Source organism: Lactuca serriola, chromosome 5 (genome assembly GCF_051521515.1).
Source record: "Lactuca serriola cultivar US96UC23 chromosome 5, Lser_US96UC23_V15, whole genome shotgun sequence".
NCBI lineage: Eukaryota > Viridiplantae > Streptophyta > Magnoliopsida > Asterales > Asteraceae > Lactuca > Lactuca serriola.
The window spans coordinates 249739187-249811275 of NC_136412.1; the positions used below are offsets into that span (position 1 = coordinate 249739187).

Below are 72089 nucleotides of genomic sequence, written 5' to 3' on the forward strand. Positions count from 1 at the left end.
AATCTTTTATTTGTGAATTTCAAAAATATTAGATGCATGCTAGGCTTTCTTTTGGATTCATTTGTTGTATGTCTAATAGAGAAAACATAGATCGAAAACTAGGTTGCATGCACACATATGATTGTTTGTATAAAACCTACCAGTGGTATCAGAGACTTTGGTTGTTTTTTTTAATTAGAGTTTATACAAAAGTATGAATTTGACAAATTAGGGTTTATGGAAAATAAAACCTAGGTCTTGGATTTTCGAAATTAGGGTTTCAAAACCCTAGTTCTCAAAATTTGAGTAGGCCTTTTGAACCCATTCCTTTGGCCCCATATTTTCAATTTTAGGGTTGGTTAACCCTAGGGTTTTTGAAAATACCTTACTCCCCAAGATTAGATTTCAAAATTTTAGGGATTAGGATAATGTTATCTTTGGTAATTATCTTATTAATTGTTTAAGTTGATAATTAATGATTTTGAAAAATCCATTCCCAAAATTTCGAAATTTAGGGGACAAAGGGATTAGGTTAAATTATTTATTTAATTTAATGGATAATACTATAAGATTTAATAATTTAAATTAATTTTTCAATTTTGGATAATTATTAAATCAAAGTGTTTTTTAATATTTAAGATTTTAAAATTAAAAGGTATTAATTTTCGAAAATTTTATATTTGATTAGAAACCCTAGTATTTTAAAATGATTTAAAATACATCCTTATACTATTATAATATTAAAAGTTTAATTTATATATATGTATAAGATGAGTCGGTCTTACCGTTAGTAGGTCTCATTCACGAAGCTGGTCTATAAAGGGGGGTATAACGAAATTGCCTATAAAATGGTGATTGAATGGGTGTTCACTCCCACCCGCCGCTTTCTTGACTAGTGGAGCGTCGTTATCCGAATGGGTAGGATATGACATTAATTCTCATTAATAAGTATAATGATAATTATGGAAGTAACTAAATATTTTTATAAATTCCCAATCTTAGTTACTTTAGGAAAAATGTGAAAATGGTGATATTCCATGCAATTGCACTTTGCACCTTGCAAAGTCATTAGTGTAGTGTGTGTGGCTAACCGACACACTAATTTGGACTAACAAGGGTGATCAAGGGTAGCTTGAGAATTGTCATAGATCAATGGAGCATGTGTGGCTAATCGACATGTTTATTAGGTGGTAAATGGCATCGAGAGTACCACACATATTTGCATAGTTATTCACACCTTATTTGTGATCATCGGTATCCCAGTCACAAACTTGAAGGGCATAATTGAAATTAAACATGCCATTGAAAAGTTCAATGAATCTCAAAGAACTAGGAATTTCATAAAACTTAATTCTTTCAAAAGATTTCGTTTTTTTGGTTGGTGAAATTGGTAAATCGTCATTTACCTCCCTTCAAATAATTTACGATTAGATTAAGGCATCCTTTTTCTGACTTGTGAATTATTGTGTTTGGGACCTAACCTTAATATTTCATATTGGTGTTATATCAAGGAATTTCTATCTAATAAAACATATTCTTCTTTTTCAGATGTCTACTTCAAACAACACTTCTGGCTCAAACACTTGTGGCTCTTTTTCCCTCATGAACATATTGTTGGGTTTTGAGCACTATAACACTCCTATGGTGCACATGCAACCTTAAATGCATTGTGTCTATGTTTTCTCGAATTATACATGCATATTTACAATTTTCCAAAGCATTATCCTAACTAGCATGCATTTGAACATTTGAATGATACAACTAGTTAGATGACTTACCTCTTAGAAGGACTTGTAGTTCTTGACCTTTGAAAGCTTGAGCACCTTAAGTGTGATGCCTCTAATGGTTCACAAACACCAATATGCAAGAGGAGGCTTGAGAGAATAGGTTATTAGCACAAAATCAACTTCACACTCTTGGAATGTATGGTGTAACCGATTTTGGCTCTAGGAGGGGCTTATTTGTAGCGTAGCAAGTGTTAGGGTTACATGTTGTAAGCCCTAATGCTCCATGACCTTTCACATTCTTATGCTCAATGGGTTTAACCTCCATAGACTATCCATGGATTATGGCCTATCTAAGTAATCATGGATCATTGGCCCACACTATAAGAATCATTGATTTACATAATCAATGCCCATATATTTAATTAGTCACTTTTGATCACAAAATTAATTCCAAATTAATTCTTGATCAATACTAATTACATAACATGAATTCGTATTAATATATTATACTTTTAATATATTAATAAATCATAAATAACCTTATTCTCAAAAGTCCATCCTATCAAATTACACCGGTGAAGGCGACGTAAAAGGACCATGCTATAATCGGGTCAACTACATCCTAGTTATAGTTATGGGCTTAGACACCAAATCCAATAGTCTCCCACTTGGATAAGTTTAATAACTATAAATGCCAATGTGACTTCAGGATCCGACTTAGCAATCGTCATCTTTCAAAAGCCATTGTCGAACTTTGACCTAGTCAATGACGCGTCGTTCAGACAAGAGATCATATACTCCTCTATTCTTAATACATCTATGAGGACAAATACATGGAACATAGTCATACTTATTGTCCTGTAATTTGTTTCCCGATTGCTGATTCTTCTGACATAGAACATAACTGAACACATCAATTTAGTTCTGACCGGGCCCGACACATAATCAAAATACAATAATCAAGGGGCCTAAGATATCGCTTTTAATCCTCTTAGGATAAAAGGAGCAGATAAACTTCGACATTATATGCTTGTACTAACTACTCATTAAATCATGCACAACGACACGTTTTATAACATCAAGTTACTGATACGTTTTCATGCCATCAATGCACAACCAACTTGTAGTCAATAACTCATATATCTTGGTTTGAAGACTATATGATATTATCATCTCACAATAACTTGTGATAAATTCCAGATGTAATTCAGGTGAGCGCGGGTTGAATCCAATACTTAAATCTTATTTAAGGAGCACTCATGAATGGTGTAGCAAACTCTTGCTATCTTTAACACATTAGACAATCTACAAGCCAACTCATGACAGTCTTCTTTCATACTTACTTCCAACGTATGATAGACTGTGGATGGTTCGAATAATAATTTTATTATTCTGGAATTCAAAACACGCAAAGTGAAACAATAGTAAATAATTGGCATAAGACAGTAACTTTACTTATACATAAAAACCCTTTTACTTAATCATCAAATGTCAATTACAATTTAGCTATTACAAGTTTCTATTTATCTAACCACTTAAACTAATATCATCCGTTAGCCCAATGCCCCTTGCATCCTGCAAGTGCTTAACCCTAGTCAGTCCCTTTGTAAGGGGATCTGATGGGTATTTTATGTTGATATGACTGGATCTACCATGATCTCTCGGTTCCTTGGTTAAGGCAACCGTCCCTTCATTATCACAGAAAATCTCCATAGGCACCTTTATGGATGGAATGACTCCAAGGTCTCCGATGAAGTTTTTCAACCATATCGCCTCCTTCAATGCTTCGATCGCTGCTATGTAATCTTATTCACATTTTTAATTAGCCACGGTCTCCTGCTTGGAAATTTTCCATGTCACTGCTCCTCCATTTAGGGTAAACACCCAGCCTGACTGAGAGCGGAAATTATCTTGGTCGGTTTGAAAGTTGGCGTTAAGGGTAAGGATCTAGTCCTTAGTCCTACACATGTACTTAAGAATGTTATTAACTGCAGTCCAATGAGCTTTATCAGTATTTCCTTGATATCGTCTCACCATGCTCAAAGAAAAGGCCACATCAGGGCGAGTACAAGTCATAGCATACTTGATCGAGCCAACTGTAGAAGCATATGGTATTTGACTCTTTTCTGCTGTCTCAACCTCTGTACTCAGACTCTAAGTCTTACACAGTTTGGTATTTCTTCGGATAGGTAAGTCACCTTTCTTGGAGTTCTCCATGCTGAAACGCTTCAACACCTTGTCCAAGTAGGTACTTTGACTAAGTCCTATTTGTCTTTTACTCTTGTTTCTCAATATCCTTGTCCCTAGGATGTAAGCAGCTTCCCCAAGGTCCTTCATAGCAAAACACTTCCCAAGCCAGGACTTAACCTCTTGCAAGGTTGGGATGTCATTGATGGGTTTGAGCCATAAGAACATTCCTATGTGCATATGAAAACCCTAATGATTGGATCTAGGTTTCTCTAATGGACATGCTTTTCATCCAATACTTGCAAACCTTAGATCTATGATATACAATTCGAAATTGACAAGACAAAGTAGATGTAGATGATTACCTCTTTCTTGGAAGCTTGAATATTGGTATCCTTGGAGCTTAGAGTCAGAATTGTCACTCCTCTAATGGATTACAAACACCAAGAAGAAAGAGGATGATATGGAGAGAGGTTGAGGACACAAAATCTGCTCTAGGAACTCCTTAGGGTTTCTGGTAGCCAATTTTTGTTGCCCGTGGGTCCTTTAAATACATGAGCAGCTAGGGTTATAGCCTCAAACCCTAATTGGATTACTTAGGCCTTAAGTAGTCTCAGGATCCTTCTAGATTAGGGCTTCGATGATTTCAAGGAGCCCATGCACCTTATTTTCGTCCACCCCATGATCCATAAGGATCCACAACCTAAAACCAACTATCACACAATTGACAGTTCTAGGACCCTTTATTTAATTAATCTCTTTTAGCCACAAAATTAATTCTTAATTAATTATTGTCTACAATTAATTAAACTATATGATTTCTCTTTTAATATATTAATCATATAACATATTAATAAATCATAATAACCTCTTCATTCATAAATCATCCTATCATGTTGCTCTGGTAAAGGCAACCCAAAAGGACCATGCACAACCAAATCAATTGCTTACCAAATATAGTTACGGGCTTATACACTAATCCAACAGTCATTTCCTATGAGCAATATGTCATCAACATACAATACCAGAAAGCTCATTATACTCCCACTAGCTTTGACATCTACACAGGACTCATCCTCGCTTCACGAAAATCCAAACTCTTTAACTTTCTTATCAAAACAAAGATTCCATCTGCGAGATGCTTGTTTTAATCCATAAATGGATTTCTCAAGCTTACACACTCTATTAGGGTACTTTTCATTGACAAAACCCTCTGGCTGACTCATGTAAACAACTTCAGCCAACTTTTCATTAAGTAAAGCGTTTTTGACACCCATTTTCCATATTTCATAGTCATGAAATGTAGCTATGACTAGCATGACCCTTATAGATTTAATATTCTCTACTGGTGAGAAGGTCTCATCATAGTCAAGTCCATGAGTTTAAGTAAAACCCTTCACAACCAGTCGCGCCTTATATGTGTGTAATTTCCCAACCATGTCGGTCTTCTTCTTGAAGATCCATTTGCACCCGACTGTCTTACGACCCGGTACATTGTCAACCAAGTTCCAAACTTGATTGTCATACATGGACTGAATCTCGTTGTCCATAGCCTCTTTCCATTTTGCAGACTCAGGGTCTGCCATGGTTTCCTTGTAGTTGTTAGGTTCATCCAAATTTACCAGTGTGCTATCATTGATAAATGTATCACCTTCAGTTGTTATATAAAAACCATATAACACAGGTGGAACATTGACTCTACTGTAATGCCTGAGAGGTATGGACTCGTCAATTGGTTTAACCAAAGTTTCCTCCTCAGGCTGAGTGCTAGTGTTTGAGGTTCCTTCACCGCTTGACTCTTGAAGCTCTTCAAGGTCAATTTGCCTCCCACTGTCCCCTTGGCATATGAGCTATCCCTCATGAAAGACTTCTCTCTTCTCAATGAATACAACATTGTCACTCAGTTTATAGAAGAGATATCCAAAGGACTTTTGCGGATAACCGATGAAAATACATCGCTCACTCCAAGCTTCAAACTTGTCATGAGTATCGCATCTCACGAAAGCCTTGCAACCCCAAACTTTGATATGGTCTAACGAGGGAACCTTCCATGTCCACATCTCGTGAAGTGTTTTGGAAACCTTTTAGGTAGGGGCTAGATTAAGGATATGGGCGGAAGTCTCTAAGGCATACACCTAAAATTAGATAGGTAATGAAGCTTGACTCATCATGGAACGAACCATGTCTAGCAAGGTTCTATTGCGCCTCTCAGCTACACCATTAAGCTATGGTGTCCTAGGTGGTGTCAATTGTGAAACAATTCCACATTCCTTAAGATGGTCAAGGAACTCTATACTAAGATACTCTCCTCCACGATCGGATCGCAGCATCTTTATCTTCCTGCCCATCTGATTCTCCACTTTTTTCTTCAACTCTTTGAACCTCTCAAAGGTTTCTAAATTATGCTTGATTAAGTAGACATAGCCATACCTATTGTAATCATCAGTTAAATTCACATAAAAGCGGTTAGCATCCCTTGTGGAGATTCTGAAAGGTCCACACACATCAGTGTGTATGAGATCTAACAGACCTTCACCCCTTTCACAAGAACCAGTGAAGGGTGACTTGATCATCTTTCCAAGTAAACAATATTCGCAAGTGCATCCGAATTTAAGTCGAATGACTCCAAAACTCCATCCTTTTGGAGTTGGGCTATGCGCTTCTTGTTGACATGTCCAAGACGACAATGCCACAAGCATGGCTTATCCAACCATTGGATGAATCAATGTGTAACACAGTATTTCCTAGGTTATCTACAACCATCACAGTTTCATATATACCATTGCAAGTTAATGCTTCAAAGTAAAATACACCATTGTAATAAGCATTAATACCACTAATTTCATTATTAAAAGAAACGGTAGAACCTTGTTTATACAAACTATGAAAGGAAATAATATTTATCGCCATATCGGCCGAGTAACAAAAAATTTTCAAATCTAAATCTAAACCATTACTACGAAATAAAGAATAAACATCAATCTTGGTTACAGGCGACACTTTCCTATTTCCCATGATTAAGTTTATCTTCCCGTGCTCCACATCCCTACTTCTTTTTAGTCCCTGGAAATCAGAAAAAATGTGAAATCCACAACCTCTATCAAGGACCCAAGAATTAGCATGTTATGATTTATTAAATTGAATAGTGTAAATAACTGCAAAGGAGGGATTGATCTTGCCATCCTTTATGTCTTGCAAGTATTTGGGGCAGCTTCATTTCCAGTGCCCTTTTTCATGGCAGTGGAAGCAGTATGCATCCTTTGCATTGGAAGAGGGATTAGTAGAACCAACTTTAGTCCCACTTGAAGAGGATCCATGAAGAGACTTTCACTTGTGGATCTTGTAGGGAGCCTCCCTCTTCTTTCCCTTCCCTTGTCCGATTTCCAGAACAGGGGCAGAAGTAGTAAGAGTAGACACAACTGACTTGCCTTTCAGGTTGCTTTCTGCAGTCCTTAGAAGGCCTTAAAGCTTGCTAAAAGTGACATCCTCCTTGTTCATATGATAGGTCATAAGAATATGATCATAATAAGAAGGTAAAGAGTGAATAATAATATATATGGCCAACTCTTCATCAAAATTGACATTCAATTTAAGCAAGCGGTCCACAAATCTCTGCATCTTTTGCAAGTGGGCCATGATGGGTTCACTATCCTTCATTTTGGTTATGATCATGGAGGCAATGATCTCATGCCTCTCCTGCCGAGCACTTTGATGGTATCTTTCCATCAAATCTTGATACATTTCAAAAGGATAGTAGTCCTCATAGGACTTCTACAACTCAGCAGTCATGGTAACAATCATTAGACACGGCACCTTTTTCGCATCCCTCTCATGAGTAGTATATTCATCAATTTGTTCGGGAGTAGCAGTGGTGAAATCAATCTCCATAAGCACTTTATCTAGGATATATTCTTTGTCCTCATACCGAATAGCCATTCAGATGTTTTGAATCCAATCATTGAAGTTTGAGCCATCGAAAATGACCCTCCCACATAGGTTCATGAGGGAGAAAGAGCCTGAAGGGATTGGGTTGGAAGCACTGTTTGGGATAGACATCTGAAAAGAAGAAGAACAAAGTTTAGGTTAGATGATAATACCTAATATTACACCCAAATGAAATATGAAGGCTAGGACCCAACACAATATTCTACAATTGCGAAAACGGATGTCGTAATCTAATTGTAAAATATTTGAAGGTAGGTAAATGACAATTTACCAATTTCCACCATTAATAACGAAATAGATTATTAAGTTTTAATTGGATTGAAATTCCTAGATCCTTTGAGATTCATTGAACTTTTCAATGACATGTTTAAATCTCGATTGTGCCCTTCAAGTTTGTGAGTGGAATGTCGAGGATCACAAACAAGGTGTGAATAACAATGCAAATTAGGTTGGTACACCCAATGTTACATATCACCTATTCAATGTGTCGGTTAACCATACACACTCCATTGATCTATGATGAACATCAAGCTACCCTTTGCCACACATTTTCAGTCCCAGATTAGTGTGTCGGTTACCCACACACGCTCCACTAACGACTCAAAATGGTGTAAACTGTAACTTCATGGATTAGCACTATTTCCACATTTTCCTAAAGTAACTAAGATTGGGAATTTAATAAAAGTTTAGTAACTTTATATTTTATCATTATACTTTTAATGACGAAGAATTAATGTCCTATCCTACCCATTTTGCTAACGACCCTCCACCAGTCAAGGAAGCGATGGGTGAGAGTGGACACCTATTAAACCACCGTTTTATAGGCAGTAACCTTATACCCCCTTAGAGATCGGCTTCGTGAATGAGGCCTACTAACGGTAAGATCGAGTTGTCTTATACATATATATATATATATATATATATATATATATATATATATATATATATATATATATATATTAATCTTATAATATTATAAAGTATAAGGGTTGAATTTTAACCTTTAAAACTCTAGGGTTTGGAATTAAAGATTCATTAGTGTGACTTTACAAATTCCAAAACTTGAGGGCAATTTTTGAAACTTGTCAAAACTCTTCATATTCATAACTTATGAGCTTAATGCAATTTTAAGGAAAAGACGTTTCATTTTCCATAACTTAAGGACAAGTTGTGGAGTCCACTAAAGGCATTTAGATCATTATTTTAATTAACAAGATAATCAAATAATTCATACTTGATCTAATTAAACTCATAAGAACAAGATAACTCATATCAACAATCTTCAAGAAATTAGTCTAATCATATAAACTAATACAAATCTTGAAATTATGACAATTATCTTTTTATTGGACAAGTATGATCATTACCATATCAAAAAAACATATTTCATGGTTCAAAAAACAGTTTGGGAGTAATAATTCTAATCCAATTCAGGCAAAAAAAACTTGAAATTCTGCACACAGGAGAACCAAATCGGTGAGTACATGAACTGGACTCGTCGAGTTGGTCCGTTACTAGGAGGAATCGTCGAGTCAGCTAGTGGACTCGGCAAGTTCATCGGTCAGAAGGCAGAAAATCAATTTTTTTTCAACTATGATAATTAATAACCATCAAGTATAACAGAAAACAAAAAATGCTCTGATACCACTGTTGGGCTTTGAGCACTATAACACTCCTATGGTTCACATGCAACTCTAAATGCTTTAGATCTATGTTTAATTTTTCTCTTATTATACATGCATATTTTCAATTTTCCAAAGTATTGTCCTAACTAGCATACATTTGAACAATTGAATGATACAACTAGTTAAATGACTTACCTCTTAGAAGGACTTGTATTTCTTGACCTTTGAAAGATTGAGCACCTCAAGTGTGATGCCTCTAATGGTTCACAAACACCAATATGCAAGAGGAGGCTTGAGAGAATAGATTACTAGCACAAAATGAACTTCACACTCTTGGAATGTATGGTGTAACCGATTTTATATCTATAAGGGGCTTATTTATAGTGTAGCAAGTGTTAGGGTTACACCTTGTAAGCCCTAATGCTCTATGACCTTTCACATTTTTATGCTCCATGGGTTTAACCTCCATGGACTATCCATGGATTATTTCATTGGTTTAGCCCATTTAAATAATCATGGATAATTAGCCTACACTATAAGAATCATTGATTTACATAATCAATCCCCATATATTTAATTAGTCTCTTTTGATCACAAAATTAATTCTTGATCAATACTAACTAAATAACATGATTTCATATTAATATATTATACTTGTAATATATTAATAAATCATAAATAACCTTATTCTCAAAAGTCCATCCTATCAAATTGCAATGGTGAAGGTAACCCAAAAGGACCATGCTACAATCGGGTCAAGTCCATCCCAATTATAGTTATGTGCTTAGACACCAAATCCAACACTTATGTGGGAGAGTAATCTTCGATGGTTCAAACTTTAACGATTGGATTCGTAACATTCACATGGCCATTCGATACGAGGAAAAGGAATATGTCTTAGATAAAGAGCTAAAGGAGATTGATGAAGAAACTGGTACTCCTGAGCAACTGGCTGAGTATAGGGAACATGAGAAGGACACGACAAAGATGTCGTGCATCATGCTTGCTACTATGACTCTTGAGCTTCATAGGTCCTATGAGGACTTCTGGCCTTTCGAGATGCACCAAGACTTGATGGAAAGGTACCATCAAAGTGCTAAACAAGAATGATATGAGATTGTTGCCTCCATGATAACAACAAAAATGAAGGATGGAGAGTCCATCATGGCCCACCTGCAAAGGATGCAAAGGTATGCGGACCGCTTGCTGAAGTTGAATGTCAACTCTGATGAAGAGTTGGTAACTGATAATATCCTACACTCTTTGCCTCCTTGTTATGATCAGTTCAAGATGACTTATCATATGAACAAGGAAGAAGTCACTTTGAGCAAGCTTGAAGGCCTACTAAGAACTGCAGAAAGTGGTTTAAAAGGCAAGTCTGTTGTACCCACTCCTACTGCTACTGCCCCAGTCTTGGCAATTGGATATGGGAAAGGGAAGAAGAGGAAAGCTCCCTCAATGAATCAAAAGGGAAATTCTCATGATGGATCCTCTTCAAGTGGGTCCAAAGGTGGTTCTGCTACTCCCTCATCCAATCCAAAGGAAGCAGAGTGCTTTCATTGTCATGAAAAAGGGCATTGGAAACGAAGCTGCCCTAAATACGTGTAGGACATTAAGGATAGGAAAATAAAGCCCACCTTCGCAGGTATTTACACTATTCAGTCTAAAAACTCATCACATGCTAGTTATTGGGTCCCTGATACAAGATGTGGTTTTCACTTTTTTTCTAATTTGAAGGGTCTATGAAGGAGGAGGGATGTGGAGCATGGGAAGATGAACTTGATAATGGAAAATAGGAGATCGTCACCTGTGACCAAGATCGGTGTTTATTCTTTAGTTCTTAGTAATGGGGTAGGATTAGATTTGAATAATTGTTACTACTCGTCAAAGATGATGAGGAATATTATTTCCTTTCATGGTTTGTACAGAGAAGGTTTTAGATTTTCGTTTAATAATGAAATAGGTTCTATTAATGCTTTCTCTAATGGTAACCTTTATTTTGAAGCATTGGCTTGTAATGGTGTATATGAAACTATGATGGTTGTTGATAATTTAGGAAATGATGTGTTACATATTTATTCGTCTAATGGTCTAGACAAAGCATGCTTGTGGCATTGTCGTCTTGGACATGTCAACAAGAAGCGCATCGCTCAAATCCAAAAGGATGGAATGTTAGAGTCTTTTGACCTTAGGTCAGAATACACATGCGAATCTTGTACGCTTGGAAAGATGACCAAGTCACTTTTCACTGGTTCTTGTGAAAGAGGTGAGGATTTGTTGGATCTCATACATACAGATGTACGTGGACCCTTCAAATCCACCACAAGGGATGCCAATCGCTTCTACATGACTTTTACTGATGATTATAGCAGATATGGGTATATCTACTTAATCAAGCATAAGTAAGAAACCTTTGAAAATTTCAAAGAGTTTAAACAAGAAGTAAAGAATCAATTAGGTAGGAAGATAAAGATGCTTAAACATGATACAGGTGGTGAGTATCTTAGTATCGAGTTCCATGAGTATCTCAAGGAATGTGGAATTGTTTCACAATTGACGCCACCTAGGAAACCACAACTTAATGGTGTGGCTGAGAGGTGCAATCGAACCTTGTTGGACACGCTTCATTCCATGATGAGTCGAGCTTCGTTGCTTATCTTATTCTGGGGATATGCATTAGAGACTGTCGCCAATATCCTTAATCTAGTCCTAACTAAGAAGGTTGCCAAAACACCTCATGAAATGTAGACATGGAAGCTTCCCTCATTGGCACATATCAAGGTTTGGGGTTGCGAGGCTTTCGTAAGATGGGAGACTCATGATAAACTTAAACGTCGCAGTGAGCGGTCTATTTTCATCGGCCTCCACAAAAGTCCTTTGGATGTCTCTTCTACATACCGAGTGACAATGTTGTCATCGTTGCGAGGGGAGGAGTCTTTCGTGAGAGAGAGCTCATATGCCAAGAGGACAGTGGGAGGAAAATTGATCATGAAGAGCTTCAAGAATCATGTGATGAAGGAACCTCGAACACTAGCACTCAACTTGAGGATGAGACTCTTGTTGAACTAGTTTACGATTCCTTACCTCTTAGATGTTCTAGTATGGTTAGCATTCCACCTGTGTTATATGGTTTCCATATAACAACTAAAGGTGATATGTTTATTAGTGATAGTACATTGATAAATTTGGATGAACCTAACAACTATAGAGAAGCCATGGTGGACCCGAAGTCTATTGAAAGAGGCGATAGACAGTAAGATTCAGCCCATTTACGTCAATCAAATTTGGAACTTGGTTGACAATGTACCAGGTCATAAGACGGTCGGGTGCAAATGGATCTTCAAGAAGAAGACCGATATGGATGGGAAAGTACACACTTATAAGGGGTGATTGGTTGCGAAGGGCTTTACTCAAACTCCTGGAATTAACTATGATGACACCTTCCCACCAGTAGCCAAGATCAAGTCTATAAGAGTTAGCTAGCCATATTTGCGTTTCATGATTATGAAATATGGCATATCGATGTCAAAACCGCTTTCCTTAATGGGATTTTGGCTAAGGATGTTTACATGAGTCAGCCAGAGGGTGTTGTAGATGCAAATTACCCTAATAGAGTGTGTAAGCTTGAAAAATTCATCTATGGATTAAAGCAAGCATCTTGCAAATGGAATCTTTGTTTCGATGAAAAAGTCAAAGAGTTTGGTTTTTCGAAAAGCAAGGATGAGTCATGCATATATCTCAAAGATAGTGGGAGTATAGTTCTCATGTGGATGACATACTGATCATAGGAAACGACATTCCAACCTTGCAGGAAGTTAAATCTTGGCTTGGGAAGTGTTTCTCTATGAAGGACCTCAGAGAAGTTGCTTACATTCTGGGGATAAGGATTTTCAGAAGGAGTAAAAAGACTAATAGGACTTAGTCAAAGTACCTACTTTGACAAGGTGTTAAAATGTTCCAACATGGAGAATTACAAGAAAGGAGAATTGCCTATCAAGAGCAATACCAAACTAAGTAAGACTCAGAGTCCATATTTTGATGCCAAGATAGCAAAGATGAGTCGAGTGTCGTATGCTTCCGTCGTTGCTCGATCATGTCTGCCATGACACGTACTTTCCCTGATGTCGCTTTTGCTTTAAGCATGGTTAGTTGATATCAGGGGAACCCTCATAGAGCTCACTGGATAGCAGTAAAGAACATTCTTAAGTACCTACGAGGGACTAAGGACTGGGTCCTTACCCTCGGTGGTTGCGATGACTTGAGAGTGACAGGGTATAATGACGCCAGTTTTCATACTGAACGAGATCATTTCCTCTCTCAGTCAGGCTGGATCTTTACCCTAAATCGAGGAGCAATGACTTGGAAAAGTTCCAAGCAGGAGACCATAGCTGATTCAACATGAGAATCAAAGTACATAGCAACGAGCGAAGCGTCGAAGGAGGCAATACAGATAAAGAACTTCATTGGATACCTTGGAGTTGTACCATCCATAAAGGAGCCTATGGAGATTTTCTGTGATAACGAGGTGCGGTCGCCTTAACCAAGGAACCAAGGGATCATGGCAGATCCAGGAACATCGATAGAAAATATCACTTCAAAAGACATCTAGTAGAAAAGGGACTCCTCATAGTGAAGTGGGTATCGTCAGAAGAGAACCCAACAGATCCCCTTACGAAGGGACTGAATAGGGTTAAGCATTTTCAGCATGCTAGGAGCATTGGCCTGAGGGACGATATTAGTTTTAGTGATTGGATAGATAGTTTGAAACTTGTAATAAATAAATGTAATTGACATTTGATGATTAAGTAATAAAATTTATATTTATGAGTAAAGTTTACTATCTTTAGTCAATTGGTTATTTTTGTATTTCACCTTTGCATGTTTTACTTCCTAAATAATAAGATTATTCGAATTACCTATAGCCGATCATACTTTGGGAGTAAGTAATGAGGATAGACTGTCATGAATTTGTTTGTAGATTGTATAAGGTGTTAGACATAGCAAAAGTTTGTTGCAACATTCATGAGTGCTCTTGAAATAAGATTTGAGTATTGGATTAAACCCACGCTCATATGAATCACTTCATGGAATTCATCACGAGTGATTGTGAGACGATAATATCGTATAGTCTTCAAACCAAGATATATGAGTTGTTGCTTACGAGTTGGTTGTATATTGCTAGTATGTAAACACATCAGTGACTTGATGTTATAAAACGTATTGTTGTGTATAATTTAACAAGTAATTAGTACAATCATATAAGTCGAAGTTTATCTATTCCTTTTATCCCGAGAGGATTAAAAGTGATATCTTGGGCCCTTCGATGATTTTGTGTTTACTTATGAGTTCGGCCCCGTCAGGACTGAATTGATGTGTTCAATCAAGTTATATGTCAAACAAATCAGAAATCGAGAAACAAACAGTTGGACAATGAGTATCAATCTATTCCATGTCTTTGTCCACACGATGTCTTGAAGAACAGAGGACTGTATGATCCCTTATCTAAAGGACGCAACCAAGTTCGGCAACAGATTTTTGAGAGCTATGATTGCTAATCAGATTTTGAAATTTAAATCAAAGTTATATTTATTAGACTTATCCAAGTAGGAGACTGTTGGATTAGGTGTCTAAGCCCATAACTATAATTGGTATGTACTTGACCTAATAGTAGCATGGTCCTTTTGGGTTATCTTCACACTGGTGACTAGACAAGATGATTATTGAGGAGAGAGGCTGATTTATTATTAAGAATAATAAATTAGGGCATGAATACGATTTATTAATATATCATAAGAATAATATATTAATTAGGAATCATATTATTAATTAGTATTTAATCAGAAATTAATTTGGAATTAAATTTTCGGATTAAAGGAACTGATTAAAAGTGTAGGGGCTATTTTGTAATTATTTAATAGTTGAAGATTTGGGCCATTGGATCACCCTTATTAGGGATGGGCCAAAAATGTATAGAAGGCTTTAGGTATTTTGTCCAAGACCTAAGGTAAGGAGGTCCATAGACTTTCTTAGGCCCTAAGCTAAGGAACTAGGGTTTCTACCCTGATACCCTAGCTAGCCTCAAGTATAAATAAGCCCCCTAGGCTCTAGATTTCGTCCACCCCTTGGAAAAACCCTAGAAGTGCCTATTTTTGGAGCAAGCTACCCTCTCTCCTCTCTCTCATATTCATCCTTTCACTCTAGTGTGTTTTGAGCCATTAGAGGTACTACAATTGTGGTACTTGTTCTCAAGATCAAAGGAAGTTCGACAAACTAGTTGTTATTACTACATAACAACAAAGGTATGTGATCTAATCTTTTATTTGTGAATTTCAAAAATATTAGATGCATGCTAGGCTTTCCTTTGTATTCATTTGTTGTATGTCTAATAAAGAAAACATAGATCCAAAACTAGGGTTGCATCCACACATAGTATTGTTTGTATAAAACCTATCAAACCCTTGCATGGTCTTCACATAAATACATAAGGTATCGGTAGCACATTCACAATAATCAACACAACTAAATAAATGAGTCGGCCTTAGTACCTTCGACCCATTGGTATGGTGAGGAGACTCACCTCACACGGATGAAGTCCCGTGGATAAGACTCTAGCTGTTGGTTGACAGATTCCCAAACTGTCAACATCAAAACAACACCCAATTAATAATTGACTTCCAATACATACCCATAAGTCCTTGCTTGGGGTAAAGAGATTATTTTACCCTTAACCTAACTTGGTCCAAAACCAAAGTCCAAACACACACTCTAAGATCCCAAAAGCCCAATAGTCAACCAAGGCCCAACATATGGCTCAATTTTCCGAATTGGGCCAAAACCTCTATATAAACTTAACTTATGGCCCAACCATTTATCCTAGTCCAAAGCTTTGACATTCCGATGGCCTAATATCTCATAATCATCAAGGCCTAATTATGGTCCACCTATGGCCCAATTTTCCAAATTTGGCCCAAGCCTTTCCAATGGGCCTTATCCTAAAGCCCAATAATTTCCTTAGTCCATAAACGTGTTTCCATTTGGCCTACAAAGGCGCACAACAACCCAGTCCAAGAAATGGCCCAACAAGAACCCAAACCTAATTAGGGTTTTTCACATAAAATGACGATTAGGGTTAAGTGTTCCTTCTTAACCCATTAAGGACTTAATCCATTAAGTCCATCACTCCACTAGGCCTCACATACAATGTAATTGGCCATAAGTCATTCTTCAATCCACTAGTCCAAATGCGGGTCCCGGCAATCCAAAACTAACATCTTCCAAAATTAGGGTTTTCTAAACCTTAATTAGGGTTTTTAACCCAAACGCATGCCAATTAGGTCCAAGATTAAGCTTTTAGATTAATTAGTGTTTAGTAAGGTTCCAAATTAAGTTTTCAAACTAATTAGGGTTTCTTTAGGCCGGACACCACCCATTGGCACCTCCGGCGGTGGTGGTCGGCGGCAGCTCACGGCGGTAGCGACCACCTCACGGTGGTGGTGATTAAGATGTTAGGCCAAAACGCTTCAAAATATCCTGAATAACATTCCAAAATTCACAACCAAGCGCACACAGCCACCCAACGTGGCGGCTGGTGGCGGCATGAGGTGGCAGCCACCACCTCATGGTGGTGGTGGTGGGTTTTCCGGCCAAACCATCACACCTACAACCTCACGAAAACCGAAAATAGTAGTTTTACTCTAATACACACCCATAAACACACTCACAACCACCTCCCATGGTGGTTGGTGGTGTCAAGATACGGCAGAAGGAGGTAGAAGTGGCGGCAGGCAGTGGTTTGCGATGACAGCCACCACATCACGGTGGTGGCGATGCTTTCTCTTAGTTCCCTGCCTAGAAAACACATCAACATACGCGATTTCACGTCGGAAAATGCATCCAAACGCAGCCACCCTCGCGGTGGTGCATAGCAATCAAAGAGAAAGGCGATGGAACAGGAACGCAGCCACCCACCTGGTGGCGTACGGCAACGACAACAGCAACGGCTAACGGCGGCATTGGCGAAGTGTTGACAGGAAAGAGGCGGAGAGGGAAGAGGTCCAAACAATCTTCACCCGAAAACAGAAACGGCGATAGCACGGCTTCGCCCTTTCAATCTCCCGATGGACGCGATGTCGTCTCAAGGTTCTCGCCTTTATTCAACAGTGGGTGCAGCGGTGGAGTACTCGACGGTTAGCAATGCAGCAGCAAGGAGGTACGACGGCGGTTGGAATGATCCGAAGGTGGTGGCGGCTAAAAAACGAGGCTAGGGTTAGGGTTAGTATTGTTGAGCAAGGTGACAGATTTAATACACATTCATATAAACTTCTTGTCCAATGTACACCTTTGGTCCCTCCTTCTGAATTTCTTTTCAATATAAGGCTACAATTTACAAAGCAACCCCCAGCATCCAAGATTCATAACAATTCAAGTCCCAGAAATTACCATATAGCCCCTCCATGACAATTTTTTTTCAACTTAGGTACATAATTTATCCTTTTAGCCCAAGCTATCCAAATTCCTGTCATATTAAGTCCAAATAATACCAAACACCCCCTAACTTCTGAGAATCTTTACAAAAAAATCCCGAAATTACATTTTAATCCCCCGAAGATTCAAATCTTTTCATTTGTCTCCCCGAAACCAACACCTCGCTAAATACTGTTGATCTGGCTATAAAATAATAATAATTACACCTCGGGGCTTTAGAGTTTATTATTTATTTAATTGATTTTAAATGGAATGTTACATCGGCTCTCTAACCGATACCTAATTCCATCAAATGACCAATTCCATCAAAATCCCATAATACCTAAAATACCCTCAAGGTCAAACATAGTCAAAGTCAAAGTCCACTGGTCAAACCCACTAAGCCAAATGAGTCAACCCGGTCGAGTCAACTCAACCGAGTCACTCACAATGCTGACCCATGTGAGTACATCGGTCGTACCCCGGAGGTATGCTTAGCGTACGCAAAGCCTCGCGTTGACCACCGATGGAGTGGTTGACCGAGTACGCGGGGCTTAACCTCGCAACCTCAAATCTTTATTAAGTTCTTAATAACATAAGCACTCAAGTCCATAATTCAGATCCACGAATGAAACACACCCTAGAGTCACAAAGTTTCCAATTTTATGACTTTACACGCCTAATAAGAGCTTAACACAAGGTGTTAATCCATTAAGACCTCCTATAAGATGCATGGAGCAAAACTAACCAAAGGAACTTCATTTTTATGGCTAAGGACCCTTCCTAGGGTCTGAAAGGACAACTCAAAACGTGTAGAACATGCCATGCTCAAGATGATACTTTTTGGACAAAAAAGATAACATAAAACCCGCATAACTAGATCTACAAGATTAAGAGACAAGGGTGCAAGCTTTATACCTTGAAAGGCTTACAAATGAAAGATAAATCCCAGATATAAGGTGCTTTTATCTCCAAATTGAGCTTAATCTTCTTCCTTCTTTTTCAAATCACACAAACACACGCTATAATGCTTGAAATGTCCTCACAAGGTGCTTGTAGGGTTTCAAATAACGAAGAGAGGGTAGAGGCTCATTAGGTGAAGAGAAATGAGGCCATAAAGATGCTTAAATACCACCCAAACCCTAAAAATTAGGGCTTCCATCTTTCTTTAGCACTCCCCGCGTACATGAGTGTACGCCCAGCGTACTAGGGCGCGTCCTAGTACGCTCAACGTACACACATGTACGCTTAACGTACCCATCCTGCCCAAATTACAAGAATGCCACTAGGGCTTCAAGGCACATTCTCTTGGTCTTAGGGACCAAAATGTCATATAATAAACTTAAAGGGATAAATTTGGAAATACCTTAACATCGGGATGTTACAGTCATAGTTATCTTTTTAAACAATAATAGCAATATAATTACCTTTCAATCCAATAATAGCAACGAAATTATCTTTTTTTTACAAATAATAACAACATTCTTATCTTTTTAACAAGTAATAACAACATACTTCTTTTCAACCAATAATAGCAACATATTTATCTTTAATCCAATAATATCACTGAAGTTATCTATTGTTATAAATAATAGCAACATACCTTTCTTATCAACCAATAACAACATACTTATATTTTTATATAATAACAGCATCATACTTATCTTTTCGAGTAACTATTGTTTATTTGACACCACATAATGCATCATCAATTGCATAGACAATTATATTATACAAACAATTAATTATTATTCATTTATCGGTTAACCCGTTCACTGAATGGGTATTAAACTAGTTCTCATGGTGTTGGTTCAGTAGGAAAATATTTTAGATGCTATTAATCAGTAGTTGCTAGATTCACTTGTGCTTTACATTTATGATTTATCTAGACAGACAGTTAGCTTATCACCATGCAGCTCAAATCTGTACACAGCTGATAAACATCACATCACATTACAACACAACACAACACAATACTGGCCTAATCAATTTCAGAAATGTGTACATTTTGGTACATTGTAAACCACACCTCTATACTTGTAATTATTACAACTTTACACCGTTAATCAACACAGCATCGCCATAAAACCACTACATGGTAAATTATTTTACAATATCTTGGAGTTATTCAACACAATGCATCATACCAATCAAAGTATCTTTTCATGCATCAATCATATCATATCTCTAATCAAAGCATGATGCACTTGCTTGGTAGTTGATATGAAATTCCACTGATATCTGCGTTTTTATTTTTAACATGTTTTGGAGTTCAACTGTAACCTGACATACGTTTTCATATTTATTCAAATGCATTAATCATAATCATTGTATAATCAATCAAAGTAAAGTCATATTCATACCCTAGTTTCATGGTTTCTGTTGGCAAGTAGTTCCTCTGTGGCTGTGGTTGGCTTAGCTGGAGACTTATGTGTGCATGTAACTCATTATTATTGGAATGCAATTGATAAGCCTGAGGGGTGAAGATCATTTGTATATCTCAGTGGGGTGATAAGAATGCAATTATTAATTATAAGTGGAAAGATTATCTAGATCAGTACCTTCTCCTTCAGTTCTGCATGTTCTTGAAGCAGGAGGTTTAGTGACTTGTGCAATTCTTTATTTTCATGAGCAACAAGATTCCCCTAAAACAATATGAATCATAAGTCAGAACCTGTTTCATGCATAATCTTAAGGAAATTAACAATCATTCTTTGTTTTGTACCTTGTGTTGCAATTCTTTTACTTCATTTGTTAAACCTTGTTCCTGTAGCAAGAAATAAATGTGGTTATCAGTATTCATTTTACTATACACATACTGATCATCCTTATGTTTGATTATGAAATAAAGGTCTCCATTTTTAGTAGCAATTGAATTGATATTTTTGTGTAGATGACAATAACACGAGAATCCACTACCTTCTTTATTCTGACACCTTTTAGACTCTTTTCCAGTTGGGTTTCCAGATTCTGGAGCTCATTGATATTCAAACCAAAAAGTTCTTCTCCCAACAGCTGCCTGCAAGAATGGTGTCATTGGATAAGAAATATTAGCAAATTTCAAGATTTATCATATGATTTTATACTGTTTTAGGAACACAAAAGAAAGATTAGGGATTTTTTTATACCTGTGGCTTTGTTGCAAATATTGAAGTTGTTGCCTTAGTTGAATTGCTTCTCCTTGCCAAAACTATTGATTCAGAAAAAGAAACGCTCAAGTGTGTGTGTGTGTGTGTGTGTGTATATATATATATATATATATATATATATATATATATATATATATATATATATATGAACTATCATTTCTATATAACACTGCATGAAAAGTGAATACATCTTCTCTAGTTTATGAATGCATGCAATATAAAGGCACTTTATCTGCTTGGATACATGTGTGTTGAATAAAGATTCAATATATAACTGCATTAATAGGTGTTACTAGTTGTAAGCTAGCTGGGTAGTGTGGTAGATCAAGGGGGGTGTTTCAACTTTGACATTTTTTTGCATTATAAAAAGTTTGTCTGTTTTTTTTTTTTTTATTAAGTTTATTGAAAACACATAACACTTGTATTTAGCTCCCCCTTTTTCATGGAGCAAATTCTTCATCTCAACTTTCAGAGGCCAAAATTATCATATTGTAGTCTAAAAATGAAGACTTTTATTAAGTTTTAAGAGTTATGGGGCTTAATGAATGATGGGTATGTTGAGCCCAAGGGAAATGAGGTCAGGGACCTGATGCTCAGTTGAGGGACTATCAAAAGGACTTTTCTTCATCCAACAAGCAATGAATGATGAAATTTTTTCCACAATATTAGACTGTTAGTATATTAATATTGGACCATTAGTATCAGTATTAGACTGTTAGTATTAGTTCAGGGATTAGAATGTAAATATTGTTAGTATATATTTCCCCATTGTATTACACGATCATATGAATACTGTTTCACAACATGAACTTGACACACTATCTATGAAAGGTAAGGAATAATTGCTAGTGTTTCTATATAGTTTGTTTAAAATAGTTAATATGAGGTCATGTGGTGATGCTCCAACAGATTAGTTGTGTGGAAAACTAGTTTTGGGGGAAGTGTAGTAGATCAATGACTATGTCGACTGTCTCTTAATGTTTAAACTCAGGCAGCTTTTCTTTCTTTCTTTCTTTCTTTCTTTCTTTCTTTCTTTTATATAAATTTCTTGGATTACAAATAGATCAATTGTTCATTGTTTTATGATCAAGTGAAGTAAAATAAACATATGTTGGCTTCTATGTACCTCCCCTACTTTATCTGTCCTATAGTAGTCATACGGAAGTGTCTTCCAAATATTAAGTTCCAATTAAATGTTTAACTTAATGGTTTTATAAATTTGATCTGTGCTTGCAACTAACTTTGCACTCTATTTGTTGCTGTTGAAAATTAATAAGACAAACACAGTTTTTGATCAGTATTCTAACTCTTTGAAGGAAGTTTGAGCAATGCAAACTACTAATGATTATCTGATCATTTTAGGCACAATCACCGAAGGTGAGAATATCTGGTGTTACACTCTGAGAGGAAATATGTCTGTCATTAGCATATCAACTATTTGATAAAACTGAAGTATTTAGTGCTTAATGATTCCAACCATGTGAAGGCAGGATTCTTTGACCATTCAGAGGCTGTATCAAACGTGCTGAATGCACTTAGAGGCTTTCAAACACCCCTAAGGTCAATATGCTCCCCAAAAGTCAATGTTGATAATGAGGTCCTATTGGCCTAGTGTAATTTCCATGATGCAACACAACATCCGATTAAATTGGAGTTTAATCTTACCATCTTTGTGTAGGCTCTCCAGTACCCTGTAAACTGGAACCAAAAGTTCCTTCATCTCTTATTTGATATTTGTTTTTGTTTCTACAAGATAAAGATGATCAAGACAAACGAACTATCTTTCAATGGGATTGTTCTGAGGCTTGAAAGTTGAACAGCACTCTAACATCTTGTTGCTCTTCAATTTCTGCAAATGTAAACATAAAGGTATCAGCTGGGTCTTAACTGTTGCAAACTCAAACTCTGATCAACAAAATAGTAGCCTTTCAGCTTCTACTCTTTTGCTTTTCAAAACCCACCAGTCCATCCTAACTTCCATAATTTTACCTAAATACAATCTTACAGAAAAATCATGAAGGGCAAGATAAGGGTGCATATCTAAGCTCCTTGATTTTCCAGATTTATAACTCAGGCATTTAAGTGGGGCCTTCCAACATATAAGATCTTAATATTACCACTCCAGTGATGACTTCATCCACCTTTCTGTCTAGTTTACTTGCACATCTCATATCTGGAAACACTCATAACCATGAATCCACATACTATGTATCACAACTAGATTCATGAGCCCTCCAGATGGAATTGCATAATCTTGTGCCATAGTTTATGCTGTTTCTGGGAAGTAAGAACCCTTTTGTACATGATGATCATCAATTAAGATAGCTAACTGATAAGTAGTAGTTGCATTAGTGAACTTGAACCCTAATGGGTGATCCAGTTTGGAGCACAATCTGTTGTTTACTTATATAGAGCATTGTGATGTCAGCATGGTAGTCTTGTTATGTCATCATATATCTATGGAACTTACTTGTTATTGTTTGATCCAGGATAAGTTCCCGTTCTTAGCATTTCACTAACACTGAACAAAATGTTTCCTATTAAAAACTCAATTACTAAACCCAGGAGATGTATCCTTTAATTGCTAAAATGAAAAATAAAACCATTGTTTAAATGGCCGTAAGTATGATGAGAGCAAGTAATCTTCCAAAGGTTGTTCGAAGCTTAACACCAGTTGATGCTTCAAAATGTAGAAAGCCACATATAATTGAACTCATGATCTCCTTGTTAGACACATTGTTAGCCAAGTAGGCTAGCCCCAACTGGTGTCGACATACTCTTACATTGGACAAGGTAATTATGTATCATTATGTTCTAAAGAGAAATTAAAACAAATCCTCAATTACGGAGATCCAAAATCCTGGAGACCTTAATATAAAGGGAATATTTAATGATAGAGTTTCCAAGAAATCAATCACTAAAAGAGCAAAGTATAAGGTAAAACGAAACTATTGGAACTATTGTTACAATAGTAGACATAAAATTAATGAGTTTTATAAACTGAAAAACAAGAACAAAGCCACTGTTTAAGGGTAAATACCTCAATGACTCAAGTCAAGAAAGTGGATTCGAAGGTGGTGATAGTGAGCTTCTAGCCATTCTAAATAAAGGTACATCATCGGAAGATATTCTTGATTTTAGGTTTATCCACCATATATGTCCTAATATAGAGTGGTTCCCCACATATATGTAATCCTTATTTTGCCTCCATTTGTATTGGAGATGGTGTGGCTTGCAGCGATTGAAGGTGTTGGAAATATTCATAACAAGATGTTTAATGATATTGTTCGTACTCTTGAGAATGCAAAGCATGTCCCAAAGTTGAAAACAAAATTAATATATCATTTCTCTTAATTGAAAGGGTTATAAATATGTCAGCAAGAAGAAACTTAATCTCTTATTTTTCTTAATCAAAAGGGATACAAGTACGTCGGTGAAAGTAGATCAATTAGAGTTCGAAAATGATTGCTTGCGATTATGAAGGGTACCTAAAAAGTATCCAATCTTTTATCTTTTTTATATGTCTATTATTATTAGTGATGCCAATGGTGCGTCATTTCATATTCAATTCGAGTGTTGATTACTCTTTCAAATAAGGTGGAAGAAGTCAAGGAGGATAATGATGTTGTTTCAAGTACAATACTTGTTAGTTATCTATGACATATGTATTATTCGATTCAAGTGTTAATTACTCATTTGTATCTAGAATTTCATAAAAAATTCATCATGGCCACTGTAGCTTTAGATGATGCATAAGTAATATGAAACAAAAATAGAGAGTTAGCAACCATACACCCAATACAACCTTTAGAAATTGATGGAAAAAAATTTTAATGCTAGTTTACACCCATGGGAATTATGCGGTTTGATGTAGTTATGGGAATAGATTGGCTAGGATCCAATCAGTCTATCATACTATGTGGTTGTGGCAAAAAGTAAAGAAATATGCAAGTTCGAATTATGATAATCAAGGCTAATAAGTGGATTATGAAATGGTGTACATGATTTCTAGCTTATGACTTGGATGGTCTAAAAGAAAAGAATATAATTTAAGGTTGTTCGATATTCTTGATAACTTTCCATGTTTTCCACCTGGAAGGCAAATGGAATTCCATATTCATCTCATTCCAAGAGCTACATCGATTACATGAGATCCTTATCGATTTGTTCCTATAAAAATGCACTATTTAATGTCTTAATTACAAGAACTTCTACATAATGGATTTAATAGGCGTAGTTATTCACCATAGGAAGCACTTGTTTGTTGTAAAAAAGAAAGGTTGTATGCATATGTACATAGACTATTAGCAATTTAATAAAGTGACTATCAAGAATTGATATGCTTTACTTAGGATAGATGATCTCTTTTAGGGATGAGCATCGGAACCGGGTACCCGTTTTTGGAACTGGAACTGCCTTGGAACTACCGGTTCTGCTTAAGAAAGTTATGGAACCGCCTTAAGCTGTTCCGGTTCCAATTCTCATTTTTTCGGAACCGCTACCCGCTGGGTACCCGTCGAAACCGGTTTATATATATATATATATATATATATATATATATATATATATATATATATATATATATATATATATATATATATATATATTAGTATTTCATATAAATATGTGTGTTACTTAGACCCGTTTAGAATATATTGGTCCGATTATGTCCCTCTTTGATCCGAATTGATTTGATTTGGATCGAACTAAGTTGCGGTTTTATTGACAAAAGTTACCAAAGTTAATGTAACCGGGTTATCCGCTCCCGGAACTGGAACCGCCAGTTCTGGGACTGGTTCCAAAAATTTAAGAACCGCCTAGAGCGGTTCCGATTCCGGTTCTAACTTTCTAGGAACCGCCAGTTCCGGTTCTCGTCAAATGAGGCGGGTTCCCGCCTATGCTCATCCCTAATCTCTTTGACTAACTTTAAAGAGAAGAAAACTTTTCAGAGATTAATTTACTTTCTGGTTATCATCAAGTGTGAGTGAAAGAAAGTGATGTTGAAAAGATAACATTTAGAATTTTTATAGTCATTATGAGTTTCATGTGATGCCTTTTGATCTCACAAAAAACATCTTTGTTTTTATAGACTTGATGAATTGTGTGTGCAAGATGTCTATTAATAAATCAGTTATTGTATTTATCGATGACATATTCAACTATTCCAAAAGTGAAAAAGAGCATGAACAACATTTGAAGGAAGTTTTACAAGTCATGAAAGAATAGCAAGTGTATGCTAAAATCTTAAAGTATAAATTTTTGATGTGTGAACTTCAATTCTTAGGATGCGTCATCTATTGTAAGGGAATCAAGGTGGAAATATTAGAGATAGAGGTGGTGCTGAAATGGGAACCTCCTAAGACTCTAACTTAAGTGAACAATTTTCTTGCTTTTTTCGACTACAATAAAAGATTTACTCAAGATTTCTCTCACATTGGTGTGCCACTTACTTCCTTTACCAATAAAGAAAAGATTTTTAGGATAAGAAACAAAAAAATATTTATCATGTTAAAATAAAATTTTCCTTTCCTGAAGTAATGAAAGGGTTTATTATGTACAGTGATACGCCAAACAAGGGCCTTAGATGCGTTCTTATACAAATATGAAGGTAATTGTCTATACTTCTAGGCAACTGAAATATGCATAAATAGGAAAACAAGACTCATGATTTAAAGTATGTGGCTATTGTGCTGGCTTTGAAAATAAGGAGGCACTACCTTTATAGGATAAATGCAAGATCTACACGGATTTCAAAAGCTTATAGTAAATGTTTATACAAAAAGACTTCAAATATGAGGCAAATGATATGGATTAAACTTATTAGTTATTATGATTGTGAGATAATTTATCATGCTTGAAAAAGTTAATATAGTGGTTGATGTCTTGAGATGAAAAATACAAAATAAAATCTAATTAAAGGAAGATTAATGTGAATCGAATTAGTTTCAAATCTCACTTAAAGGCTCGAGAATGCAAAAATTAGTCCACTAAAGAATGAAAAGGTGAAGAAAGGATAGGAAGAAATTTTGGATTTGGTGAAAATAGTCAAAGGTTGAAACTATTCATGGATCGAGTTTAAGTTGCTAAGTTTGGAAATCATTTCTTGATTATGGAATAATCACACCAATCAACATACTATATTCACCCTAGTAGTATAAAGATTTCTAGAGATTTAATATGAAGCTATTGGTGGTCGATTATAAAACCAAAGTTTCAAACTGTGCAACTTGTGCACATGGTAAAGTCTTGTGTGGCTGATAACAATGGCAAGTGAGACGAACATTTACCCTTGGTAGAATTTCCTTACAAAAATTCCTACCATTATAACATTGATATGCCACCCTATGAAACATTTTATAGAAGAAGGTGTAGAAACTCATTGTGTTGGATTGAAGCTAGAGAAAGAAAGTTACATGATTGGAGGTAATTAGAGTGAAAATGAGAAAATAAATACAATCTAAACAAACATGACAATAACAAAGATATATAAAGCAGCCTTACAACCTTGAAAAGAAGACCATTCAATTTAAACATCAGTGACCTTGAAATGTTGAAAGTGTCACCTTGTAAATAAGATATGATGTTTGAAAAAAAAAAAAGGTAAACTAATTCCTAGGTATATTAGACCATTTAAAGTGTCAAAGCAATATGATCATAAGAAACCAAGCTTGATTCCCCTTTGTAACTTAAAGGAATACATGATACACATCATGTATGTTATTTAAAGAAGTATTTGGGGAAATATGAAGAGATTGTTTCGTTGATCACTTTAAAAGTTAAATATCCAAATAAGATAACTGAAGAACCAAAAACCATACGATAGACAACGGAAAAGAAGTTAAGAAACAAGTAAATTAAACTTATGTTGGTAAAATGGAAGAATGGAGATAGAATAAATCATTCTTAAGCGATAACGAACGATATAAAGAAAAGATCCCCAAACTTTGTGGACAAAGATGTGATTCCAAGGATGAGATCCTTGTACAGGATGGATATTTGTAACATCCTAAAAATCTTATTTAGTGATAAGTTTAACTTATATGGATAACTCTTGAAAATTTATAAAGTATTATGGAAAGTTGTAAACTTAAAAGTAAGATGTTATTGTACATATTTATTAAATGATGTCATTTAATACTCTTTATGTTGAGTCTCGATGAGTATCACAATTAGACATGTTATATAATTCTTTATATTAGGTTGTTTCAATTAGATTGGTAAAGTACATTGCTATTTCTCAAATTATGAGACAAGAAACATATTTTAGGATGCTTTGTGGTTTAAATAACGAAGTAAAATATAAAGATCACTTGTAAAAGCCATATAAGAAACATGGTAACTTCATAATGCTTAGAATATCATGAATTTAATAATATATTTCCTAAAACTGACATGAATATAAAAGTATATAAAATTCTAAGTGTTTTGTAGATACACTAAATTGGATAAGCACCTAATGTCATCAATATTGAGACATTTGGATTTTGTGAATATGTTAATACATATATAGGAAGTGTATAAACACTAAATGTGATTTTTTGGTCAAAGGATTAAAAAGTAGCCGAAAATGAAAATCTCACAATAGTTTGTATATGCTTTATTTTACAAGGTTTAAGTTAGATATTATCTATTGAATTTTCTTGACCATAAAACTTTAAGTAGGGAAAGATCTATCATTATCCATAACTTCTATAAACAATTTAATAGAGATTTTTGGTGTAGTTAGTTTGTGTAAAGCTTAAAGAATGTGAAACAAATTGCGCTTAACAAATATAATCAATAATCAAGCATTTGATCGAGGCATGGTATCATAATATAACTTCCATTTAGAAAAAATAAGGTTATTTATGATTAGTTGACGGTTTCTAAATGTAGGAACTTTACTTGCATGATAAAATTTCAACTAGATATAGAAACAAGTTGTACAGACATCATTACTTGCTATAAAAACATAATTTAAGCATTGATTTTGACTATTAGCATGTGTTAAGGCAATACCCATTTGAACATCTTTGATGAATGAATTCTTGGTTAAAATATACAAAAATATAAATATAATGATAAATTGTTTTAGTTTTGATATAAAAATTTTCAATATAGACATGATAATGGGTATGTAATGTTATTAAGAATTCAATTGTTTAACCAACAAGTGAAAATTGGACAATTATGCTAAAAATGTGAGAATTAATGCTTTAAAAAGATTATATGTATGATGTAAATGAAAGAAAATATTTGTACAAGAGAAATGAAGGTAAGACGCGATATAAGTGTCATACGAAAGAGATAACAATATGAATTTGAACAAATTGAAATTAGTATGTTATATTTAGTATTATTGGAACTCCTTGTAATAATTGTCACATGTCTATGAACAACGTGATAAGTTTGGAAATGAAATTTGATCAAGATCAAGGTAAAAGTTAGAATAGGATAACTTTCTAAAATGAGTGAATGGAAAATTTAATATTATGGAGTACATGGAATATATTCATTATATTTTATTGAATGAACTTACTATATATATATATATATATATATATATATATATATATATATATATATATATATATATATATTAAGGTATGTTATGATTTGAGAATGAATTTATGAAAATTTTCGGATAAGAAAAGCTTTCGTTATCATATCATCATGCATTATATGACATGGTGTGTGATTGTATTGATGAGTAGAAAGAGGTGTACTCATGTACACATTGAATTTGAAACATGTTTAGTTATGATACTTGATGGTCTAGGCATATAAAATGTTTCTTTGAAAGAATTTGAAATGGTTATATATTGTGTCAAAAACATATATAGCTCATAAGGGAATTTTGTATTGTGTATTACTATAAATAATCCCATGTAATTCAAGTTCCAATGTAAATCTTTATAGGACTTAGTTTCCTAGAAAAAAACTTTTACGACATCTAGAAGACGGACTCTAGAGGATTAATATGGAGAAATTAGGAACAACTAGACATTATTTAAAACTATGGTCTTCTATAACTATACAATGCTTAACTATGGCATGTTAATATTTTTATAACCCCATGGTGGACAAGTATTCCTTGATATGTGTGTCATTATATATTAGACCTAAATTATGTTAGACTTGACATTATTACAAATGATGTCATCTTATTATGTTTATACCTTATGATTTAATATGGGATATTACAAGAGAGCCTAATGGTAATGTCGAGCTTACTCAATTTAAATCACTTATAGAATCTATTAATGACTTCCAACACATCAAAGAATTAGATAAATGGAGTTGGAATTTGGTTTAATCCATGGTTTTTTCTAAAACTTCTATAAAAAGAACTTCTATGAGGTGTGATTCCAAGAAACTTAAGCACGCTTGGAGATGGAACAATCCTCCTCAAAAGTTTGTAAACATTAGAAGATTGCATAGTTACCTAGGATAAATCTTATAACTTGGGGTTTTTATATTATCTTTGAGATGTCATTTATGTATTGATGTGGACAAATCAACTATTCACGTCTTGTAAGAGTGCAAAATAATAAAGTATGTTTAGGTAAAGAAGATAGTGGCAGCTAAGTTCTAACACCCATGTTCCAAGTACTTTTCATTTTTGGCTTTAAGTGTAAAAGTATTGCAATTTCAGCCCTTACACTGGGCATATCTTATGGGTATGCCGAGCGTAGTTCATTAAAAAGGTGATGTGGGTTCTTTTGCATACGCTAAGTGTATGTATGAGTACGATGAGTGTACTCATAAAGATCCCAAATCCTAATTTTTAGGGTTTGGGTCCTATTTAAATGACATTATGACCTTAAGCCCTCCTTTACCTTCAACCTCCATTTTCTAAATGCCCCCCCCCCCTTACAAACCCTAACTTTCCTAGGTGAGATATTCAACTTTTTGAGTGTTGTGTGTCTATTCTTGAACGAAGGTGATCTTTGGAGCGCATTTGGGAGTTATAAACAATATTCGATATGGGATTTGCACACCTATAGCAACCTCCAGAAGGTATAAAGCTCTGGACTTGATGCATGTCCCTTTAAATCTTGCTATTTAGTATACTTTGTTCATTTTTGTCCCATATTCTTAGATCTTAGGAGTTTGAGCAACTACATACCTAATGAGTAGTGTTTCCCTTCATTTCAGAGCCTTGTGAGTCACAAATTTGGGATCTAGGTTTTTCCCATTCATACATATTAAAACTATTAAGCTTTTGCATCAAAAATAAGACTTAGGATTGGATTTTGGACCCTTCATATCCGTGCAAAGGCATAAAGGTTGTAACTTTATATTTTTAGACGTTCATTAGGGTTAGTGTTAGATGCATATTAGCACATTTTTGTCATTATCTTCTTATTAAATGCTAACTATTTCCCTTTGTTTTATTACGAATTGTGTGTTTCTCATTTTTTTTGAAAAGTGCACATACTACTCACTTTTGTTATGATTTTCACAGCAAATTAGCAAGGATTGAGAATATGAAACACATTAATTGAGGATGCATTTGATGGAGCTTTGGAGCCAAATTGGAGCTTGGAAGTTGGTTTAATCGAGGAAAAATCAACGTTTCGGACAAAATTCAAGAAATTAGATCAGATATACAAATTTTTGATTGAATTTATGTTTTGAAGATTTATCAGCTTGTTTTCAGTCAAAGAAAAGAAAAGCCAAAAAATTCGATTGAATAAATACTTCAAGGATCAGAAATTTCAAAAATCAATAAGTCACTGCTTCGAGCCAAAATCTGATCGAAGCCAAAAAAAAAAAAAAAAAAAAAAAAAAAAAAAAAGCCAATCCTGCCAAAAAAAATCGATTGAATTTTTAGTCGTGTTTTATTGTACGTATAAATTAGCCATCTTAAAATTCATACAAGCCTAACCCTAACTTTCGACCATTCATGATTCCAGACAACTAAGAGGCGATTTTTAGAGGTTTTCGAGTGCCAAACACAGATCCGAAGAACACAATTCGATTTTGATCTCCGTTTAGTAAGATTTATTAGTTAGGTTTTTTTTCTACTTCTTGTAATTCGGTTTTTTCCGTGTCATGATAAAAACCCAAGATTTTAGTTTCGTAAACAACCCGACTTTTTGTGCAAGTAATCATTAGGCACTTTATTTGATTGTGTTTATTATTTAGTTTGATCAGTTTTATGCTTAATTGAATGTTTGATTTTGATTCAGTTTGTGTTGACCTATTTAATTGTTATCGAAGAATTCCAATTATCTAATTTGTCTAGATCAGTAATTGTCTTTATTAATCAGTAAAATTAACTAATATTAGATTGATTCTGCGTTAGGACTAACTTTAATTAATTCAGTAAAAATAAGGTTTATGTAAAAGAGGTTGTTTTGGTTAAACATCTTAGTAAAAGAAAATTGTTAGAGCTTATTAATAATTTTCAGTACTAGTTTAAACAGTACACAACTCAATTATCGTGTTGAAGGTTATGTGTATGATTAGGAGAGTCACCGCGAAACTGAACTTGCTTTTACTTTCTGGATTTTACCCTAGTATTTAAATTGCATTTTCCTTTTATAAATTTCAGTCCAATTTAGTTTTAACAATCAACAAAATCCCCCATTTTTTTTAAATTAGTGTGTGCCTTACGCAAGAGAGGCGTAGAACTTAGGGCGTGTCCCTGTGGATTCGATCCTGCTTTCATGTACTACCCCCTAGTGCATTTGAGCAATATTTTCATTTATATTATTATTTGTTTAGGCATTGCGACAAGCATCTAAAATTTGGATATGAAGTTTGGACGTTGGGTATTTAAGCATTAAGAGCTTAGTTAAGACTTTGGACTTCATGTGGTTACGTTGGGCGTAACCCATGAGTACGTTGAGCGTAGTGGGTTGTGGCCCCATAACCATTCCGAGATCAAACAGTACATTGGGCGTAATAGAAAGTATGTTAGGCGTACTCCCATAAATCATTTGGACGATTTTGGGCCTTGGTTCATTAAGGGCTTTGGGCCTTCTGTAGTTAGGTCATATATAGGAAGGGTAAAGTGCTCTTTTTCCCTTAGTAAGATCAAAGAATAATTGGATGATTGATTATGGGTTAAAATCCCGATTCTTAATTAGGATTAAATTTGGGTTATGATCAGTGTGAGGAGTCGTGGTAGCAGTAGCTCGAGTGTGTGATTCGGTTATCATCAATTATAGATTAGTCTTCTCACTATGATTGTGGGTCGAAGGCACCAATGTGGACCCGATAAATTGTGTATGCAGGATGCTAACTGTATTTGTGACTCTTACATGTTTGTATGATTGGGTTGAAAGATACCCTAGGGTTGGGCCCATAATTATATGTTGGGTTGAAACAAACCCTAGGGATGGTCCCATGAGTATATGATGGGTTAAAATAAACCCCAGGGTTGGGCCTATAATTGTATGTTTGGTTGGATTATACCTCAAAGCTAGGCCTAGTTGTATTATGGTATGTGATAGTTTGGGGAACCCACTAATCTTTGTGTATACAGTTTATGTTTATGATTTCAAGTACTTCCAGTACAAGAGGGAAGGGACCAATCTGATGGCACGACATCAACCTCATGATTATGCACTTGTTTTCATCTGTACTCTGGTGTTTTGTTGACATTTTATTTTTTGGTTGACTTTGTGATAACTGATATCTGAATTAAATGGTTTTTAAAACAAAAAATTTTATGATTGTTCTTGGGCTGTTACAAGTTGGTATCAGCGTCTTGGTTTGAGGGATTCAGGGGCATTATTTAGTGTGTCAGAAATCAAACTGGGGAATTGATAATCTTTTCAAAAAGGAAATGAAATTTTAAAAAGATTTTGCTAAGTAAAAAATGGGTGCGATGCATGCAATCAGCCAAGCTCAAGTAAATGACTCCCAATATACTCAAACCCTTGTGTTACGATTATGAATTGCATGCTAGAATAGGGCTAAGGATACTTTCCCATATGATATAATTGTCTGGTTTGTGTGATGCCTTATAGCCTAGGATGATTCGATGTTATATGTTACTTTGAATTGATATCGACTTAGTTAATTGCTCAGCGTATGCTTTAAAAGTTGTATAATATTAGGTTCATATACCCCTAGAATGATCGGTTTAGCCTCATTTCATATTCCTTGTTTGTTGTGGATTTAAGGTAAGATCATTATTCGATAGTCATCCTGTTTTGTGTACAACTTACATGCATAAGGCAACCAGTAGTGTTGGTTGAGGTTCTCGCTATAGTAGGGCAGTTGAAGTGAGAATACCTAGGAAATGCCATAGTAGGATTTGTATGATGTTTAGCATAGCGATGGTGTGTATAGAACTAGTGTGGTGACTTAGGTAATCCGGGATGGTTCTTGAGGAAAGTACAGATAGGTATGGAAGGTAGTATTAGGCCAGTACTACTAAAAGTACAAAATTTGTACTTGAGACAATAATGTTCTTAGAACTTCTAAGGGACTTGTAGGAAGGAAGTCTCCTTGATATTTTTTTGATCGTTTGTATGTTTGTATTTCAGTCAGAGTTAAGTATGGTGTCCACCCGGGAGGAGCTTCTGGATTTGGTTATGGTGTTGGTGTTGTACCTATTGATGAGCAGGTGTACGAGTTTATCACTTCAAATATTACTCGTGGTATCATAGAGGCCACCCCTATGGTTTTCAGTACCATAAAGGAGGGTATTATGGAGCTTCTAGACTAGCAACTCAAAGCCCTTCGGGCGGAGATTGCTTTGGGGCAGATAGGAGCACGGACTACCTCGTTTAGGGAGTTTAAGGTATGTGGAGCTCTAGAATTCTTTAGGGCTAATGACCTCATTGCCAGCTACCGATGGATCGCTAACATGGAGAATGCTCAGTGAACGAGCTTCTACCTTGAGGGGGAAAAGGTGGGATTTGCCTCCTGCCTTCTGAGAGACCAAGCCTGAAACTGTTGGGAGGAGGCCGGTCATGTTGTGGGGACTGAGGCGGTGGTGGCCATTTCTTGGGGGATTTTGTTATAAGATTTCACAAGGAGTTTATACCAATGATTAAGGAGCATCAGATAGGGATGGAGCTTCAAAACCTTCATCAGACTACAAAGATTGTAGAAGAGATCTCCGCTAAGTTCCGAGAGAGTTCCATGTTGTCTCCACAGTATGCTATTGTTGAAGAGATAAAGAAGACGTGATATCATGACATGTTGAAGGATTGTAACACCCGTATCTAGATTGGTTAAACATAATTGTAGCAAGGACCTAAAGAGGAGTTTAAAAGGAAACAATGTGTCACAGGGTGGCCACGAAATGGCAATGGTTAAATCGGTCGTGTGATTATTTTTGGACCACAACGGTGTGGCCAAGTAAAGCCATAGTGTGGCATTTGACCACAATGGTGTCTTAATAGATAAAGTATGAAACTTTATTCATTTAAACCATAGTTTGGACCTGACCTGAGGTTTGGAGCTCTTGGAATCAAGGAAGGCAACTTAATCTATTAAGCTGCTGGAAATCCAATGCCCACGGCGTGGCTATAGGTCACCCCGTCATGGAGGGTGAATGTCACGACATGACTAAGGAAGGCCACGATGTGGTGGTCAGCTAAAGTCAACTCTAGCCTTTGACTTTGACCATTGCCTTTTGGCATGGGTTGACTTTTTGGTCAATCTCTACTTTTTTAGAAGGTAGACTTAGGGTTTGCCTTGTGTGGATTGTTAGGAGGTGTTTTGAACCATCTTTTGGCGATGAGAGTTGTTGGTTGTCAATAATGCGACATTGCACGAGGGTTTAGTCAGCATCGTGATTCAGGTGAGTCTTTAAACTATACTCGTGGTTTGAAGGAACCAATTTCATCCCATTAGATCATGTTGTAGGATGACAGTTTTCTTTGTGACATTTGTTGATATGCCTATATGTGCTTGTTGTATTTGTGACTCTTGTTGATGTGTTTGTATGTTTTATGTATGTGGGTTGATACGGACCCAACACAGCTACGTGATGTTATATAGAGTCATTATGGACCCAGGGTTTATACAAATCCTAGGGTTGATTTGGACTCGACACAGCTACTTGTTGTTATATAGGTTAATATAGACCCTGGGGTTGATATAGACCCGACACAGCTACATGTTGTCACATAGGGTTGATACGAAACTGACACAAACACATGTTATTACATGTATACGTATATTGTATGTTGTATTTTAGCGAACTCACTATGATTTGTGCTTATGGTTTATGTTTATGATTTTAGGTACTTGCAGCGTTAAAAGAGAATAGCCTGGATTGATCACACAACATCCCTTGATGATTTATTCCGCAATGACTATTTATAATTTTGCTATGATGTTTTGAGAATACTTTTACTCTAAACATCTTTTGAGATAACGTATCAAGGGTTTTGACTTATTCCAAAAATCAAATTTTTACTCAGTATTTTTGGGACGTTACAAGTTGGTATTAGAGCCTTAGTTTGAGGGACTCACGCACACTCTTAGGTGTGACTGAACTCAAACTGAGGAATTGGTAATCTTTTGAAAGAAAAACAAATTCTAAAACGATTTTTATAAAAGGAAAAAGGAATGTTATGCGCTCAATCATCCGAGCTCAAGTAAGTGATTCCCAGAATACCCATACATGTTTACTATGATATATGTTATGAGAATTGCATGCTAGAATAAGGCTAAGGATCTGCTCATGATTTCATGTTTAGGAGAGATGCCTTTATATGCCTATTATTTGAGCTTTTGGAATTGCATGCTAATATGGATTTTCAGGTGATTGGATGGATTAGCCTAATATGTGATGCCTTGTAGCCAAAGAGGATCAAATGTAATGCTATAATTGGAATATGTATTGGTAGAGGTAATTGCAAAGTGTATTCTTTGAGAATTGTATACGATTCGGATCATATAGCCTTAGAATGGCTGATTTTGTCTTATTTCTTGTTTCTCAATTGTTTGTGGTCGAAGGGTAGAGTCTTTTATTCGAAAATCTATTTGGTCCTATATCGTGTAAAATTTGCATGCATAAGGCAATCGGTAGTGAGAGTGGAAGTTCCTACCATTGGTTATAGTCAGTGAGCTTTAGATGATTTTTTCTTTGTTTGTGTTGTGGCTTGGAGTGCTACTGCAAGAATGTTGTTTGCTTTGTGCTTTGTGGGAATCTTAGTGATGTGAGTTAACTATTAAGTGAATATATTAAGTCACATGTTGTTAAGAAGCCAAAAACTTATGTTTCCCACACTAGAGGCCAGTAGGGTCGGAGCCATTGCGGTAAGTGCTACAAGCTGCATGGTGGGGCATGTCGAGAAGTGGGTTTAGGTTGTTTCAGATGTCGTAAGACTGGTCATATGAGTAGGATTTCCCCATGGGTGCATTGATTTACTTTCATTGCAATTAGAACAAAAGTCTTGGGCTTCTTTTGATACACTCGTCATAGGTCTTCAATATACCAACGACATCATCGAATAACGTTGAATGCAACGCGAAACATTGCTTTATTGAAACCAAGATTTCAAGAAAAAACTTAGGCATTGAGTCTCGTAACCTTTTCACCAAATCCACTTCTTCAAGCTCAAATCGAATGCTTTTTTCTTTTGAGGCTAAACCGGATATTTTTGTCACAGAATCATCAACAGTTTCACCCTTATTCATGCGGAAACTTTCAAGCTTCCTCTTGAAGGTTAGAAGTCAAACCGTTCTCACCCGATCCACTCCGAAATACCATTTTTTAGTCCATCCCAGACTTGCTTTGGGTCACTGTAGCTCGGCATTTTCAGTAACATATCTTCAGGTATCGCTTGAAACAAAAAGCAAGAACTTTAGATCGCCGTAACTCACCATATGAAGATATGCTTAACATAACTCCCTCGATTCAACTGTACTCATATGTTGTGTCCATTCATAATCAACTTGACTTTGACTGCCTACACCGAATAATTCGTTGGGGTTAAAACCAAAACTTGATATGACATCGAACCTCCTTCTTTAACTATGACATACTATTCTTCCTTTTAATATTCCCAACCTCTTTAATCAAGCTTGTTTCGAGAGCACTCTTCCACCCATCAGCAAAACAAGGTCACGACCACCTATACCGCCAACCGTCACTCGCAAAAATGAACCGAATCAAAGACACCTGCTTCGATGTCTTTCCATTTGTTTATCCCACACCTCTAGTTAGTCTCTTACTATCGTTCGAACAAGCCCGATCAAGAGAAATACCGGTGTTGTTATTGAGATTCTTCAACTTGTAATCAAAGCCGACTCACACCCGCTTAACCAAACCACTCTGATACCATGTAGGCAATAAGGGGCAGCTTCAGACCAGCAACTTATTCACCAAGGTAAAAGAAACAAAGGAAAATAGGAGGGACAAAGAAAAGGGATGAAAACAGAAAAAAGAAATTTGCACATGTAGAAACAGGGGAATAGGAGATTACTTGGAGACTAAGCTTTTATCAACTGAAAATTACTTTTTTTCTGTTTTCGTCCTTTTTCTTCTTCCTGCCCATTTTTCTAATTTGTTTCTTTAAATCATGGCTTCAATAGAGTAATGTTTCGAGTTGGATTAATTCGATGTTATTCAATGAGTTGTTGGTAGATTGAAGGCATAAGAAGAGCATATAAAAGGAACTAAGAAAGTGAAGGACATTCAAGGTGGGTTGTTGGTCGGTAAAGAAGCAATGATGTTTGTCAGCATTGTGGGAATAGAGGTTCAAATCGGGATGACTTTGGATGTAGCCAAGGAAGAGGTTATCGGTCCAGGGAGAGTAGAGATGGTAATTAGCGTGTCCAGGATAAAAGTCATGTTAAATGGTACAAATGTGGTGAATTTGGTCACTACAACCATGAGTTTCCTAAATAGGAGAAACAAGAGGCAAATCTACTTGAAGAGGAATCACACTACTATGACCAAACCGATCGATTCTTAATAGGAACGTTTCATTATTGAACGTGAGTGATTGTTAGATTAATCGGTTTAATAGGATAGTACATTATTCTAAGAAAGTTACATTTATGCAACTTTTGTGATAGATTATGAGTCTAATATTATTAGTATAAATAGAGGATATGTTTAGGTTAATTTTAATCAAGTTATAAGTCTCGTCCCAAATTAATTCTTGCATTCCCAGTAATTTTTCTTTTTCTTCCCCTATTTGGAGTTTCCACTTGCATTAGCACACAAAGTATAGATTGTTTTATTGTTTTTATTGCACTTAAACTAACAAGGCACGCCAGTTCAATAAGCCACAACAATTTCGAAGGGTTGTGTTGTTTCTCTCAACTAACTCTGTAACATATATATTTGAATGAATATACTCTGAGATGTTGCTCTTGAAGTGGTTAATAAAATCTTAGTTTTTGTTTTAAAGAATCCTTCTCCTTCTTTTACAGTGGGTATATACGTTGAAACTTTTCTACATATTTCTATATATGTTGTTTTTTGGGTTTAATCCTAACAAAGTCGTATTAGAGCCTTCACAATTTGAAGATCCGTGTAGAAAATACATCGCATGTTGTATGGCGTGAATCTTAGATTTGCATATTTGTAGTTGTTTCTATTAAAGTGAGAACAGCTACAAGTTCTTATGCATGTGGTACAGCTTCGAAGATCAATTTAGATATCTTAATTTGATCACATTTCGTAAGTGGATGCATGGAAGATTTGTCAAATGAAAAACATATTGTGTGTGTGTGTGTGTGTGTGTGAGAGAGAGAGAGAGAGAGAGAGAGAGAGAGAGAGAGAGAGATTTAAGTTGTGCATGTATGATCGATATATATTAGGGACGTGTTGGTTGCTGGAATAAAATCAAGAAGCTTTTAGTGGGTTGATGCACTGGATGTTAATTTACATAAGATGAAAGAGTTAATTTGGTTGTTACTCAAATAATTCGATTATTGATTGGTAGGGTTGATCCTAATCAATTTTAAGGTGGTGTTTGCATAATTAAAGACCCGAAAGGAGAATAAGTACTTGAGCGATGATCTCCAACAAGTGGAGATTAATTAATGAAGGCTTGTTTGTTCTTTGTGATTGCAAGTTTCTATGTGTGGTGTATGAAACCAAGTAAAAAAAATCTTGGTGAGATTTTTTTTCTTGCAGAAAACAAATGCAGGAAATTGTTTGATGATGATACGAACAATATGGTTGCTTCTATTGAAGGTTTGAATGATGTGTGGAAGGAAGGGGACTTCAAAAAGATGAAGTCTAAACCCCTACAAGTTAATAAGTTTAGGAAATTATTATTATTATTATTTTGAAACACTATCCTACTCCTAATCTAATCCTAAACACCATCTATGTCTCCTGGTGAAACTTAAACCCGTGACCTGTCATTTGAGAGAGTCACTCCTTACCGTTAGGCCAAAGGCCCTTTGGTGTTTAGTAAATTAATTAGTAGCAGCAGTTTCACATATGTTACCTAAGACTTAATATTTTGATTAGGGTTAGTTTAGTAAATTAATTAGTAGCAGCATTTTCACATATGTTCTTTTATGCGTTTATTCCCAACTATATGTCCTAGTTTTTTTGTGGACTAATTAAAAACCATAATGAAAGCAAAGTGCTTGACTGGTATGCATGCTGTTGTAACCTTTTTAAGGTGTATTTCCTTATTTCTTCGTATGCTTGCTAGCCTATTTAAATAATAACTAAACAGACATTTTACTCAAAACAATGTTAGTCATAACATTTTGGAAAATTGAACTTTACACAATCGGATTGTCGAAGAAGATTCCAGAATCTTAATCATATATCACATTTTATTACCAGATTTCCATGTTCTCTAACTCTAGAACAAACTTTATACGGAGTATATACGAATTTAGAAAACACTTCTTGTTTTTGCCTAAATAAGAAGTTTCTATCTCGTTTGGATTATCCTATTACAAAATTCGTGATACACATACATGATAAGGTTAAACTATTGTACAAGGGAAGTGATTATATGATATATACGATATCTGATTTTGATTATCAATATACATATTGTTTCCAACCCCCATTTTCTAACAAGCTATATGTGTTAACCTAAGTATATTTTACAACTTAGCTAATAATTAACTTATTCCTGTTACCGACTAATATCCTCTTGATGCACTTTTATGTTACTTGTAGAGACTGATTATTTATTTATATATGTTGCATTATGTTAACTGCATCTATCACCGGTTTCCCAGATAGAGCAGACAAACCAAAAAGAAACTAAAGCTATCCTTGATAATGCATTAAATAGATGGAAAGCAAATAAAACAATACCTTGGCTTGTGAAGAAAGATTCAATAGTTGATGATGTTCCTCCTTCACTTTGTTGTACCTCTCAGTAACTATTTTCATGCTGAAAAGAATAGACCACTAGATTAAAATATGCATCTGTATGTTACAACTTAAATAATGTAACACAATGAGAACTGGCCTCCTTGTAGATTACGTAATTTATATGCATAGTGCATAAAAATAATAATATTTTCATCACCATGAACATTAAACACACAGCAACAACCTCCTCTTAAAATTAAGTTAAGGGTAAAAAGAGCATCTTCAACCCATCCTGAAATCAGATTTCTTTCCTCATCCTCCTCTAAGGATGTCAACAAGAGCAACCGGGACAGGAATTGCATCCCCCGCCCCCGTCCTCGCCCCCAAAATTTTCAGCCTCCCCACCCCACCTCCGCCCCCAAATTCATAGATTACCCCCCCACCCCTGCTCACGTTTCCCTGCCCCTGATTTATTTTAAGATAGTTTTTTATTGGGCTAAAAGAAATTGTTTTATGGGCTTAAAAAAGCTATTTTTTGGATCAAAATAATCGTTTATAACATAATTTTACATATTAAAAACAAAAATTTATAAGATCTAAAAAATGTTATACTAATGACTTAAAAACATATTTTTTGTTGTCTTTCAAAAGCTCAAAATTATTGTTATTATTATTATATTTATATAATTAATATACATAAATATATATATATATATATATATATATATATATATATATATATTAACGGGGTCCCTATAGGTGTTCAGGACCTGCCTACCCCATTCTCGCCCCCGAAATTTAAACGAGGGTTAACTTTGCCCCCACCTCTGCCCCTGCCCCCGCCCCGTTTTTTTAACAAATATCCTCCATATAGGATTTGGGCCCCATGGATTCAAGGTCCCACAGGACTTTTTGACGTCTCGATTCTCCTTCAATCCTACCTCATTTCCATCTAATTTTCGGATATCTAAAGAGTAGTCCTCCAAATATGGAGGAACAATTTTTTATTTTCAAAAAAATAGAGTTGAAGTTTTAATTTTCTGATTTAATTTCTTTCTATTTTATTTTAAATATTTATAGTTTATTTTTATCTATTAATTATAATTCAAATGTAAAGTTTAATATTTATCGTTCAAATTCATATAAAAAATTAAATACATACTAAAATTTTGAAACACGAGAACATATTTATTAAAACTTACAATTGAATAATATGTTTTTCATATATATACAGCATTTTCATATATAATTCATGCCGATAAAAAAAATTTATTTCATATATATTGGTCTGGTCCGGTTCTTACTCGAAAACTACAAATAATTCATGTCGATAAAAAAAAAGTTTATTTCATATATATTGGTCTAGTCCGGTTCTTACTCGAAAACTACAAATTGAAAAGACCAAACTGTAAAATTGGTCATTATGGTTTGCGAAAAATTTTGGATAGGGTTCAAAAAGTTTCCAACTTGCATTGAAGATCCAAAATAAAAAACCTCATGTGATTTTGGTCCAAAAAAGTTTGAAAAGACGGTTATGCCCTTTTGTTATATTTTTTATAATTATCCTACTACTATTTTACTTTAAAAATAAAAATAAAAGAAAAGAATTATCCCCTTACCCCCACCTTTCTCTCTCTGTCTCTCTCTTTCTCTCTCTCTTTCTCTCTTCTTAATAAATTTAAAAATAAACACACACACACACAGTTACCTCACAAAAATCTACACATACTACAACTCAAAATATACACACCCAAATCCACAAAACAGACTAAAAATTCTAAACGCAATTTCAAATGCATCAGATGAAGTATAGTGAAGAAGAAAGGGATTAATATCACCCATGAATAATCTCTCAAGGTTTCTTTCTCAAACCGATGTGTCTTGGACTCCATCAATTTCTTCGTCTCTAATCTACATATCAATCTCTCATCCTACCACACAACCAACCGTGAATCTTCGTTAAGGAATCCACTTGACGACGACGATCTAGCACTGCCGCACTCGATTTAGCACTACCATTGCAGATCCAACTCCGATTAGGGTTATCGTCTCCATCTCAGACAACAGTAACCTCGAACTTCATCTATATCCTTCTCTGACGACGGCTAAGAGAAAATAAGCGGTACTACAGGGCTTGATTTCCATGGCAACCACTAGTGTAATGGGAACAGAAGGTGAAGTTGGAGTAAGAGCAAATGACGGCAACGACGATGAAAAACCACCACATTATAGCTCCTACAATCAACAGGACCAACATTTACAGAGGAACACTCCCCTACCAGCCACCATTGTCGCTATCGGCTAAGGAAATCTCTACCAACATTTAGTTAGGGTGTTGAAGAGATTTAGGGCTTGATTCAATTTTGGGCCTTCATAGCTTATTTCTTAGATGTTGATTTTGTCTAGAGGAGAGAGAGAGAGAGAGAGAGAGAGAGAGAACGATGGGGGTTGGTGCGGGTGGGGTGATAATTATTTATTTTTTCATTTTTAAAGTAAAATATTATTAGAATAATTATAAAAAATATAAAAAAAGAAAATAAAAGGATATAACCGTCTTTTCAAGTTTTTTTGGAACAAAATCACAGGAAAATTTTGATTTTTGACCTTCCATGCAAATTGAAAACTTTTTAGACTCTATCCAAAGTTTTTTGATAACCACAATAACCAATTTTGTAGTTTTTTCAATTGACAAACATTGGAACCATGAATCTACTCAGGTATAGGTACTTCGGTTCAGTCCAGGTTCGGCTTCGAGTTTTTCCTTGTCCACGAAATGCGTAGTTTATCATTTATGGAAAATTTATTCCAAGGACATATGTAACACCCGGTTCTGGATTGCCTCGTTTGTTGGGGGCTATGGCCCAGTCATCAGTTGACATAGGGGTTAGGGGTTGTGGTCAAGGAAGGAATTACCCTATATTGGATGTAGTTGCCAGGGTCTAAGTGAACCATGTATTCGATTATGTCTTCAGAAGCCAAGGGTATGACTATAAACTGATATCTCGGTCTTTTAATGGTTTTGGGTTTTAATCGTAAGGCTTTAAGGCTTAGGAGTGTGGCTAGGAGCGTAGGGCATCCCGCCACCTTTTTGTGGATATAAAGTTCGTCGAAAACAGACTTAGGGCGAGTGAGTTATGACACTTTGAAGGTTTTGGCAGAATTAGCCCCTAATGGAAAGAAGTGGCGGATCAGTCCCATGCATGTAAGGATTTGCATGTGTGTGATTAGCTGGGTACACCCAGCGTAGCTGGGGTACGCCCAACATATAAGAGTAAATGATCGCGGGTGGTTCATGAGTACGTCGGGTGTACAAAGAGGTACGCGGGGTGTACTCCTTACAGACCAAAACCCTAATTTCCCCAAATTATACCCTATATAAGCAACATCATACCAATCCTTAGGTCATTTCAATTCAGCCACCACCCCTTTTCACACCCATGAAACCCTAGATTTCCTTGGAGGGAGCTTGGAGCTTAAAAGAAGACTTGTTAGTGTGTGTACAAGAGGAGGAAGGTGGTGTTCAAGTGTTGATCATGGAAAGGAGCTTGTAGATCCAGAAAGTTCTCATATTTTGTAACCCATTGGAGGTAAAAAGCTCTGATCTTGACATTCCATTTCATAGATCCTGTTTTGGGTTGTTTTTGGCCATTTTTTTAGCCTTTTTCTTGGTCTTCATGAGCTAAGGTCGTTTTAGGACTCAAACTTGTAGATTTGGACATTCTAAGGTCCCCTCTCTCATAAAGGTGCAAGATTTGTGAAGTGTTTGAGTCCAAGCATTTGTTAAGACCATTCATTAAGCTCTTTTGAGCTCAAGAGTCCCATTAAGCCATGAATGTTAGTAAAGTTGCCAACTTTACTTGAAAAGAAACCTATAGAAGTCGGATTTGGAGCAAGGGTTGAAGTGATTAAGTGTTTATTTGGATAGGGTTGGACCTCGGAGGAGTACGCTGAGCGTACCCACCTGGTACGTGGCGCGTACTAGCCCCAACAGGTGTGTACTTAGCGTACCAGATGAGTACGCAGGGCGTACTCGGTCTGGTTGCCTCACTTTGTTTTTTTGACTTTTAGACCTTATACCATGGGCCAGTAGTTAGTTAGGATAGCTCATTTAGTAATTCAAGCCTTTTTGGAAATTGGGCCTTCTTGGGTTAGGTCCATGATAGATTTGAGCCTTATTGGGCCTTGTGGGCCATTTCGGGTTTGGGCTATTATTTGGGTTGCGGATTGTTGGACTAGGTAAGGATGTATGTTTGGATTGGAAATAAGTTATTGGGCTTAAGGTAAGGCCCGTGAAAAGGTTTGGTTCCAATTTGAAAAATTGGGCCATAGGTGGGCCATAATTGGGCCTTTATGATTATGAGATATTGGGCCATTAGAAATGCCAAATGTTTGGATTGGACTAAATGGTTGGGCCTTAGAATAAGACCATGTAAAGGTTTAAACCCCAATTTGGAAAATTGGGCTATATGTTGGGCTTTGACTCATAGTTGACTTTTGGGCCTTTGGATTGGGCCTTAGGCTTGAATCATGCTAAGATAGGGGTAAAGCAGTCTTTTACCCCAAGCATGGACTTTTGGGTATATGTTGGAACCTAATTGCTGATGGGATGTTATTTTGATGATTGACAGTTCGAGAACCTGTTATCCTGTAGCTAGAGTTTTGTCTACGTGACTTCAGTAGTGTGAGGTGAGTTACCTTCCAATAATAGTGGGTCTAAGGGCACAATGTCGGCCCACTCGTAGGAGATATTTGTTAGATGATTGTCTTTGGGATAATTCTCTGGTTTGCCACTATCTGATATGCTTGATGTGCTAGGATGCTCTGTTATATATGTTAGTAGTAGTATGGGTGAAATAGTCCCCGGATACTGGTTGAAAGATACCGAAGAGGTAGTCAGAACCCATGCATGCCTAGCAGTACGTTATGTTATGTTATTATGTGGTAGTGGTAGGGGTGAAATAGTTCCCGGTTACTAGTTGAAAGATAGTGAATGGGAGGCCAGCTCCCGGTTACCGGTTGATAGATACCGAAGGGGTAGGTCGGGCACCTAAATATGCCTTACAGTATATTTAGGTATGTTATGCTATGTTATTATGTGGTAGTGATACGGGTGAAACAGTCCACGGATACTAGTTGAAAGATACCGAAAGGGTAGGCCAGCACTCGGATATGCTTTGTAGTATGTGTGTTGTATGGTATGTGATATGAAAGGAGAACTCACTAAGCTTCGTGCTTAATGTTTTCATTTTTGGTTTCAGTTACTTCGTTTTCAAAGGAAAGGAGTCGGTGATCGCAACGCATCATACTATGTTTTCCGCACATGAGATCTTTGGGATTACACTCTGATACTGTTTTATGATAACACGTTTTGATTATTGACATTTTGGGTTTTGACATGGGATGTTATTATGGATGTCTTTATACTAGTGATTTTATAATAACTTAATTAAAAATGAAATTATTGGTCTTGAATTTTGGAATGTTACAACATATGTAGTAGTTTTTTCAAATGTATGTGTAATATTTCTAAAAGATGTATGTATATTATTTATTTATAAGTTTGTTATAAATCTAATCTTTTTTATTGAATAATTATTGTTAATAAATTAATAATTAATTCAAATTCATTATATTTGAAAATTTTATTTTGTTAGAATTTTATGATAACATAATTGATAATATTATTGTAGTGAAAAAAGATAGAATATATATTTGTTAAAATCTAATTAGTAGAAGATGTATTTTTGACACTATATATAAATTACAAAAAGGGAATATATTATAAATATATTTTCGAGTAAAAAATAAGGTTAAGAATAAAATATAATTAGAGATGAAATACTATTTATCTAATTTTTTACTTAATTTTTTTTAAATGAAGATGTGTTGGAGATAATCTAAACAGTTAGTCATAATACATATTGTCCATGAAATTATGGAAGAAATGACCATGTGATTTTACATTGCATGCAAGTACTAAGAACAATAGGTTATGTTCTTTAGTCTAAATATAAGGGTTTTTTTGTTTTTTGTCTGCAAATATGTTCGATCGTTTTTGTCTACGTTGTGCAAACCATATGTAGACATAAACCCTCGAAGAGTGTTTGTTTTTTGAAGTACGCAAACCCAAAAAATGTTTACGAGAGGTTTTCTTGACATACACATGGACGAGTATCTTCTAAAGTATTCACAACTCATTAGGTTCCCTCTAAATCCTTTTATATTGTCAATTCTCTAATCTATACAAATTTAACTTGATACTCTTGTTTCAAAGAACCAAATCGTGTCTTTTTCCTTTTTTATTTTATGTGAATAAGTTTATTTCAAGTAATATTTTATAACAATCATTGATTTAATAATCATATTTAATATAAAACCATCATAAATATGCATACTCGTAATATAGTCCTATAACAATGTAATTTGTTTGGTTTTTTTTATTATTATAACAATATGTGGAAAATTTTAACAAGTAATATAGAGATGTGATATCTTTATTTATGTTTTTTATTAGTCTATTTAAAAAACGTTTTTATTTTTATTTTATATTGTTTAATTAAATAGAAAATCATGATGAAATGTACGAAAATAAAAGGGAAAATGACAAAAATGTCCTACGAACTTTCTAGGGTTTACCTGTTTAGTCCCTAAAGTTTTTGTCAGGCTTTATGGGTCCCTAACCTAGGATATGACCTGCTTTTTTAGTCTCTGTCAACTTGTGATAACCGGTTCAGTGACCTTTTAGACCAAAAAAACTCACTTTGTGCCCCTATAAAGTCAAAAAAAATTAGTTCGGGGATCAATACAAATTGAGTGTTAATCAACTTTAGAAGAAAATGAGAGTTTTTATTGTATGAATTGATCCCCGAACTTATTTTTTGGCTTTATAGGGGCACAAAATGAGTTTTTTTTTTTTTTTTTGTCTAAAAGCTCACTGAACCGGCTACTTCAGGTTGACAGGAACTAAAAGAGCAGGTCATATCCTAATTTAGGGACCCATACAGCTCGACAAAAACTTTAGGGACTCAACGGGTAAACCCTAAAAAGTTCGTAGGCATTTATGTCATTTTCCAAAAATAAAATCATATCTTTCTACAAAAGTATTCGTCAAAATTATCTAGAAGCTTGAAATTGTAGCTTTTAATTGTATATGATTGTTTGTCAAAAATATATATATATATATATATATATATATATATATATATATATATATATATATATATATATATATATATATATATATATGATTTTGTTTGTATTTAATTGTTTCTAAAGACATAATTGAAAACTTTTGAAATGTATAAAATTAAATATAACAATATATGTATAGATATTAAATTAAAATATAATAAAGAAAAAGTGATCGTCTAAATTATAATTTTAAGATTTATAAATATTCTGTAATTATTTTAATTTGTTTAGAGGTTGGTTTTGTATTATTTTTATGTATAATGATATAAAAATATTAGTGTCGTATTGATTTTATTTTATGTAAATGAAGTAAATCGGTGTTAAAAAACTTGTTTAAGTTTGTAAAATTAGTTTATTTAAATTTAGATTTATTTTAAAATTCTGAAGATTGTTAAAAATCAAAAAAAACTTCTTATTATTATTGTAGACATTTAGTCAATCTCTTTTGTTGCAAAGGATTACAGATGTGGTTTGCAGACTACAGATGTTTTGACTTCGAAAAAACAAACACACTTTCAATTTCTCAAAGATATCAAAATCCTAAACTTGCTATGCATCAAGTGCATGTGCAAAATGAATCCAAATTGATAAACAGCTGAGTTTCAAGATGCTAATGTATCCACCCTTACTGGAATCTGTGACTCCATTTATGCAAAACACAGCCCATATTTTCATTTACTGATCTCTCTTACATCCGGTACTCAGAACTGAACCACAGACTCATTTTGATTAGTAGCCCCATGGGCAGTCTATTTCTCCCTTCTTAAGTGACACAAATTAACACTTTTTCATGAGTACTAATTAATCTCCAGCCTTTCGTGTCTTGGGTTCATGAAAGTTCAAATTTCACAACGAGATATCAAAAACTTACTCGTGAATGTATACAGTAAGAATTGATTTGTGCTTCCTACCACCAACAAGGACTACATATTCTTATATATACTTCCTCAAGATTAACAGAAGAGTGAAATTTTACCATTTCTTATCACCCTTTAATTTCTTCCTATGCACTTTATCTTTTCACGATTTTGTCCACTCAAGTCAAAGGATGGAAAAGCAATTCTAGCAAAATCATTACAAGAACAAACAGTAAGATCCAAGCAGCTAGCTGACTGCAACCATCAATTACTCTCTGCAGATATGTATATTAACCATCTTTCCTTGTTGAGGTTATCTCTTATTTGCACTTTTTCTATTTTCTGTTCTTTATCCCTTATTTTAAGGGCTTCAAACGTTTCCTAGCTTATCTAGGGTTCTCTTTTCTTTTCCATACATACATATACTCATGTATGCCTTCTGATTCAATCAATAAGGAAGCAAGTTTATAATTAAGTTTACTGCTAAATTTATTATTCCTAATTAAACAACAACATGAATCAAATCAATTGATCATTGACTACTCCCACACATGTCGATCCAAGAAATAAAAAAAACCAAAGTGACATCCTCTACTCTCTACAAACCGTATATATAGTTCCAGGTATCGATGCCCTAGTTTTTTCCTATTTTCAGTGTCACAAACTAACATTTGCGCATGACCAAGGTCAAATGATAACTACATATACATACATGTCAAACAAAAGATGTACATATATATAATAAGTATATGAAAGTTGACCAAACCTTGAGCTAGCGAACTCGTGGAGCTTCCCAGTGCTAGAGAAGATAATGACTCCGACTTCAGCGTCGCACAAGATAGCCAACTCCTTAGCCTTCTTCAACAATCCATTCCTTCTCTTAGAGAAAGTAACTTGCCTGCTGGTTGAGTTATCAATCCTGCGAATCACAATCTTCCCTCTCCCCATTAATTAGTAGGGTTTCAGCAAGCTGCTCTCGATCTGTTGATATTAGATCAAGCAAGTAACAGCAAGAAGCAAAGAGAATCAGGAAAAAAGTGAGTGTACGTATATATCAGTGGAGAATCCAAGAAATCATTGTTCAGGTAATTATAACTTTAAAAAGAGATGTAATTCCAAATTTTCTTAAACTAATAAGTTTCCTTCTAAATTAAAGAAAGATATCAAAGTCTACATGTAAGATCATTTATGCAAAGAAGACAAAGAAAATACTTTGAAAATAAAGGGTGTTGATTACATATATAGAAAAAGCTTACTAATTTGAGCTTAATTACCGTATTGAAGATTCTTAGGGAAGAAGGAGTTCTTATTTGGGTGTGAGATAGCTGGTCATTTCAAGGAATAAGGACAGCTAAACCATCAAATATTAAAACGACCGACGACCGTACATAATTCCTAAATCCATTTATTAATATGACTAGATAACGTAATTTACAGTAAGCTTTTTTTCTGGCTATGTTTATTTTTTCATATAAATTAATAATGGTTAACTATATATAAATTATACAAAATACCGTTATCACTTTATATAAAATTGTTGGTTTATGGATTTTCTTATTAAAACGGTTTATTTATTAATAAGATAATGATTCTGATTTTACTAGGAAAGAAGTATATATTTTGGTTTACATCATTTGGAATGAATCAAATTACATGGTGATTTTCAGTTTTTGAGATCCAATTATCCCGAGAGTAGGGAATAAAATATGTAATCGATAAAGGTGATGACATATTGACATATGACAGGTAGGGGTTGAAGGCCGCTGAGCTGATTACCTTAAACTTGTCGAAACACAAGTTGGCCGGGCGAAGTACTGTGACTACCATAAAATAAAGTTAATTTATATAAATATTATTATTTTGGTCTATGCTTTTGAGCCCTTTGCCTCACCTATAGATCACCAACACGTGGCCGAATACAGACATTTCTTATAGGGTATTTGAATTATACCTTAGCTATATCAGCGCTTAACAAACAGCCAAAACAGGCCCGTGATAATATATATGGACTTTTGATCCCTTTGCCTCACCTATAGACTACAATTTTGAATTTTCATTTACCAAATAATGATAGTTTATAGAGAAGCAAATAAATTAAACATAAATTTAGTCATAAGGGTTTGACTTTTGATATATGTCAAAGATGTTTGTTTTTTAAATCATATCATATGTATATAGAAGATGTGTAATAAAAGTATGCGATCTAAAAAGAACTTATGTTATGTATTTTTCCGTATTTTGGATGCTTTACAACTGATGATTAAGCCTCCTTTTATAGCCTAACTAGCCACCATTTCTACCACTATCATTACTTGTGTTCGCTAAAGAGTAAGTAGAACTTGCCATCCTAGGTGTCATTTTGTCAACAAAAGGGTCATCCGAAAAAATAACATTAACAACATTGATAATCTAGATGATAGTTAAAGATGGCGGCGGTTGTTTAGGAGACAATTTGTAGTGGAGACGGTGGAAGGTGTGGTAATGATGGTGGTGACGGTGGTGGTGGTGAGAGTGGCAGGGATGGTGGAGGGGTGGATGTGGCGGTTATGGAGTTGATGAAGGTGGTGGCAACGGCAACGTTATAGGTGTTGGTGTTTGAGGTAGCAGTGATGGTCGTGGTGGTGGCGGTGGTGGTGGCGATGGATGGGTGGATGTGGTGATGGCGTAGGTGGTGGAGATGGTGATCGCGACAACATTAGAGGTGTTAGTGATTGAGGTAGCGGAACTGGTGGTGGCGATGGCGGAGGGGGTGGATGTAGTGGTGGCGGAGTTTGCGGAGGAGGTGGCGACGACAACGTTAGAGGTGCTAGTGGCATAGGTGGTAGTGGTGGGGGTGGGGTGGGTGTGTGAGAAAATTATTATAGAAGAAAAAGTGAAAAAATAGAGTTAATTATTTTTTAGGTTAGCATGTATTTGGAAATTAGAAGACGTTTTTCATGTCTTCTATAAGAGAAGGACGTACAAACCTTTTTAGATCAGTTGTATTCTAAAAAACAAATAGTCATCACGAAAATTCTATATGCATGCGTAGAAAAAAGAGCTTTTAAGAAGAAAAAAAACACCACATAAATCTTTCTGTTATGCCCAATAATAACTAACATATTTTATAGGGGGGGGGGATTAAGGACTGAACTATATGAAATTACTTTTTGGAAACGATGATATATATAACATCCGGTTTCGAGGAGCTTCATATTTAGAGAATTATGGGCATTAATGGATCAATTTAGGGCCGAGACTTCAAAGGGTTTGGGTTATAAAAGTTGTATAATCCAAGCTTTCGGTTTGTGTTTTGGGGGTCCATGGGTATAATTGTAAAAGTGATGCTTAAGGCCTTTTATTGAATCAAGGATTCTAGTTCGGAAGGTTTTGAGTCTAAAGAGATTAGATGATATGACAGGGTTTTGCATTACCTTTCTAAGCATATAAAAAACACTGAAATCGGATTTGGGACGCGAGTGTTATGACCATTAGAAGTTAGGAAGGTTTTGGGTTTAGGCTAGTACGTTGGACGTACATGGTGTATGTTGGGCGTACTAGGCTTAAATGACCACGAAGGTTCTGTTAGGAATAAATCTGAGATGACGAATGTGAAATATCAAGAACAATCAAGAATCAATCACCATAATATACAAGTAATCCGATAAAGGTTTTGTGCATATTGATTAAGATATGAACGTACAAAGAAAACCCTAATCAGGAAATAGCTTATCTCAAAAGATAACTTAATGATTATTTATAGGGAACATAAAATATTTACCAAAAATATAAAACTAATGCCTTAAAAGAGCTCGATGAAGAACTTCTATTGTAAAGGCACCGTAGGGAATCACAAAACGATTAACACTAACAAGGCTTCCCAAAATAACGAAACATGCCAAATCAGTTTCAATATCTCAAAATACTCAATAGGTTCACCCTGGTACGTTGGGCGTACACAAGTCAAAAGCAAACCCTAATATGTAGGTCTTGACTCTATTTAAAGACCTTAAATTATTACAAACCCTTCTTACCTTTGGCCTCCATCCTCTCTAACCCTAAATTTTAAACAATATCCTTATCTGTGAGATCCTTGAGCTTTTGAGTGTTTTGGAGTATTCTTGGTGCATCTTGGAGAAGAAGCTGCTCATTGGAGAAGTGTTGGTTGTCTTGGAGCTTGTAGATCTAGACCTTATTCACCTTTATCATTCTTCTGGAGGTATAGAACTTCAAACTTGATGGTTCTTTTTGTAGATCTAGTTTTGGGTTATAATTTTCATGTTTTGTTCCCATGGTTTTGGTTCTTATGAGTAAAAGTTACTCCAGAGCCTAAGGGTGTCATTTCTTGTTAGATGTGAGGTTCATGTAGCATAAAAATCGAATCTTGATAAGTATAATTCTTCCATTCATGAGTTAGTGGCCTTTTTGGTGAATTTATGACTTTAGGGATTTTGTTTGGACATCATTAAGCCATGCAAAGTCATAAACCAGGAACTTTATGAGTTAAGACGTCCCTTGGAATCAGATCTGTAAGTTAGATGTTTTGTCTTAAGGCATTAAGTGCTTAATGGGAGTTTTGGCAATCAGGAGCATCGTTGGGCATACATAGGCGTACGCTCAAGGTAACGCGTTGCAGCCCCATTTCCTTTGCTGTGAGAACCTGTACGTTGGGCGTAACAAGGTGGTATGTCGGGCGTACTCACCAGAAGGCCTTTTGGGCCTTAGGTCTTTTGGGCTAATCTTAGGCCTTAGGTCTTTTAGGCCATTCTTGGGCCTTTGGTCTTTTAGGCAGTTAGTGGGCCTTAGGTCGTGGCTTGTTGGGCCTATAGTAGGAAGCGTAAAAGGGTATTTTACCCTTATGATAAGGATTATGATTTGGACTTTCGTTTATTACCCTAAATAGTGATTAGGGTTGGTTTGACTATGTTCAGTGTGAGGAGTCGTGGTAGCAGCAGCCAGAGAGTGTGATTTCTACATCTTCAGATTGAGGTGAGTTTTCTCACTATATTTGTGGGTTGAAGGCACCAATTTCGGACCATTAGATTATGATGTAGGATGGTAGTGATATTTGTGACACTTATTGATATGTTTGTATGTTCTTGTTGTCTTTGTGAGTCTTGCTAGTATAAATGTATGTTTAGTTGTAGGGGATGAAATAGATCCGTACTAGTGGAAAGATACCGAAGGAGTCGGGAGGTACTCAACAATTCGGAAGGGACTCAGAGAGTCAGAAGGGATTCGGGGGTGAAATAGACTCGTTGTATGATATGTATGATATATATGTATGATGTATGGTAGGTGGTATTTGGGGAAATCACTAAGCTTTGTTCTTATGGTTTAAGTTTATGTTTTAGGTACTTTTGGTTGGAGAGGGGAAGGACCAGCCTGATCGCAACGCATCCACCCATGTTCCTCAATTTTTATGATCTTGGGATCTGTACTCTGATAACTATTTTTATATTTGCACATTTTGATGGTTGTTTGAGATATTTGATGAATTTTGGTTGAGTTAAAAATGAAATTTTACTTATGATTTTTATGATGTTACAAGTTGATATTAGAGCTTTGGTTTGAAGGATTCGGACACATCTTCAAGAGTGTCTGAACTTAAATTGAGAATTTGATAAGTTTTTCATAAAGAAATGATTTTCAAAAAGGGGTTACTACTAGAAAGAAGGGTGTGATGCATGCAATCGGTCGAGCTCAAGTAAGTGTTGCCAAAATACCCATTCATGTTTATTGATTCAGTTTATGAATATGTGAATAACATGATAGATTAGGGTTAAGGATCTTATCAGGATTTGTATGAGAGGAGAGATGCCTTGTATGCTTACCATATGATCCGCTACAACTACATGCTAGTATGGACTACTGCTAATATATTAGGATGGCCTGTTAGGCAGTGCTTTGGTTAGAAATCGATGCTTAAATGTTGCTTGCTTTGTGCTTTTAGGAACCAATGCTAGTGCTAATTGACTATCCAGCGAATATGCTAGGTTACATGTTGCAGAAATTAGATAATTTTAGAAGGTTAGGTTTAACTTTATTGTGCAATTCATGTTTGAGTCTAACCATTGTAGTGTGAGACCTTGCAGTCGAAGAATTATCTAGTGTATGTGGCATGTCATTATATTCATAATGTAGTTAACGGGTGTTAATGGGGGTTACTTCTAGTGCTAATTGACTATCCAGCGAATATGCTAGGTTACATGTTGCAGAAATTAGATAATTTTAGAAGGTTAGGTTTAACTCTATTGTGCAATTCATGTTTGAGTCTAACCATTGTAGTGTGAGACCTTGCAGTCGAAGAATTATCTAGTGTATGTGGCATGTAATTATATTCATAATGTAGTTAACGGGTGTTAATGGGGGTTACTTCTGTAGCTGATGGCGGAGAGTGGTGGGAAGGGAATCCTAGAACAACCTAGGAAGCATGTTAGCATTAGAAGATGTGTGGGTTAGCAGGGTTATTGTAACATCCCCCTCTGGCACGTATCACAATATTGTCTGCTTTGGGCCACTCGGCACAAGGACTTCCCAGGGGGTCACCCATCCTGGTACTACTCCCGCCCGAGCACGCTTAACTGCAGAGTTCTTATGGGATTTGTTGCCCTCACGGCTTTAAAACGCGTTGTGATAGGGAAGGTATCCACACCCCTTATAAGGAATGCTTAGTTCTCCTTTCCAACCGATGTAGGATCAGATCTAACCCACTTTCACCCCCCATTATAGGGTTCGACGTCCCCGTCGAACACATCGACCCGTGCCCTGGCTCTGACATTTGTAACATCCCCCTCTGGCACGTATCACAATATTGTCCGCTTTGAGCCACTCGGCACGAGGACTTCCCAGGGGGTCACCCATCCTGGTACTACTCCCGCCCGAGCACGCTTAACTGCAGAGTTCTTATGGGATCTGCTGCCCTCACGGCTTTAAAACGCGTTGTGATAGGGAAGGTATCCACACCCCTTATAAGGAATGCTTAGTTCTCCTTTCCAGCCGATGTGGGATCAGATCTAACCCACTTATAATGCCTGTGTTTCCGGGCTTGCCGTTTTTAGCAATGTAATAGTCTAGGTTAACCTTTGTAACCCATTTTGAAATAATAAGAATGTATTATTTGAGTATTATGTGTTTTGTGCTTAATTGCTTAATTATGTGGTCTGATTAATTAAGAATAAAAATAAGCGTCAAAATTTAAGTGTAAAATGAACTTAATATCTTTGCTTAATGTTGTAGTAGTTGAAACGAGGTTTCCGAATATATATAGAACGCCCAAATCTGACTTCGTATGAGGAAGTTATGATTTATCGAAGTTTCGACTTAGCGATATGTAGCCTGAAATACTCGATTTGAGATCGAGCGGTTTTTAGCCAAAACAATCTAAACGAGGATCGAAGGTCTCGTTGTTGGTATCGAAGCGATAAAAATTTAGGCGAGAACGGACGTCAAACGAACAAGTTATGAATTTATAACGAAGTTTTTCTGTCGCGGCCTCTTAAAAATAAATAATAAAAATAAGTTAAAATTAGCCGACGGAGTCTAAACGAAAGTTGTAGAGCGTAGTCTAACCTTTCCGTGGATATAAAGAACGTCGAAAACGGAGTTCGTATGAAGAAGATATGAATTTCCGAAGTTTGATAAATAATTTGTATTTATTTTTAAATCAAAAATCCGGCATTATCCGAAGCCAAGTCAGCAGTCTGATCCGACTTACGCCCCGCGTAAGCGAGTACGCCCTGCGTACTCCGAAGAGTGTCGACACTTCGGATGACGCATGCAGTGACGATTTCGGAAGCAGTACGCGCTGCGTACTGCAGTACGCCCCGCGTACTCCGAGGCTCCAGCCTCCTATAAATAGGATCCGAAGGCAGCCGAGTCTTTTGCCAATTTCTTCTCTTCTCTCTCCCGTTTTGCATCGTTTTGCGTGCCAGAAATACCCCGAAGCCCCGGTATCATACTCTAGCCCCGAGGCAAGTCCCGAGATCCCGAAGATCCCGAGAAGTGCGGTTCCCGAGTCGAAGCTCTGCCCGCGAGAAGTTCGATTTTTGTGGAGGTCTTCCAGATCTACTGTGGATTACTACTTCTGCAAGTCGTAGTGCTGTCCGATCATCTTCTGATCAAGTGAGTGTATACTACCTTTCATAAACACGATAATAGTACAAGTGTGGTTTGAGTGTATTAAGTAAATTGTGGTTTATATGTGTGAGGGTGCAGTTACTTTCTTCTAACAAGTAACTATGAAGTATTTTATGCGATATACTTGTTATGTGTATATTTTGTGATTGTATGCGTGAATGGATATTCACTTTATTCCATCTCATAGATCTGAATTGCTTTCTATGAAATACGTGTTATGTGGTATGCCTCATCTGTATGTGGAATATATATATATATATATATATATATATATATATATATATATATATATATATATATATATATATATATATATATTGAATGAAAATGATATACAGGTTATTAACTATGTATGAAAATATATATTCTTATCTACTAATATGTTGGGTAGAACATGGGTAGATAGTTGGTGTGTAATAAACAGATGAGAGGCCTCGATGTTGTTGTTGTTGATCTAGTTATTCAGCGGAGTATGGATAACGACCACGGACTCCTTCTAGACAGTCCAGTGGAACGCTAGCAGGTTCATAACCTGTAGGTGTTGTGAACGATGTGTTCACCGGTGTACTCTATCCCCCTCATGGTTGCCTTTAGGATATCTATTGTTGAGGAAACCCCTTCGCAGTGATGTCCGTCCCGATGAAAATCCTAGATTAGGTCCCTTGAGATAGATGTTGTTTTAGGGACGTAAAGTGAGGATAACGAGAATGGGTAATCGGGATAGTGATTGGTTGGTGAAATCAAATATAACTTATTTATTGTGGGTTGAAAACCCTATATGCTCACCAGGCTCCCAAGCCTGACCCACTCAGTTTTATTTGTATTACAGGAAGTGGCACAAGGGCGTAAGATGGATGGATCATCTTGTTGTTTTGTTTACAAGTCTGTATATGTATATATTTGTTGAATGACTTGTAATGTTATCGTTTATGCTTTATGGTCTGTATCGGAACATGACATCCCGAGTTTTGATTATATAATGAAATGCATCTCTTGATGAAATGCTTTGATAAATATTATTTTATCATGTTTTGTTTTGGGAACAAATTCCGCAACTCTTTCAAATCAAAAGGATTTACTCTGAATTTATTTAAAAGCATAAATGAAAATCGGTCTTTTCTGGCCGTGATTTTGGGGATGTCACAGTTGGTATCAGAGCATTAATTTAAGGAACTAGGAATTTGTAGGATTTCTAGACTTAAACTTAGAATGCTAAGTGGAATTTTGAGATGTGTGTCTGTTGGATTTTAGACACGAGCACTAGTTTATTTTAGGAAAGTTGCCTAAAATGCTTTATGTGCTAAATGTTATATGTTGCCATATATGATATTATTTGTTCGGATCTACGGTCTGTTGCCGACCGGATCTGGAAACCTTATGTGTGTAGGATTCTAAGCGTGCGTCTACGATATTAGAACTAGCATGTAAACGTTTCGGAGTAATAAGGATGATTTGAATATCTATCGTGAATGAGGATCTAATTTCACCTTATTCGGTGTGTAGATCAAAATGGTGAGAACAAGGAGTGGCGTTGGAAACGCGGATGAAAACAGGAATCAACCGCCAGTGATTGAGCAGATACCTGTTGTAGCAGCAGCACCAGAACCAATAACAATGGCTGCGGTGCAAGCCATGATTCGGGCTATGCTAGCCGAACAAAGGGAGGAGATGCGACGGATGTTGGATAATAGGGATGAACCTATCATACCTATTGAGGAACCTGAATTGATCCCCGAGCAATCGGAGGAAGGGAACAATAGTCGCATGATGAGTCAAGTTGGGACTCAAGGGGAACGAAGGAACGATCCGGAAAGGAGAAACAACAAGGATGGGCATATGTACAAGAACTTCTTGGGCGCCAAACCGCCAAGTCTTTCTGGAAGCCCAAAGCCTGTTGAGATAATGGATTGGATCTCCGAGATGGAGATGGTATTTGAAAGTTGCGACTGTAGCAACAAACAGAAGACCGTCTTTGCGGTTAGACAACTGAAGACTGGAGTCTTAAGTTGGTGGAAGTTGTTGGCAGATACTATGCCACGAGGGGAAGCCCTGAAAATGTCATGGGAGGAGTTCTTGGAACAGTTAAGGGTGCAGTATTGTTCAGAGATAGATCTGATTGATCTGAACAATGAGTTTCAAAACTTAAAGAAGGGGAAGATGTGCATAGATGACTATGCTACTGCATTTACTGAGAATATGAAGTTGTTTCCGTACCTAGTGCCAACGGAACTCTCTAAAATTGAGAGGTTTGCTAATGGACTGCCTGCCGACTTTGGTATGACAGTCAAGATGGCAACCACTCTGAAAACGGTCGTTCGTGCAGCTAAGAATGTGGAGGACTAGCAGAAGGAAAAGGGTCTGGAAAGAATTGATGTTGGTGAAAAGAGGAAGTTCGATGGAACTTCAGGGTCCAACAAGAAAAACAAGTTCTCCAAGTCTGGTTCGAGGGGAGGTGGAAGTGAAGCGAAATGGTGCGACAAATGTAAAAAGAAGCATCATGGAAAATGTGAGGTGGCGAACACATGTTACAAGTGTGGAAAGCCAGGGCACTATGCCAATGAATGTACCCTCACTAAGAAAGTTTGCTATGGTTGTGGTGAGGAGGGTCATATGTCGAGGGACTGCCCGAAGAAGAAGGAGGCAGTTAAACCCAACATTCCGCCAAAGCCAAAGGCGAGAGCATTCCAGATGACACTGGAAGCTGCTAAAGATGAAGCTGATGTCGCTTCAGGTACCTTTCTCGTTAATGAATTTCCTACCCAAATTTTATTTGATTCTGGAGCCAACTACTCCTTTATATCGCATGAATTTGGTAGAAAGCTAGCTTTGCCTGTTGTTAGACTAGATAATGCCTTATTAGTCGAAGTTGCTAGTGGCAAGTTTGTACCTGTTAGCTATCGCATGAAAAACATCTTAATTGATCTGAATGGGAATAAGTTCCACGAGGAATTATTGTCTATCGAACTAAATGATTTCGACATCGTTTTGGGAATGGATTGGCTTAGCGCCAATGACGCCGAAATTTTGTGCAAGAAGAAGATAGTGAAAGTAAACCCGCCTGGGAACGATTCGTTTATGGTGTATGGGGACAAACGCAGAGTAAATTCTAGAATCATTTCATTGATGAAAGCCAGAAAATGTTTGACCAACGGATGTACATCATATTTAGCATTCGTGATTGATGCTAAGAAGGAAAAGAAGGTGATGCAGAATATTCTAGTGGTGTGTGATTATCCGGAAGTATTTCCCGAAGATCTTCCTGGATTACCGCCTGATCGACAAGTGGAATTCTGTATTGACTTGTTGCCAGGAACGACGCCAATTGCAAAAGCACCTTATCGATTAGCACCGACGGAGATGAAGGAGCTAATGATGCAACTTCAGGAGTTATTGGACAAAGGTTTCATTAGACCTAGTTCATCACCCTGGGGAGCTCCGGTGTTATTCGTGAAGAAGAAAGATGGAAGTATGAGAATGTGCATTGATTACCGAGAGCTGAACAAGGCAACAATAAAGAATAGATATCCGTTGCCAAGGATTGATGACCTGTTTGATCAATTGCAAGGTTCGAGCTATTTCTCGAAGATCGATCTAAGGTCAGGATATCATCAGCTAAAAGTAAGAGAGCAAGATATCGAGAAGACTGCATTCAGAACTAGATATGGACACTACGAGTTCTTGGTTATGTCGTTTGCACTAACCAATGCTCCGGCAGCGTTCATGGATTTGATGAATAGGGTTTGTAATCCTTTCCTTGATAAATCCGTGATAGTGTTCATAGACGACATTCTGATTTACTCGAAAAGCCAGGAGGAGCATAGCAGACACTTGCAAGAAGTGTTAGAAGTTTTGAAGAAGGAGAAGTTGTATGCTAAGTTCTCCAAATGTGATTTTTGGATTCGTGAAGTCCAATTCTTGGGTCACGTGGTCAACCAAGAAGGGATAATGGTTGATCCAGCAAAGATTGAAGCTGTAACGAAGTAGGAACAACCGAAAAGTCCCACGGAGATTCGAAGCTTTTTAGGATTAGCAAGATATTACCGAAGGTTTATCCAAGGCTTTTCTTCGATTGCTACTCCGTTGACAGCTTTGACCTACAAAGGAGCGACTTATGCTTGGAGTGAGAAGCATAAAGAAGCATTCGAGAAGCTAAAGAAGAAGCTATGCGAGGCACCGATACTTTCTCTACCCAATGGAGTTGAAGACTTCGCTGTCTATAGCGATGCGTCTGGGGTTGGATTGGGTTGTGTTTTGACCCAAAGAGAAAAGGTGATAGCATATGCGTCTCGACAGCTGAAAGAGCATGAAAAGAACTACCCGACTCATGATTTGGAGTTGGCAGCGGTAGTTTTCGCTCTGAAAATATGGAGGCATTATCTCTATGGCACGAAGTGCAAACTTTTCACTGATCATAAGAGTCTCCAATATCTCTTTAATCAGAAAGAATTGAATATGAGGCAACGACGCTGGCTAGAATTACTTAAGGACTACGACTGCGAGATACTTTACCACCCCGGTAAAGCTAATGTTGTTGCTGTTGCTCTCAGTCGGAAAGTTAATCTTGAAAGGAAAAGGCCAAGAGCGTTGAGAATTGAAGTTGTCTCAACTATTTTGGAAAGTATAAAGAAAGCTCAGAGCGAAGCTTCTGAGAAGAATGACCGAAAGGAGGAACGTTTGAGCAAAACGTTGGTGTTCGGTGTAAACAGTCATGGACTGAAGGTGTTCCAAGATTGGATTTGGATACCTAAGACAGGAGGAGTCAGAGATCTTCTGATGGAAGAAGCTCACAAGACTATGTACTCGATTCATCCGGGTAGCACTAAAATGTATAGGGACCTGAAACCCTACTACTGGTGGTCGACGATGAAGCTTGATGTTGCAAAGTATGTGGCTGAGTGTGTGACTTGCGCGAGAGTCAAGACACAACATCAAAAACTGTACGGGAGTTTAGAACCTTTGCCTGTGCCTATGGGTAAGTGGGAAGACATTGCTATGGATTTTGTCACTAAACTGCCCAGAACAAAGAATGGTCATGACATGATTTGGGTGGCCGTTGATCGATTCACTAAGAGTGCGCATTTCATAGCGGCCAAGGAGAAATGGTCTATGGAGAAGCTTGCGAATTCTTACGTGAAGGAAATTGTGAGGCTTCACGGTGTTCCGTTAACGATTGTGTCGGATCGTGATAGCCGTTTCACCTCATGATTTTGGAAAAGTCTACAAGAGGAATTGGGTACCAAGTTGTGTTTAAGTACAGCTTACCATCCGCAGACTGATGTTCAGAGCGAACGAACGATACAAACGCTTGAAGATATGCTGAGAGCATGTACTCTGGAATTCCTAGGTAATTGGGATGAACATTTACCTTTGGTAGAATTTTCCTATAATAATAGTTTTCACTCGAGCATTAAGATGGCACCTTACCAAGCTTTGTATGGACAGAAGTGTCGTACGCCGTCTTGTTGGCTTGAGGCTGGGGAAAAGCAGTTTATGGGACCGGAGATGGTTCATCAAACTGCTAAAAAGTTGAAAATAATTAGAGAAAGAATGTTAGCAGCTCAGGATCGTCAAAAGAGCTATGCTGACAAGAAGCGAAGACCGATAACTTTTGAGGTTGGGGATTCGGTTTTGCTTAAAGTCTCGCCGTGGAAGGGACTTATAAGATTTGGTAAAAGGGGAAAGTTGAGTCCAAGGTTTTTTGGACCGTTTAAAGTTCTTCAGAGGATTGGGAACCAAGCTTACAAGCTCGAATTACTAGAAGAACTGAATGGAATTCATTACACTTTTCATGTGTGTTATTTGAGGAAGTTCACGGGAGAAGTTCCCGACATAATTCCAATCTCTGAATTGAGAATTGATGAGAACAAAAGGTTGATTGAAGAACCAGAGGCAATTGTTGACCGAAAGACTAAGAAATTGCGACGCAAGATGGTTGGGTTAGTGCTTGTCCAATGGAAACACACGAATGGGCCGAATCTCACCCGGGAGACGGAGAGTGACATGATGGGTCGCTATCCGCATTTGTTTGTTGATGTGTGATTCCGGGGACGGAATCATTCTAAGGTGGAGAGAATTGTAACGCCTGTGTTTCCAGGCTTCCCGTTTTTAGCAATGTAATAGTCTAGGTTAACCTTTGTAACCCATTTTGAAATAATAAGAATGTATTATTTGAGTATTATGTGTTTTGTGCTTAATTGCTTAATTATGTGGTCTGATTAATTAAGAATAAAAATAAGCGTCAAAATTTAAGTGTAAAATAAACTTAATATCTTTTGTTAATGTTGTAGTAGTTGAAACGAGGTTTCCGAATATATATAGAACGCCCAAATCTGACTTTGTATGAGGAAGTTATGATTAATCGAAGTTTCGACTTAGCGGTATGCAGCCTGAAATACTCGATTTGAGATCGAGCGGTTTTTAGCCGAAACAATCTAAACGAGGATCGAAGGTCTCGTTGTTGGTATCGAAGCGATAAAAAGTTAGGCGAGAACGGACGTCAAACGAAGAAGTTATGAATTTATAACGAAGTTTTTCTGTCGCGGCCTATTAAAAATAAATAATAAAAATAAATTAAAATTAGCTGACGGAGTCTAAACGAAAGTTGTAGAGCGTAGTCTCACATTTCCGTGGATATAAAGAACGTCGAAAACGGAGTTCGTATTAAGAAGATATGAATTTTCGAAGTTTGATAAATAATTTGTATTTATTTTTAAATCAAAAATCCGGCATTATCTGAAGCCAAGTCAGCGGTCCGATCCGACTTACGCCCCGCGTACTCCGAAGAGTGTCGACACTTCGGATGACGCATGCAGTGACGATTTCGGAAGCAGTACGCGCTGCGTACTGCAGTACACCCCGCGTACTCCGAGGCTCCAGCCTCCTATAAATAGGATCCGAAGGCAGCCGAGTCTTTTGCCAATTTCTTCTCTTCTCTCTCCCGTTTTGCATCGTTTTGCGTGCCAGAAATACCCCGAAGCCCCGGTATCATACTCTAGCCCCGAGGCAAGTCCCGAGATCCCGAAGATCCCGAGAAGTGCGGTTCCCGAGTCGAAGCTCTGCCCGCGAGAAGTTCGATTTTTGTGGAGGTCTTCCAGATCTACTGTGGATTACTACTTCTGCAAGTCGTAGTGCTGTCCGATCATCTTCTGATCAAGTGAGTGTATACTACCTTTCATAAACACGATAATAATACAAGTGTGGTTTGAGTGTATTAAGTAAATTGTGGTTTATATGTGTGAGGGTGCAGTTACTTTCTTCTAACAAGTAACTATGAAGTATTTTATGCGATATACTTGTTATGTGTATATTTTGTGATTGTATGCGTGAATGGATATTAACTTTATTCCATCTCATAGATCTGAATTGCTTTCTATGAAATACGTGTTATGTGGTATGCCTCATCTGTATGTGGAATATATATATATTGAATGAAAATGATATACAGGTTATTAACTATGTATGAAAATATATATTCTTATCTACTAATATGTTGGGTAGAACATGGGTAGATAGTTGGTGTGTAATAAACAGATGAGAGGCCTCGATGTTGTTGTTGTTGATCTAGTTATTCAGCGGAGTATGGATAACGACCACGGACTCCTTCTAGACAGTCCAGTGGAACGCTAGCAGGTTCATAACCTTTAGGTGTTGTGAACGATGTGTTCACCAGTGTACTCTATCCCCCTCATGGTTGCCTTTAGGATATCTATTGTTGAGGAAACCCCTTCGCAGTGATGTTCGTCCCGATGAAAATCCTAGATTAGGTCCCTTGAGATAGATGTTGTTTTAGGGACGTAAAGTGAGGATAACGAGAATGGGTAATCGGGATAGTGATTGGTTGGTGAAATCAAATATAACTTATTTATTGTGGGTTGAAAACCCTATATGCTCACCAGGCTCCCAAGCCTGACCCACTCAGTTTTATTTGTATTACAGGAAGTGGCACAAGGGCGTAAGATGGATGGATCATCTTGTTGTTTTGTTTACAAGTCTGTATATGTATATATTTGTTGAATGACTTGTAATGTTATCGTTTATGCTTTATGGTCTGTATCGGAACATGACATCCCGAGTTTTGATTATATAATGAAATGCATCTCTTGATGAAATGCTTTGATAAATATTATTTTATCATGTTTTGTTTTGGGAACAAATTCCGCAACTCTTTCAAATCAAAAGGATTTACTCTGAATTTATTTAAAAGCATAAATGAAAATCGGTCTTTTCTGGCCGTGATTTTGGGGATGTCACAGTTATGGAATTTTGGGGTCACTTATGGGAATCAGGATGACTATTGAGGAAAGTACGGATAGTTGTGGAAGGTAGTATTGGGCCCGTACTGCTAGAAGCACAGGATCCGTACTAGAGTCAAGTGAGTCATGAGGATACTACAGGACCCGTTGGGTGTGAGATCCTTCGAGTGTTTTCTGATGGTTTGTTTTGTTTATTTTCAGTATGGTGGTCACTCGAGGTGGTGCAGGTCCTAGTGAGAGAGCAGGTTCGGGCTCTGGAGTTAGATCCTTGGATAATCAGATGCGGGAGTTCATTTCGTCCAAGATTATCTGCAACATTCTGGTGCAGCCTCATTGTAACATCCCAAAAACAGTAACAAAAATTTTCATTGAAAGTAAATCAAATCATTCATCAATTGTTCTAAAAACCAACACTGAATCATAATATTCAAAACATCATAGTACAATTATTCAATTTGTGGACATCATGGGGGGAGGATGATGTGCCATCATTTTGGACACTTCCCTTTCGAATATAAAGTACCTAAAACCATAAACATAAACTGTATGCACAAAGCTAGCGAGTTCCCCAAAGCACCACATATCAAACGTACAAATATGGGCCCCGCCTTGGGGTGTGTTTCAACCCAATAATATGATACTTGAAATGTTGTGGGTCACCCCCATGGTCTTTCCTTCTAATGTCGAGGGCCAAATCTGCGTCTTACATAAAAGGGCCATGGGCTACCCCCATGGTCTTATAACGGCATATCACAAAAACAACTAGAATTCTACAATACAATTCCTAGTGGGTCGGCATTGGTGCCTTCGACCCACGGGTATAGTGAGGAGACTCATCTCATAGACAGATGAGAAACTGAAACAACACGCTACTCCAGAATCGACTCTACATGTCACCTTCAAAAATACAGTAACCAAAACTCAGAATACAGATCATAATACCCTAAATACCCCTAGGTCAAACTTTGGTAAATATTCAGGTCAAAATCAAAAGTCAGAAGTCCACCCAACTAGAGATCACGTTGTGGCCTCCTTTGCTATGTCGTGATTGCAAACCACCAAAACAGACGGATCTGGACCAAGTCACCACGTCGTGGTGATGCTTTAAGACATCTTAACCCAATAAGTCCTTTTTCCTTCACTACAAGAACCCCAAGGCTCGAATCTACTCCTTCTCATGGTCTTAGTGAGTAAAGTTTCCAACTTTATCCCTCGAAACCCTTCCATAAGCCAAACTCCCAAACCTAACCACTAATGGTGACTTAATGCATCAAGAATCCCATTAAGCACCAAATCCTTAGAGTTTCACCTCTAACGTTTCTAGAATGGTTTCATACTCCAAAGTGACCTTAAAAATCGTGGCTTTATGGACTTGCATGTCCAAAACACCCCTTTTTCCATTTTACGGCAAAAAATAGGGTTAATGACTAAAATCTCATGCATGACATCGAAACCTAATTATAATCTAGATCCACAACACTACTTGCTCATGTTGACCTGGCTATTCATAAATTTGCAAACTTTATGAGATCCCGTCACTTAAGTCCATCTAAATCATGGAAAAGGTGGACACAAATAAGAGGTCTAGCAACATGGCAAGAAAAGGTTGATTCTTGGCACTCACCAAGGTCCAAAAGATGTGCTTAGCTGAAGAAATGATGCCTTCCACAAAACCACCTCACCAAAAGCTTCCTTGTCCTTCTAAAACCACCAAAATGCACCATGAATAAGCTTAGAACTTCAATCGAGGCTAGGGTTAGGGTTTCTGAGGTTGGGAGGAAGATAGAGGTTGCAACCCTAACCTTAATGTTCCTTAAATAGGGTCAAAGACCTGATAATTAGGGTTGTTCACTAAAAAGCACCAGCCACACCTTGGTGCCTCAAGATCACACCGCGGTCGGTCATTAGAATTCACAATCAAAACTGATACGCCGCATCATCGGGATGCTCCACCATATTGTGTCCACTCCTTTAAAAAAATCATAAAAAGGATGATTCATACATGAACTGGATGTTACAAATCTCCCCCACTTGAATTAGACTTCATCCTCAAAGTCATCATCTATAACTAACTCAGGGTAGTGTTTTGGCATTTCTGCCTCAGGATCCCAAGTCCATTCGAAACGTTTCTGATGTTGGCATTGGACCTTGAACAAAGGTACCACCTTGTTGCCCAAGGCCTTTATCTTCCTATCCAAGATCACCACTGGTCTCTCCATAAAATTCAGGAGATCATTAACCTGAATGTCATCCAAGGGAACAACTACGGACTCATCAGCCACACACTTATGAAGCTGAAAAACATGAAAGGTGTTGTGCATGTCGCTGAGTTGTCAAGCAAATCCAGCCGTTATGCAACCTTGCCCATTCGGGCAAAAATCTTGAAGGGACCAATATAACCGAGGCCCAACTTTCCCCGCTTCCGAAATTGGATGAAACCTTTCCAAGGTGACACCTTCAGAAGCACCAAGTCATCTTTCTAACACTCGAGGTCCGAACGCCCCGGTCTGCATAACTCTTCTGTCAGATTTTCGTGACTCACAATCTGCCGTTCACCTGCTGAATCAACTCCATAGTCTTGAGTACTAACTTAGTACTCCCCATGGCCCAATGCCCGACCTCGCACCAACAAACCAGGTTCCTGCACCTCCTCCCATACAACATCTCAAACGGTGGCCGGTCAATACTAGCATGATAACTGTTATTGTATGAGAACTCGACCAGTGGAAGGTAAGTATCCCAACTTCCTCCAAAATCTAAAATGCATGCCCGAAGCATATCTTCAAGCATCTAAATTGTCCACTCGCTCTGACCATTGGCCTGGGGTGATATGTTGTACTAAAATGCAACTAGGTACCCAACTCCTCATGAAATTTCCACCAATACCTGGAAGTAAAACGAACATCCCGATCTGAAGCCACTGAAACTGGCATTCCATACTGAACTACCACCTCTCGAATATAGATGTCGGAAAGCTTCTCAACAGATATACTCTCAACATCGGTATGAAATGAGTACTCTTGATCAACCTATCTACAATGACAAAGATAGAATCAACTTTATGTGCTGTCCTAGGTATATTTGTGATGAAATACATGTTAATCTCTTCCTAATTCCACATAGGAATGGGTAACAGTTGCATCTTTCTGTGGGGTCTCTGATGTTTGGTGTTGATTTTTAATGCAAGTCAAGCACTGCTCGAAAAACCATGCTATCTCCCTTTTCATATAGGGTCACCAATAACTCAACTTCATAACTGTTTGTCTCACCCACCAGTAGTCGGAACCCAGACTCTACCATACCGAGTCAATAACCCCTGACTATCTCTGACAAGTAAAGGACTTTGACCCATGATCCGCTCGGCTTTCTAATTCTTCTCTTTCAAACCCTCCACCTGAGCCTTCCTGATCAAATCCAACAAAGGAAAAGTAATAAACATTATCAAACAAATATACTTGATAGGAGAACTCACAGCCTTACAACTCAAAGCATTGGCCACCATATTAGCCTTCCCGGGGTGGTATATGATCTCGCAATCATCGTCCTTCACCACATCCAACCATCTCCGTTGCCGCATATTTATATTCGTCTGATCCCTCAAGTACTTAAAACTCTTGTGGTCATTGTAAATAGTACACCTAACCCCCTACAGATAGTGCCTCCAAATCTTGAGGGCAAAGACCACATCCCCCAACTTTAAATCATGCGTAGGATAATTCGCCTCATGAGGCTTCAACTACCTTGAAGCGTAAGCAATCACATGACCCTTCTGCATAAGGACAGCTCCCATTCCTGAAATAGAGGTATCACAATGAAATACAAAATCATCGAATCCCTCGGGAAGCGCGAGAATTGGGACCTCACACAATCTCTACCTCAGAGTCTCAAAAGCCATGCCCCCACTGAAAAGTCACATTCTTCTTCGTCAAGCGGATTAAAGGTACTATAATCTTGGAGAAATCCTGGATAAATCTCCAATAATACCCTGTGGGACTTAGGAAACTCTGAATCTCAGATGGGATCCTTAGAACCTCCCATCACATCACGGCCTCGATCTTGGTCGGGTCAACCAATATACCTCTCTGGTTGTCGATATACCCCAAGCACTGCACCTATCGCAACCATAACTCACATTTGGAGAATTTAGCATAAAGCCACTCCCTCCTAAGGGTCTCCAACACCTTGCACAAATGTTCCTCGTGCTACTCCTTGGTCTTGGAATAGACCATAATATCATTTATAAATACTACCACCGACCGATCTAGCATCGGCTTGCAATCCTGGTTCCTGAGATCCAAGAATGTTGTTGGTATATTGGTGAGCTCGAAAGGCATCACCACAAACTCATAATGAACATAGTGAGTCCTGAAGGATGTCTTCTACACATCATCATCTCTGACCGTCATCAGGGAGTAACCTGATTACAAATCAATATTGGAAAACCAAGATGCACATTGAAGCTAATAAAATAAATCATCAATCCTTGGAAATGGGTAATGGTGATGGGTTTTATACAAACAATCCTATGTGTGCATGCAACCCTAGTTTGGATCTATGTTCTCTCTATTAGACATACAACTATTGAACACAAATAGAAAACCATAATATGCATCTAATAATCGAAATCAACAAAGATTAGATCATATACCTTTGTTGCTATATAGTAATAACAACCAATTCTTGAAGATCCTTTGCTCTTGAGAACAAGTACCACAAGTATAGTACCTCTAATGGATCACAAACACACTAGGGCAAGAGGATGATTATGAGAGAGAGGAAAGAGAGTCAATAGCTCCAAAATCGGCTCTTCTAGGGTTTTCCCAAGGCATTGGCCGAATTCAAGAGCCAAGGGCTCTATTTATACTTGAGGCTAGCTAGGGTTTTAAGGTAGAAACCCTAATTCCTTAGCTTAGGGCCTAAGCAAGTCCATGGGCCCCTTCCTTAGGGATTGGATGAAAATCTCTAGATCCTTCTAGGGATTTTCGGCCCTCCCTAACAAGGATGATCCAATGGCCCAAAACCTCAACTATCAAATATTTAAAAAACATCCCCTGCACTTTCAGTCCGTTCTTTTAATCCCAAAATTAATTCCAAATTAATTTATGATTAAACATTTATTAATAAAATGATTTCTAATTAATATATTATTCTTATAATATATTAATAAATCATATTTATGCACCAATTTATTATTCTTAATAATAAAATCAGCCTCTCTCTCCAACAGTCATCCTGTCGAGGTGCTAGTGTGAAGGCAACCTAAAAGGACCATGCTACTATCAAATCAAGTACTTACCAATTATAGTTATGGGCTTACACACTTAATCCAACAAATGGTTCCTCACCGTTAACTTATTTAACTTCTGGTAGTTAATGCACATGCTGTGTGAACCATCCTTATTTTTCACAAACAGGATCGGTACTCCCTACGGAGAGCTGCTTGTTCAGATAAGTACCTTGTCTAGAAGCTCCTGAAGCTGTTTAGATAACTCTTGCATCTCTGGTGGAGCCAAGCGATATGGTGCCTTGGATATTAGAGTCGTGACAAGAATCAGATGTAACATCCCATTTTCACAACCCAAAATTTTGCATTTTTATTTAAGGTAAAACTTTCCAATTTGTTAATCCATTATTTAAGAAACCATTTATTCCAAATTACATTTATTAATAATCAGAGTATCATAGAAAACATAGAATCTTCAATGTTAATGATGAGTGTTTACAGTCCTGCCTTTGCCTTCCCGCAATCACTGATAACACCTGAAACCATAAACAACTAGGTAAGCATAAAGCTTAGTGAGTTTCCCCCAAAATACCCCATACGATAAACATATAAGCATGCACAATTGCCGCTCTTCAGCCTTCAGACTGACTGGAACGCCTCGCAAGCCTTCAATCTATCCAGGCCGAAATACCAGGGTTTGTTGGCCTACCACATCAAGCTAACCGCTCCTCCCGAGCCTCCATGCCTTCAGCTTACAGCTGGCCCACACAGGGTATCGTGGCCTACAGCACAAAGCTGGAATGCCTCAACCCACCACCACCATATGTCGATATATAATCAAACAAGGATCAAGCATACACATAAAACAGGCAAATAGTAATCATACAACTCACTTCCGCCTACTAGTCCTCTCACAGGACACAATCCCACTACCAGCTAACCTCCATGAAATGTGTAACCATAAATAGCTAGAGGTAAGATAGCCACCCAAACAGATGATCTTATTCTAGATCCACAACCAAAAAAGGAACATGCAAGAGAGCCTAGAGTTCTCATGTTATCCTACATAAGCACAGATAGTCCCTAGGGCACTCCACCAAATGATAACCAGTAAGTATAGATAACATACAGATCTAACAATGCACTATAGCATAGCCATATCCTACATA

At 36.8% G+C, this 72089-nt stretch overlaps 1 protein-coding gene across 1 annotated transcript; it reads right to left on the bottom strand.

Annotated features, from left to right (window-relative positions):
- Positions 1-19873: 19873 nt before the first annotated feature.
- On the bottom strand, positions 19874-50396 carry LOC145051547 (MADS-box transcription factor 23-like). The gene is made up of 8 exons (XM_078999469.1): positions 50093-50396; positions 41279-41357; positions 21055-21116; positions 20846-20945; positions 20652-20693; positions 20488-20571; positions 20290-20399; positions 19874-20209 (listed from the first exon to the last, which is right to left on the bottom strand). The coding sequence occupies exons 1-8, from the start codon at positions 50272-50274 to the stop codon at positions 20182-20184; spliced, it is 687 nt and encodes a 228-aa protein (XP_078855595.1). The 5' UTR covers positions 50275-50396; the 3' UTR covers positions 19874-20181.
- Positions 50397-72089: the final 21693 nt, after the last annotated feature.

Coding starts and splice junctions, on each gene's coding strand:
- LOC145051547 (XM_078999469.1), bottom strand. CDS start 50,274: ATGGGGAGAGGGAAGATTGTGATTCGCAGGATTGATAACTCAACCAGC. Junction 21,117..41,278: donor ATCTTTCTTCACAAGCCAAG/GTATTGTTTTAT, acceptor CTGAATCAATAG/TTTTGGCAAGGAGAAGCAAT. Junction 20,694..20,845: donor AAGGTGTCAGAATAAAGAAG/GTAGTGGATTCT, acceptor TTCTTGCTACAG/GAACAAGGTTTAACAAATGA.